The sequence below is a fragment of the Vanessa cardui genome, chromosome W, assembly GCF_905220365.1.
Source record: "Vanessa cardui chromosome W, ilVanCard2.1, whole genome shotgun sequence".
Taxonomy (NCBI): domain Eukaryota; kingdom Metazoa; phylum Arthropoda; class Insecta; order Lepidoptera; family Nymphalidae; genus Vanessa; species Vanessa cardui.
In genome coordinates, this window is record NC_061153.1 from 10,116,076 (window position 1) to 10,188,164 (window position 72,089).

Consider the following 72,089-nt stretch of genomic DNA (forward strand, 5'->3'; position numbering starts at 1 on the left):
AGCCCAGCTGTGTATACGTCTAAGATCTTCATTAATCCCGGCAATAGCTGTTGTAGCATCCACAACACTAAAGTGGTGATACAATTATAGATCATCAGCGTAAAGATGAAACTTAGAAGAAATTACCGCAGATATAGTGTTAATGAAGATAGAAAATAATAGAGGAGATAGAACACCGCCTTGAGGAACACCCGATTTCAGATTGCACCAATTTGAGTGAAGCACACCCAATTGAATGCACTGCGAGCGTCCTCGAAGATAAGACTCGAAACAGCTACACGAAGAGGAAGAAACATTTAATGACCTGAGCACGCTTAACAGAACGTCGAAGTCTACCGAATTAAATGCATTACTGAAGTCAAGTAATACGACCACAGTAAGCTGGCGATTGTCCATAGCGTGTCTAATGTCTTCTGTTACTTTTAGAAGGGCTGTTACAGTGCTGAGTCCAGGCCGAAACCCAGACTGCCAAGGATTCAGAAGACGATTAGAGACTAGATTTTGTGCTAACTGCTCATCAACGATATGTTCCAGAACTTTAGATAGGAAAGGAAGGATTGAAATAGGGCGATAATGTGATGGGGAAGTAGGGTGGGATATTTTAGGTAAAGGAATAATACGAGCATTTTTCCATACTGACGGAAAGGTAGATGAGTTAATGGAAAAATTAAATATATGTGTCAGTACTGGAAGGAGCTCAGGAAGAATGAGAAGGATCATTCTGGAACAAATCAGGTCACAACCAATTGCTGCTGATTTAAAGGACATTATGTGCCTCTTCACATCATCTTCGGTAACTGGCTGTAGGGAGAATGAAGAACATAGCGGTAATATAGATTTGGATAAATCCGAAATGGTTTTTGTTTTTGTGAAATCATCCAAAGTTACAGGGGATGTGGAGAAGTGTGAGTTTAATGCATTCAGATCCACTGAATTGTCACCAGAAAAAGGAACTTTACCAATGCCGAAAGATTTTAGGAGACTCCAGACCTGCTTGCTGTCGGAATTGTCGATAGTGTTGTGGATGTACCTTCGCTTAGCTTCACGACATAATTTATTGCATCGGTTGCGCAATAATCTGTACCGGTCTAAGTTATCAACCGTTGGAAATTTCTTAAGGCGAGCTTTAGCTTTGTCGCGCTTAGCCATCATTTCCCTAATACTGTCAGTAATCCAGGGCGCAGGACGATGTTTTATTCGAATACGTTTAACGGGAGCATGAACGTTATACAGATCGTTTAATTTCGAATTAAAAACTTCAACTTTTAAATCCATCGTATTTTCATTAAAGACTTGCGCCCATTCAATACTGACTGCATCACTTTTAAGCTTATTTGTCAATCTGGTTAAAGCAACGACGAATGGCGTAAGGAGCCTTGGTTTTGGAAGGATGGACCTTATAGGAATAAAATAAAAGGTCATGATAGGAAAAGCAGGATGGGAGTTGACCATGCGTAGCCACATGGTCAGGGAGGGAAACAATGATAAGATCAAGTAGAGAAGGTGTTGTGTTAGGGAAATGATGTGTTGCAGACAAGGGAAGAGAGTACAAGTTTAAGGAAGACAGAACTGAAAGGAGCTTACGAGAACGGCTGTCGTTTTTCAGCAAACAGGTGTTAAAATCTCCCATCAGCAGAAGGTGATCATATAAAGGACAAAGGTTATTAAGGATATTATCTAAAGTGGAGAAGTAATTAATATGGATAGATGGACTATAAAGAACACCTAGAAGTGTTTTGGAGTGGGCTAGGACAATTTCAAGAAAAAGGAATTCTGCTGATTCGGAGTATTGGGTGGGTGAGGATAATACAATTTTGTCCAGGTAGGGTAAATTGAATAGAAGGAAGCGAAGGCTTTAAGAAAGTTTTAGAAATTAGGATGGCATCTACTTGACTATTACTGAAGCACTCTGAAAGATCTGAAAAATGTGCAGGTATACTCTGAGCGTTTATATGAACAATATTGAGATTATTATGAAAAGGAGAAAATATAGTTTGTAACTGATCATTTAACAAAAGGTCGGGAGTACCATCGCTTTCAGCACTAAAAAATTCGTCACTAGAAGAAGAGTAAGTAATATCCAGTTGATCGGCAAAATCCATAGCTAAAATAAATATAACATAAAATATTAAATATATAATTATAATAAATATATATTTTTAATATTTTATGTTATATATATTTATATAGATATATATATATATATATATATATATATATATATATATATATATATATATATATATATATATTCGATATTAAAAAAGAAAAACTAAAGTAATAATTAAAATGCTTAAAAAATATTAAAAAAAAATCTACTTAGCATTTAGCACACCACTCAAAATTACAATAACAAATAAGTTGCACAAAAATAATTATCTAAATAAGAACAAGAAAAAACAAATTAAAACTAAAAATCACAACCAAACATATAGCGAACTATGTGACGAACTTTATAAATGCACTGCCACTGTCAAGTGTCAAAAGTCACATCACAGTGTTCTATGTCAATGTCATGTGCAATGACAATGACTAGTGCTATTTATCAAACAAGTATTATTAAAAATAATAACAAATTTACTTTACCGACTAAAGCACAATTACATAAAAGTTGCAGTACCTACCCCGAAAAGTTTTGTAAACTTAAAAAGTTAGTTGCTGTAACCCGGCCAAATGAAAAAGTTACTTGGAAGCATGAGATAACAAAGTGAACAATATTACTGAGGTTACAACTTACGTCTAACTTTCCTGGGGGATTTTACAATGATCTTTTCTTTCTCCTTATCGGCACTCTTGTTTACGGACCGGTCAGGCAAAGGTTGCGATTTCGAAGTTGAAGGATACTTGGAAACAACTGCATGAAGATCAGATAAAACTTCCACTTTGCGACGTGTTTTGTCAGGAAACAGTATGATAATCTTGCCATCGGATGTCCAGCAACGGTTAACACCAAATTCTTTTCTTGCTTCCATGAAAACATGGTGTTTGGATCTTGTAAGGAATTCAGAAAGAGTGATACCGGTACCTTTAAGCAGAGTTTTTGAATTCCATACTAGCTGGCGTGTACTAAGGTTATTGAACCTAACCAAAATAGGCCTAGGTTTACCTTTATGAACCCCCAGCCGGTGGCAAACTTGTATTTCACTCGGAGAAACGTCGGACAACTCTAAATGGCTGGATACTATGTTCAGAATAACACTGCTGAGCGTCTCATTTTTCTCCTCAGCTACTCCATGAATAAGGACAACCTTTCTTCTTAAGTAAGCTTCATGACGTTCCAAACCAAGGGTCAGCATCTCAACATGTGACTTCATTAGTGTAAGAGTTTTCCATACAAAGGTTTTGAAGTCGAGAAACTCACTTGTCAACGATTTTAAATCCATTGCAGGAGCTGAGCAAGATGGGGAAAGCTTCTTTAGCCGGTCTTCGTAAACCTTCATACGCGAATCAAACATTTTGACAATTTCATCAAAATTTGTTGACATCTGGAGTGATTGATCCATGTTTGTAATTTTTTATAGTATTAAAAGTGCTCTTCTGTGCAAAACAAAGTGAGATTTGGAAGGAGTGGTGTTTGTGTTTTATTAAAAGATTAATTCATGTAATAAATCTTAATAAACCAATAAAAAAAATGTTTAGGAGCAAAATAAAAAGATGTGTACAGTTGTCAGTCTACTAACAAAAAAAATGTAGTATATATTTATATTATATATATTTATTGTTATTTGTGTATTATATACTATTCTATTAAGTATTTATCTATATATATTTTATATTATATATATATATATATATATATGTAAAAACTTATTGTACCCTTCCCATTAATATCAATATCATGATCCTTTACCCAAAGGTTGCCTGGAAGAGATCGCTGCTTAGCGATAAGGCCGCCTGTTGCATCTCATGCAACTTTTATGTAACTAAAATGTTATTTTTTAGTTGTAAGATTGGGTGCAATAAAGAATAAATATATAAATAAACTCTTACAATATGCTATCTTTTAATAATTTTTTTAAATCATTAATTCGATAAAAACAAGAATGAAACGTATAAGGAGCCAGAACCGTGTAGATTTTTGTAGCAATAGATGATAGGTATCATGAAATAAAATTAGCTGGGGCAGATTTAATCAAAAAAGCTTATCCTAATATATTTTTTTAATCATTAATTCGATAAAAACAAAAATTACACTTTTAGGAATCAGAACCCTGTACATATTCCAGAAATAAATGATACGTATCATTTAAGAAAATTATGTGGGGCAGAACTCTTCCAATATGCTATCTTTTGATAAGTTTTTTAAATCGTTAATTCGATAAAAACAAAAATGAATCGTACTAGGACCCAGACTCTGTAGATATTGTAGGAATAGATGAAAGGTATCATTTAATAAATTTATGTGGGGCAGAACTCTTCCAATGTGCTATCTTTTTATTATTTTTTTTAATCATTAATTCGATAGAAACGAAAATGAAACGTTTTAGGAACCAGAACCCTGTAGATATTGTAGAAATAGATGATAGGTATCGTTTTAGAAAATTATGTGGGGCAGAACTCTTCCAATATGCTATCTTTTGATAAGTTTTTTAAGTCATTAATTCGATAAAAACAAAAATGAAACGTATAAGGAGACTGACCTGTGTAGATTTTTGTAGCAATAGATGACAGGTATCATAAAATTAAATTATCTGGGGCAGATTTAATCAAAAATGCTTATCCTAATAATTTTTTTTAATCATTAATTCGATTAAAACAAAAATGAAACGTTTTAGGAACCAGAACCCTGTAGATATTGTAGGAATAGATGATAGGTATAATTTAAGAAAATTATGTGGGGCAGAACTCTTCCAATATGATATCTTATTATAATTTTTTTCAATCATTAATTCGATAAAAACAAAAACGACACTTTTAGGAACCAGAACCCTGTAGATAGCGTAGGAATAGATGAAAGGTATCATTAAAGAAAATTATGTGGCTCAGTACTCTTCCAAAATGCTATTTTTTTATAATTTTTTTCAATCATTAATTCGATAGAAACAAAAATGAAACGTTTTAGGAACCAGAACCCTGTAGATATTGTAGGAATAGATGATAGGTATCATTTAAGAAAATTATGTGGGGCAGAACTCTTCCAATACGCTACCTTTTTATAATTTTTTTCAATCATTGCTTAAAATATGTTGGTTGATTAAAAGAGTTATTGACCTTTGAATTTGACACTTTACTTCGTTGATTGTATTGTTCGCGGAAGTTTACCTCCTCCAAAACAATACTTAACGCACTCTCTAATTTTGCCAGCGATTTTGATCTAACTATTCTGACAATATTCTCTGGTAAATTGTATACAAATACATTTAGTGACGTATATATATGTATATTATAAATAATTATTTTACTCTGCTTAATATCTTCGTTTAAAATTTGATTGACTTTTGATAAAAGAATTGAACGTACCGACTGAATTCAATTGCAAAAATCGAGGTAAATTTCTCCCGAATTTATTTTTAAATTTTTATGCTATGGCAATACACTCTTCACTTCGCGGGTCTCCAAAGTGTTGAATTAACAAATCTTTAAATTCATCCCATGATATAATATCCTCGCGCTCGCTGATAAGCGAAGCGGCCTTATCTACTAAGCGACTCGTGATGCTATGCACATTGTGCATCACTGCCTTGAAACTTACTTATTACATATTTGCATTTTCTTATGAATAAGTTTAATTGGCGTTTATCGCCACCAAAAAGTGGAATTAATTTTAAAATTTCGTTAGGGATCTGAGTTATATGATCCATTTCGATTTTATAAAAAAATAATTAAAATTATTACACACTAACTTAAACTAGCTATATATTTATTTATTTTCAAACAATATAACTCTATGATTTTTTTACTTATTATATATATTTCATTAAACTTTCGTTAAGACAAATTCACTCACAATACAAATTCAAATTATATAAGAAAACCAAAAAACTATATATTAGGAGAAGTCTTATCCCAAAATAACAAAAGGCAAAGGAAGGTAAAAAGTTTTACTCACCAACCGGTCGCCAGCATCGTCTTCGTCCGGACTCATCACTCACTGTCTTATTTCTTTGGTTCTGGATTGTTTCTTACAGACCTTCAACATCTTAACTATTCACGGATTTTGACGAAAATTAATTAAGAATGAAGGCTGTAATTTATATGAAACAATCCTACCGGCTGCGCCAGACAAGTTTACGGGAGCAAGCAATGATGCTCTAATAAACAGATATGTTATATCCATACTAAACAACAGAAAAAAGTGTGCCACGCCGGGGACTGTTTATTTTACATTTCGTTACAAGTAAAAAGGATACCTCGATAAAAACAATAAATAAAAGGGATAACTAGATGTTTTAATTACGCAAAATTTATATAATTTATATTATAAGGTGTCGCTACCGGTAGCGTAAACATTGGCTCCGTACATAAATATCAATAAAATTGTAAATATTTGTTTTCTTGCCACTATCAAGTGATTATTGGTTAAATTATTGTACAATTATTTGCGATTACCGTTTGTAGGGGGTGATTTGGTGATTTTTGGTGTTTGAGGTCTAATTGTTATCTTCATAATATTAACCTAATAGTGCATGTCGGAATAGTATTTTCTGTTTAAACTGTAGAATAATAAGCGATTGTTAGTTTTATTGCTGTCAATAGTGCTTAAAATATTCAGTGCATTAACTTTGAGAAGGTGATTAAGTGTTTTTTAAAATTTGTAAGGTAGAAACCAGTATTTTTATTCAAACGCTCAAGAGGATTGCGTCCTTACTCCTGATTGGACAAGAACGAAATGATGAAACCCAGCTGTTTTAACTAAATCATCTTTTTCACAAATAACTTCAGAAACAAACTGGCCGAAAGGTGTTAATGCAGCGTTAAACGCGTGGAAGCGAGAGTTCGATTCCGGTGTCGCCTGTGAGAAAGCTTGATTTTTATTTTATTTTATTTATCTTTTTTCCTCATTTTGAGATTACACATAATTAATTTGTAAAAAGACCATGGATGATAATATTAAACATCGTAGAGTTGTATGAGCGAACATTGCTTCATCCAAAGTGGATTCAAATGTAATACCAGTCTCTAGTGAGGAAGTTCAAGATATTGTATCCAAAGAGTTCGACAAATTGTGGCTTAAATTGGAAAATACTATAACCGATATAATTTCTGCGCAACTCAAACCATTAAAGGACGAAATTGGAAACTTCAAACAAAGTGTATCTTTCATTAATTCCGAGTTTGAAAATATAAATAAGAAAGTTGAACATATTGAAAAAGATGTCAAGTCTTTAATATCTACTAAAGCGATTATCGTGAGTTAAAGGATATAACTGATAAAATTCAATGTGATAACAATGATCGTGAGCAGTGGGGAAGGCGATCCAACATAGAGATCTATGGAGTTCCTGAAAAGAAAGGCGAGAATCTATTTAATATTTTAAAGGACATTTCAGACAAAGCAAACTGTCCTGTAAATATAAGTAGTGACCTAGACTTCATTACTCGTGTAGCATCTAAGAACAGTTCTAAAAAGTGTAAGCCGATTGTAGTTCGTTTCTTGGCGCGCTATGGGTACGCTAAAAGCGCTACGCTAAAAGGATGATTTTTTGAGTAATGTGAGGAAGCTGAAATTAAAAGCATGCGACTTAGGTTACAGCAATGTCAATACTCCTATATTTTTTAATGATCATCTCACTAGTTCTAATAAGATTATTTTACAGTGGGCTAAGAATAGAGTTAAGGATAACCATTATCGTTATATATGGGTAAAAAATTGTTCCATCATGGTCCGCCGTAATGATACAAGTCCTATTGTGCACATCTCAAGCGAAAAAGATTTAAACAAAATAAAATAAGAACTGTGATATTAATAAGCCTAAAATATATGGTATTAGGCTTTTGTTATTTGTTCATATCTTTAATTTTGTTATTCATTATTAGCTACAGTTTTTTTCCCATAAAAGTTGTCATGACTTTACTATATCCCTTTACAACCGAAGATAATAATTTACTCCTTTTTCTTTAAAATTTACATGAATTTTTTTACATGTATCATGTAAAAAAATAAAGAAAAAAATCCTGAAGTGTCTGGTCTCCAGAAAACTTACCCTCACGATCGTGTGGCTTAGGAGATAGCACCAGAAGTAAATTTATCTGCTAACCATCACGATCGTATGGCTTAGGAGATAGCTCGAGATATGAGTTTTGTCTAGTTTGGAGATATGGTTTGTTAATAAATAAAAATTAAATTAATTAAACAGTCTTTATTATCATCAGTCATTTCTTAAAGATATTAATAAAGAGCATTAAACATAAACATTTGGTATATATTTTTTGAAAAAACAATCAACAGATTTAATAGAAAACTAAAATATTTCTTCTTTCTTTAGCATTTACCTAATCATTTTTTAGTATAAAACCTATAAAAAAAACAACACAAACATTACCTTTCTATACTTAAACCAACTTTGAAATCACATAGTTCTTATTAATGTCTTACATATTTAAAATAAAATAGGATTGCATTAAGACTTATGAAAAAGTTTGTAACAATTTTTGTCACAAGATAGACAAAGACATCGCATTTTTCGCATTTTATTTTAGAGCGACTACCACAATCCATACGGCAGGTTCTCGGTGCCTTAATATCATCAAACACAGGCAGATGATCGTAACCGTCATGTCTTTTAGCTATTGAAGGCAGGCTAACAGGTTTGTAGATCTTTAAGGGCTGACTACGTTGACGTTGCTGTGGTTCAGGTTCATATTCTCTGCGTCCTGTTTCTGGAAGACACTTCAAACATTCTGCTACATCCAGGCAAAAGTCAAGTAAGGCCAGCGTGTCCTTTCGGCGTAACTATTAGCTGTGCAGTCGTTTTTATAAAGCCTCTAAGCGTTTACACAAGCGAGATCTATAAAATGTACGAGAACTTTAAGAGTCCATTTTCTGGTTTTGATGAACGTCTGTAATACTCTATTTGTTGATCTAGAACATCCACACCCCCCATCTTCTGATTGTATAGTTCTATAACTTTTGGTGCCGATATATTGACATAGGTCTTAGTATTCTTGTCCCAACGTTTCACGTGCGTAGTTTCTCCAACTCCCATGCAGCTAGATGCCATTAAAACGGACTTATTGTATTTCCATTTGACGATTGCAATGTCTTTACAGACGCACTGCTGCGTTTCCCCACGAGCCATCTCTATATCCTTTTTAAAATCGATTGAGGAACGATCAGGAATCCGGTTCAGCATTATTGTACCAGTACTGTGAAGATTTCGCTTGAGCATTTCTTCTGCCAAAGGAACCGTTGTAAAATATCTATCATGATACACACAACTGCCGGGTGGTATACTTTGAGAAAGATGGAGAATGACAGACGGGCCCAAACCAAGAGTTGTGTCGTCGAACATAGTTTTAGCCCCTTGATAGATGACAAAATCCAGCATTAAACCCTCACTGGTCGTTAAAACAAAGTTTTTTAACCCTACTGGCCTCGGTTTATTTTTGACTTCTTGGCGTAGTTTGCATTTACCAGTAAAGGGTATCATTTGCTCATCTATCGAGTAATATCCAGGTGCTCTCTATACTCTGTTACATATTTCTTTGACCTTATTTATCATAGGTTGCACCTTCCACAAAGCATTGTTTTTTTCAGCTTCTGTTGGCGTGTCACTGTCGACTACGTGAAGTGCATTGCGAAGAGTTAAAAATCTGTCTCTAGTCATGGTGTCGCTGATCAATGCCAGTTTCATTCCAGTTTTCCAGTAAAAAGGTAGTCTTGGATAGGGACATCCCATGATTAGATGAAAAGCAAATAGTTTCGCTATTTCAAGTCTGGCAGTCTTGAGTTCAACGCCGGTTTTGCGCAAGTGGTACAGATTCCTGCACCTAGCTACTTCTTCCAGAAATGAATCATCAAAATAGTCACAGAAGTAATCAATGGGAGAGCGCACTTGATTTATCGGAAGCGAAGAGTAATCATGAGCTTTATCTGTATAAGAAGTTTCTACCCACACTCTCTCACCTGTCCCTCTGCTTAGTCCTCTTACCGTAACCCGCCCCTCTTGATGAAATTGACGTTTTTCTGACCGATCTGCCTCCGGTGGACCCCCTACTTCTCGATGCTGTTGAATTAGATGGTGGTGCTCCATCAACTTCGGAGCATTCATCGCCAAAACCAGTTTCACTTTCTCCTAGGTGATGTAAAACACTCGCAACAATATCTTCTTCATCATTATCAGCAAAATCCTCAATTTCCGAGTCATTACCATCTGCTAATATCAGTGCCACTTGGTCATCCGTAAGAAGTTTTCCTTAAAATAAAAAACATAATAAAACAAACGATCACACATTAAAAAAAAAACATTTTTAGACACTACTAAGTTATAAATATCTATTTAACAAGTACCACCTAACCTACACGATCGTATCCTTCATTTTGGGTCACAATATATCCTTAACTGAGCATACGAGGTTCAAATTACATACAAATAGGTGTAAAACAATACTTAAAGTAAGTAAATTGCACAAAAAATATAGATAAATTGCATTATTTTAATGAAAAATAAAACACCCAGGCGAGTTTGCGCGCCAAAAAATGCAGCCATCCTTCACAGTGGTAATGATAGACTGACAAGTTTAAACTCTTTCGCAAGGCGCCCGAGCGTCTTTTTTCCTTAAAAGAGATAGCCTCACGATCGATCGATGCCGGTTGCACCTCGAAATTGTGATATTGCGTACGCGCCAGAATTTTTGAAAATCAAGTCTCACTATCGTATCAAGTCGGTTGTAAAGGGATATACATAGTTTTTTATACAGCTACGGCTTTGTATTAGTTATTTTTTCAATCTTCAAATATTTATATTCAATAACAAACGATTGTTTTCTTATTATTAATAATAATGTATTTTATTATTATTATTATGTTGTATTTTGGTAGAAAAATCAAAAAACCCCTATAAGAGCTTTTATTAAGTGTATTGATTCCTTATTTTTCAATGGCTGCAAATAATATTTCTATTTATTATCAGAATGTTCGTGGGCTTAGAACGAAAACCAACGACTTTTTCAGGAATATGATGATGTCTGATTTTGATGTAATATGTTTGTCTGAGACTTGGTTAAACTCTGGCTTTATGATTCTGAGTTATTTGACTTCAGATATAATAATGTATATCGGTGCGACCAAGATTATGACTCGAGAGGTGATAAAATGGGCGGTAGAGTACTCATAGCGGTAAAACGTGAGTTTTCTGTCTCTTCATATAAGTCTATTATGTTATCTGGTGCAGCAGCTAAAGTACTGGAAGTAATTATTAATTTAAATAGCCAACCTAGCTCCAATTTGCGTATATACTGCTGCTATTTCCCGCATTCTTGCCTCCAATCAGATGCGTTGCTTGAATTTTTTTAAATGATATCGGATACATATACGAATAAACCTTGCGATACATTTCTGATTATTGGTGACTTCAATGTTAGCAATGCAAAATGGACCTTACCTAATCTCTCTGGCAATATTAACTTAATAAATAATAATAGTAATAACCTCTTAATCAGATATTTGTATTGATTTCTTAGTTTTACTAATTTCACTTAGTTTAATTTGACATCGAACGTAAACGATAGACAATTGGACTTGGTGATGAGTGGAAATCAGTGTACAGTCTGCCATTGTGCTGATCCTCTTATTAAGGGAGATGGTCACCATCCCGCTTTGTTGATTCATTCCTTTACTCCAAGTTTTAGTTCACTACGTCCCCTTTCAAGTACTATACCAATATTTAAGGCTGCTGATTATGATTCAATTAACCTCGAACTTGCGCAAATTGATTGGACCGATACCTCAGATTCTGATGATATAGAAATTGCTGTTAGTAAATTTTATGAAATAATAAATATTGTTATTATTAAATACGTTCCTTTTAAAAAATCTTATGGAACTCGTTATCCCCCTTGATACTCAAAGGCTTTAATAAAAATTATAAATGAAAAGCTTAAGTATCATCGAAAATGGAAAGTCTATGAAAGATCAAGTGACTATGAAACTTTTAGCTTGTTAAGAGAGCGCCAAAAGTCTGTTCAAATTGAATGCTACGACAATTTCATTAAACATGCTGAACGAGTCATTAAACATAATAGTAATTTTTTTTGGAATTTTGCTAAACAGAAACAAACATCACATCAAATACCAAGTTCCATGTATCTAAATGACACACATTCTTCAAATTGCTCTGAAATTTGTAATATGTTTAACAATTTTTTTCATTCTTCTTTCGAGGCTGTAAATGTTCAATCAATCTCTAGCCCAGCTACTGTTACACATATGAGTAACGAGTATATATCTATTAGTTGTATTGAATTATCAATTGAATCAATCAAAAATTATCTTAAGCAATTAGATGTTAATAAAGGCTATGGTCCCGATGGCATACCATCTCTTTTCTTAAAATCTTGCTATAAATCCCTTTTTTTTTTTTTTTTTTTTTTTTGTTATGGTTGGGAAATCCATCATGGAGACCCTCCGCTCTGGGGGAAGAGCGAAGGGTACTGTCAGACTCCTACTGACTAAAACCCAACCCGTGTCCTCCAATTGCCCATGTGTCGGAAGGGCGGGTATCGCCGAAGCATTCGTCGCACCCCTCCGACGGGCGTTGGCGCGCCTGATGTAAAGAGTCAGGCGCGCCCCGTCACTCACTGCGGCTGTCCACCCGGCCGCAGGACTCCACTACGAGGCGCGCGTGCGGAACACGACGCCGCCGCCTCGAGGCCTGTTGCTGGTCGGACGGCGAGACGCCCCGAGTCTGCCGTCCGCAGGCCACGCCCTAGGGTGGTCGTAAGTCGGCGACCACCCTGCGACGCCCAGTTCGTCTGCTGCGGGAGGGGAGAGAGGAGGCAGCCTCTCTCTCCCTTTCCGCCGCCTCCTTTGCGAGCATCACTTCCTCGCAGAAGGTGGCGACGGCGCTCCACCCTGCCTCGCTCCGTACCATCGTGGAGACGACGGCCGGAAGCGAGAGGTTTCCCGCAGAGACACCTACGGCCGCGACGAGGTCACGGCCGCTGCTCAGCCCATGCTGGGCACTCCGCCAACGTGTGCAACGCCGTATCGTCGCGACCATCGCCACAATGGTGGCACTGGGACGTCGGCTCCCGACCTATGCGACACAGGTACCTACCGAAGCACCCGTGTCCTGCTATAAATCCCTTGCTCAACCTCTGTTAACTATGTTTAAGTTGTCACTTAGTTCTGGTCAAATTCCCAAGATCTGGAAAGAGTCCTACGTAGTTCCAATTTATAAAACCGGTGATAAACATAACATTCAAAATTATAGACCAATTTCTAAATTTAATACAATAGCAAAATTATTTGAAAAAAAAATTATGATGAAATTTATCCTTTTATTAGACCTCACCTAATTCCGGAACAGCATGGTTTTATTGGCAAAAAATCCACAGAAACTAATCTGTGTGAATTCATTCATCGAGTAGCTAGAGTAATGGACAATGGTGGTCAAATGGATGTAGTTTATACTGACTTTTCTAAAGCGTTCGATAAATTATCTCATACTTTATTAGTAAAAAAACTTAGAAATTTTGGTATACACGGTGATTTGCTTCGGTGGATTGAATCTTAGTTAAGAGATCGTCACCAAGCGGTAACTGTCAAAAGTCAAAGTCAACTGCTCATCTTTTGTACCCATTACTTCCGGGGTACCTCAAGGCTCCCATCTTGGTCCTTTGTTTTTCAATATTTTTATTAATGATATAAATTTAATATTTCAATATAGTAATATACTACTTTATGCTTTAATTTGATTTAATATTTGATTTAAAAAATTTTAAAGAAATCAATTCCATCAACGACTGCAACTTATTACAGAATGACTTAAACAATCTATGTAACTATTGTGATAAGATTTTTTTGACTTTAAATGTTATAAAGTGCAACACTATATCATTTACCCGGAAAAGAATTCCACAAATGTATGTGTATAATTTAAATAACATTTCTTTAAATAGGGTGTTTGAGGTTAAAGAACTCGGCATAGTTTTAGACTCTAAGCTTACTTTTGCTTCTCACATTTGTTATATAACATCAAAAGCTTATCGAATGCTTGGATTTATTTTAAGAGTTGGTAGGGACTTCAGACAATGCTCAACTTTGGTTCTGCTCTATAACTCATATGTTCGGTCTACCCTTGAATATGCCTCTACCGTATGGAATCCTTAGTATAAAACTTATATAAATGAATTAGACTCCATTCAAAGAAAATTCTACAAACACATGTGTTATAGAGCTGTATCTTCTGCTAAAATACAACTCTTGTCTCCTCTTACTTTACGTAGAAAAGCAGAGACCAACTTTTCCTATATAAAATAATCAACAGTTTCGTAGATTCACCTTTCCTATTGCCTAATATTAAATTTAATTGTCCACGAATAAATTCTAGATATAAACCATTATTTAATGTGCCGATTTGTAAAACGAAAAGTACTAATAATATCTTCTTATACCGTTTTTCAAAATTATAATAAAGTTTATTCATACACGTCAGAACAAACTATGAATTGATACATAAATTAATCTTATTAACTTTATGTTTAAAAGAATACATTTTTTCGAATAATATATCAATATTGAATAAACTTTATTATAATTTTGAAAAAATCCATTGAAAAAGCGAGTCAAAGTCTTATATCAGTTTCTAATAAGGAAATCTGACGAACTTTGAATTCAAAACCGACCATCTTACGCTGTCGACCAATCAGAAGACATAGCTCATTTGCATCGTTTAACGGCCGCCGGAACATTTCTTTCTTTTAGTTTAATGTATTGTAATTGTTTTTTTGATTGAACCTAATTAAAACAAGTAAAATTTTAATCATGGAAGACCATCGCACCGTAGTAACCAACAACATTACACGAAAACGATTGCGTTTCTCTCGAGAAATCCATAAAATTGGGCTGGAAACCGGGCCAAGGAATTGAAGTATAATAGTTATAGAAAGTAAAAGTTTGCGTTTTTAATGTTGTGTTCTGATTATTTAATTATTGTTTAGATACTAAGTAAAATCCTTGCCTGACAGAGTGTGCAACCACAATTCGAAAGCATTACAATGTGCCACATTATCAATGACACAATTAAAAGAATTTTGGCGTGTAGGCTATCTTGAGATACTGAGGCATATAATATTCAGAGACGGATCCAGGTATGAGGCTAGCCAATACTCAAAGACCGAAGGAATAATATATTTTTATTTACGACATGTCACAATTGTTTGAGTACCCTGTACTGACTAATTGATTAATGTATTATAATAATCTAACAATAAATTGTTATGATTTCGTCATGCCAAATATGGAGTACAACTAAAAAGGCGATGTGCTGACTGCACATAGCATCCCCCTTTGAGAAAAAATTAACAATTTTCTTAAAATAAATAAAAAACAGTAACAAACATTCAATACATGAAAAATTTACAAATAACACTATGAACTAGAAACAAAAGCAACCAAGGTACTCAAAAAATCTAAAAACAATTAAAATCTTTAAACAAAGAAATTATATAGCATATTAGCAAAAAAAGTGTATATAATAATATGATCCTTTTTTATGTGCGTATAACATCAAAATATTTTTATTAATTACGATTAATTATATTTAAAAAAAATACTAAATATTTCGATCTATCTGTATGCAAATCTCACAACAGGTCTAACTATACGACCAGATCTCGTTGTCATAGGCTTATTGTTTTTATTAGCTTCTACCTTATTTGGAATTCGATCAGTGCTATCCTCGCTGGTAATTAGAAACGCCGGCTTAAGGCGATCGATGCTTACTATTTTTTTGATACCATTAATAACTATCTTGAAATTTTTCGCTGATTTGCTTAAAACTTTAAACGGTCCAGAATAGGGTGACGTAAGTGGCTTCGAAACTCTATCATCGGACAAAAACGTGTGTACACTCACACAAAGAAATCTCCTGGTAAACGTATGACTTCACCGTAAACCATCTCGGCTGCACTTATTCCAGTGTCATCGCGTAAGCTTGCCCTTAAGCCTAATAAAACTGACGGTAATTCGTTGACCCAATTGTCCGTATTGCCTCTACACATAAGGGCTGTTTTTAATGTTCGATGAGTTCGTTCGACGACACCATTTGACTGTGGGTGATAGCTCGTGGTTCTTATTTTAGTTATGCCCATTCTCTTAGCCAACAATGCGAACAAGTTGGATTCAAATTGACGACCTTGATCTGTCGTAGTACTCAATGGACATCCAAATCGTGCTATCCAGCCTGAATAAACAATGTTAGTTACCGTTTCAGCTGTAATGTCTTTAATTGGGTAAGCTTCTAGCCAACCAGTCGCTCGGTCTACCATAGTAACAGTTACAGTTCAAATCTGTAAGTCAGTAGCTTAAGACGTGGATACGGCTGCGGCTAGAGAGAATATGGTTTAATCGCATAAATAGTGTTTTTATTGTGTTTTTGTCTTGTAATGTTGTTAATACAATAATACCACATGTACAGTTTTGTTTGAACTGCAATTTAACAAGCATTCCTATATATGAGAGGACTATTTTACAGTTTTAGTGGTGATCGTATTTGGTTAATACGCAGTGCCCTCGCAGTGACCTTAAGAGTGACCATTTAAGAACAAAAGAACTTAATGAGCTGCCCGGCTTTATGCTTCGCCTTAATTATTAGAAGTAGCCAAGTTTCGAGACGATAGCTTAAGGAACGTCTGGTCCAGCGTAGAGCGTGCTTGCTTTTTGAGTTCCTCACTTACCGCGACGACTCCGAGTTCAAACCCCACTAGAACCATATCGGTTCTAGTGGGGTTTGAACTTTATTAAAAATTATAATAATTTCTAAGTCGCATTATTTATAAGACAAATTAAAATGAAGTTTGCCTGCTGCAATTTGACGACAGGTGTCGCTAGTGACTGCTTGCTGTGTTCAAAGTGTGGTCATAATTATCACTTTATACTACTATATACTTTTTAGATTCCTCCTAGGTAAAATGAAATGAAAAATATTAGACTACTTAAAAGTCGATTTACGATTATATAATGTAGTTATAATTATTGGTATATTTGGAGCCGGTGTCAGCTACGGTGCCCTTGCCCCAACAATCAAAAGAAAGAAGCGATACGAGCCCCTTGATTGATCCAGTATATTATTGTGTAAAAGGTAATTTGTAAAAAACATATTTATTAAAGTATTCTCGTATTGTTTTTGATAGATATACTGTAGGGTTTTATTGGCTGACACCGACTCCAAATATAACAATAATTATAACTACATTATATAATCGTAAATCGACTTTTAAGTAGTCTAATATTTTTCATTTCATTTTACCTAGGAGGAATCTAAAAAGTATGTAAAATATGCAATTATTTTTATAATTTTTAGTGCATTTTTATTTGTTTTAAAATAGTGTTTTGTTTGAAGTCGGTTTTTCTTTTTGTTAAAATTTTATTTATTTTTTGATTTTAAGTGAAACTGATGTTGAGTAACTATTTTTTTTAATATGGATAGATTAAGCGTGTCGTTTATATGAGTCAGAAACTACTTCGAGGACAATTTCAAAGGAAACTTGCGAATAAAGCAAAAATAGACTTTCGAAAATGCGGATTTAATACGTCATGCGGCGTAAACCACAAGGATCCCTCGAAAGAGCTGTAATCGACCTCAGCAAAAAAACTTTGAAAAAGACCAACTATATTTCGTACATCATATGACATCACATCACATACACAAAAATTCATTAAAGATGGTAAGAAATTCTGCCCCATATCGCACCCTAACTGTGAGCCGTATAGGAGTTCCATCACTACATAGTATAAAACAAAGTCGCTTTCTCTGTCCCTTTATCTTTAAATCTATGCAACGGATTTTGATGCGATTTCTTTGGAAAGATAGTGTGATTCAAGAGGAATGTTTGTGTATATAATACATGAACAATATAGTAAAGAAACACTGATAATTTTAGAGGTTTGCGATGTGATGTCGTAAATAAACAAATTCTGTAGTATAATTAGTATCAGTATTGCACCCGTGCGAAGCCGGGGTGGGTAGCTAGTTGATTATAATATTCGACTATGATAATTACATAAACATAACCACATTACGGAAGGTGACTCAAATATCCAAATAACCTATAAATAAAAGATTCGACTGAGTATCGCTAACGTGCTCCTCAGAATTGTTCCGTTCCCTTCCGTTCCGTTACTTTGTCATGGATCCTGTGCTCAGAACCTTACCAAACTTTCACCAAATTACCCTTGTAGTATATATTTTATAATAACAAAGAATTATCAAAATTGGTTTACGTGATTTTCAGTTATGCACCTATTTGTCGCGCATATACATAATGCAAATTTAAGACTTACGTCGTTTTCATACGGATACCATCATCGGAAAAAAATTAAAAAAAAATGGGACCCCACGGGAAGCACTACCTTTCAAACAAAAAAAAAAATTATCAAAATCGGTCCACCCAGTGAAAAGTTATGAGGTAACAAACATAAAAAAAAAAAAAAAATTACAGACGAATTGATAACCTCCTCCTTTTTGAAGTCGGTTGAGTCGAGATGGCCCAGTGGTTAGAACGCGTGCATCTTAACCGATGGTTGCGGGTTCAAACCCAGGCAAGCACCGCTGTTTCATGTGCTTAATTTGTCTTTATAATTCATCTCGTACTCAGCGGTGAAGGAAAACATCGTGAGGAAACCTGCATGTGACAAATTTCATAGAAATTCTGCCACATGTGCATTCCACCAACCCGCATTGGAACAGCGTGGTGGAATATGTTCCAAACCTTCTCCTCAAAGGGAGAGGAGGCCTTTAGCCCAGCAGTGGGAATTTACAGGCTGTTGCTGATAAAGCCTTATTACAATCAAAAAATTATGAGTTCGTGTGGGTCAAAAACACAAGTCCGGTTTTGCATTTCGTGAAGTCTAGTGATTTAAAAAAAATTGTATAAGTAGCTTTGTTTGTCTATCTCAAATATTTTATATTGTTTTATATATGTTAATAATTCTGTTTTTGGAATCAAGTATTTTGAGCTCAACTATGGGACGTCAAATTATTTTATGTTACTATTTTGGACACGATTTTGGACATAAAAAATTATTGATTTTAATAATTAACACATACCTAAATACGCTCTCTCCTGCGAATATATTTATAAAAATTAGTAACATGATATTTATTCTTTGTGTTTACAGTGATCAAAAATTATTCAATTTTATATCAAAATGTACGCGGCTTACGTACTAAAACTAATTCCTTTTTCAGGAAAATAATAAATGTTGATTATGATATTGTTTGTTTAAGCGAAACATGGCTTTGTGAGGGTATTTTTAGTGAAGAACTTTTTGATTCTACTTATTCAGTGTATCGACATGACCGTAACTATGATAAGCTCGGTAATATTATGGGTGGTGGCGTTTTAATTGCAGTGAAGTCTGACATATCGGTTCGTTCATCATTATCAATTGTGGTTAAAAATCATGCAGCCGAGATAATTAAGGTCTTTATCGCACTTGACTTAGAACCCATATCAAAACGATTTCATGTTTATTGTTGTTATTTCCCTCATGGCAGTTACCATAGTGAATGTCTTTGTGATTGTTTTGAACTTATTTCGAATGAAGTATTATTGTATCAATGTGTTAATTATTTTTATAATTTTTAGTGCATTTTTATTTGTTTTAAAATAGTGTTTTGTTTGAAGTCGGTTTTTCTTTTTGTTAAAATTTTATTTATTTTTTGATTTTAAGTGAAACTGATGTTGAGTAACTATTTTTTTTAATATGGATAGATTAAGCGTGTCGTTTATATGAGTCAGAAACTACTTCGAGGACAATTTCAAAGGAAACTTGCGAATAAAGCAAAAATAGACTTTCGAAAATGCGGATTTAATACGTCATGCGGCGTAAACCACAAGGATCCCTCGAAAGAGCTGTAATCGACCTCAGCAAAAAAACTTTGAAAAAGACCAACTATATTTCGTACATCATATGACATCACATCACATACACAAAAATTCATTAAAGATGGTAAGAAATTCTGCCCCATATCGCACCCTAACTGTGAGCCGTATAGGAGTTCCATCACTACATAGTATAAAACAAAGTCGCTTTCTCTGTCCCTTTATCTTTAAATCTATGCAACGGATTTTGATGCGATTTCTTTGGAAAGATAGTGTGATTCAAGAGGAATGTTTGTGTATATAATACATGAACAATATAGTAAAGAAACACTGATAATTTTAGAGGTTTGCGATGTGATGTCGTAAATAAACAAATTCTGTAGTATAATTAGTATCAGTATTGCACCCGTGCGAAGCCGGGGTGGGTAGCTAGTTGATTATAATATTCGACTATGATAATTACATAAACATAACCACATTACGGAAGGTGACTCAAATATCCAAATAACCTATAAATAAAAGATTCGACTGAGTATCGCTAACGTGCTCCTCAGAATTGTTCCGTTCCCTTCCGTTCCGTTACTTTGTCATGGATCCTGTGCTCAGAACCTTACCAAACTTTCACCAAATTACCCTTGTAGTATATATTTTATAATAACAAAGAATTATCAAAATTGGTTAACGTGATTTTCAGTTATGCACCTATTTGTCGCGCATATACATAATGCAAATTTAAGACTTACGTCGTTTTCATACGGATACCATCATCGGAAAAAAATGAAAAAAAAATGGGACCCCACGGGAAGCACTACCTTTCAAACAAAAAAAAAAAATTATCAAAATCGGTCCACCCAGTGAAAAGTTATGAGGTAACAAACATAAAAAAAAAAAAAAAATTACAGACGAATTGATAACCTCCTCCTTTTTGAAGTCGGTTGAGTCGAGATGGCCCAGTGGTTAGAACGCGTGCATCTTAACCGATGGTTGCGGGTTCAAACCCAGGCAAGCACCGCTGTTTCATGTGCTTAATTTGTCTTTATAATTCATCTCGTACTCAGCGGTGAAGGAAAACATCGTGAGGAAACCTGCATGTGACAAATTTCATAGAAATTCTGCCACATGTGCATTCCACCAACCCGCATTGGAACAGCGTGGTGGAATATGTTCCAAACCTTCTCCTCAAAGGGAGAGGAGGCCTTTAGCCCAGCAGTGGGAATTTACAGGCTGTTGCTGATAAAGCCTTATTACAATCAAAAAATTATGAGTTCGTGTGGGTCAAAAACACAAGTCCGGTTTTGCATTTCGTGAAGTCTAGTGATTTAAAAAAAATTGTATAAGTAGCTTTGTTTGTCTATCTCAAATATTTTATATTGTTTTATATATGTTAATAATTCTGTTTTTGGAATCAAGTATTTTGAGCTCAACTATGGGACGTCAAATTATTTTATGTTACTATTTTGGACACGATTTTGGACATAAAAAATTATTGATTTTAATAATTAACACATACCTAAATACGCTCTCTCCTGCGAATATATTTATAAAAATTAGTAACATGATATTTATTCTTTGTGTTTACAGTGATCAAAAATTATTCAATTTTATATCAAAATGTACGCGGCTTACGTACTAAAACTAATTCCTTTTTCAGGAAAATAATAAATGTTGATTATGATATTGTTTGTTTAAGCGAAACATGGCTTTGTGAGGGTATTTTTAGTGAAGAACTTTTTGATTCTACTTATTCAGTGTATCGACATGACCGTAAATATGATAAGCTCGGTAATATTATGGGTGGTGGCGTTTTAATTGCAGTGAAGTCTGACATATCGGTTCGTTCATCATTATCAATTGTGGTTAAAAATCATGCAGCCGAGATAATTAAGGTCTTTATCGCACTTGACTTAGAACCCATATCAAAACGATTTCATGTTTATTGTTGTTATTTCCCTCATGGCAGTTACCATAGTGAATGTCTTTGTGATTGTTTTGAACTTATTTCGAATGAAGTATTATTGTATCCTGATGATATTTATTTAGTAGTTGGTGATTTTAACATATCTAATGCTGTTTGGGATAGAGTTGGAAAATTTATGAATCTACGTAATTTTAATGATAACGACCCAGGTATTGATTCCATATTTAATTTTTATACTTTACTGATTTAAAGCAGTTTAACTGTGTTCCTAATGTTAACGGACGATACTTAGATCTAGTAATTTGTAACACACATTGTACAGTATGCCCAAGTGACTTTTATCTCGTTAATGAAGACGCTCACCATCCGACACTTAATATTAAATTAAATCTTTCCAATACTACCCAAAACTTTTCAGTTCCTCGTAAAATTCGCTTATTTCAAAAAGCCAACTATGACGAAATCAATAACATTATAGCCAGAACCGATTGGTATGACTTATTGAGCGCTTGTAATGTTTCCGATGCCGTTGATATGTTTTATGAAACTATTAATTCTATAATATCTCAACATGTTCCAACAAAAGTTATGAAAGGCGATAAACATTTCCCCTTTTGGTATTCTCGCGGATTAATCAAAATTATTCGTAACAAATTGCACTTTCATAGGCGATGGAAGATCTATGGCCGATCATCAGACTACGACACGTTCAGTCTTTTACGGGATCGTCAAAAACAAGTGCAAATTGATTGTTATGATACATACATATATCAATCTGAGATAAAAATTAATAAAAACAGTAAGTTTTTCTGGACTTTTGTTAAGTCGAAAAAGGCTGCTGCTGGTATACCTGATCATATGTTCTTTCGGAATGAGGTGGGTAATGATGGTAACAAAATATGTCAGTTATTTAATGACTATTTTAAGTCGGTTTATGCAGAGCCTGTTACCAGCTTTGGCTCCCCTGGAATAACATCGAGTAATCATGCCTCTTGCTGCAGTAATTTATCGATTGGTTTTGTTACACTGAGTACTAACATCATTAAGAAATATTTGAAAACGTTACAAATAGACAAGGGTTCGGGGCCGGATGGGTTGCCGCCTATTTTTTTGAAATCATGTTATGAATCTTTGGCTTATCCACTTTTAATATTATTTTCTAAATCGTTAAGTTCTGGAATTATGCCTGACGCTTGGAAGCGCTCTTATGTTGTACCAATATATAAGTCTGGTGACAAGCATAATATTGAAAATTATAGGCCAATTTCAAAATTGACAATTATAGCGAAGCTTTTCGAAAAAATTGTTTATGACCAAATTTACCCTTGTCTTAGGCCAATGTTAATTAATCAGCAACATGGGTTTATAAACAGAAAATCCACGGAAAGCAACCTATGTGAATTTATCCACCATATATCTACTGGAATGGATCAAGGATACCAAGTAGACGTCGTGTATACCGATTATTCTAAGGCATTTGATAAGATACCACATGCATTATTAGTACATAAACTTGAGAATTCAGGTATACATGGCGATCTACTTCGATGGCTGTCTTCTTACCTTGAGAATCGTAGTCAAGCTGTAACAATTAAAGGACATACTTCTTCTTTCGTGCCTATATCTTCCGGTGTACCCCAGGGTTCGCACCTCGGTCCTCTACTGTTTAATATATTTATTAATGATATACAAATAGTTTTCGAGAATTCAAATATTGTTCTATATGCTGACGACATGAAAATCTTTAGACGAGTAACTCAAACTTCTGATTGCAAACTCCTACAAAATGACCTAGACAGATTATGTAAGTACTGCTCAGATAAGTATTTGTGTTTAAATGTAAAGAAATGTAATGTTATCTCTTTCACTCGTAAAACTAAAGATATTAACTTCAATTACCATCTAGATAACAATATTATTGCACGAGTTACCGAGGTGCGAGACTTGGGTATTTACATTGATAGCAAACTAACTTTTAAGTCCCACATTGATTACGTTACAGCTAAAGCTTTCCGAATGCTTGGATTTGTTTTAAGAGTAGGTAGGGATTTTAAAAACGCAAATACTTTAATACTTTTATATAATTCGTTTGTTAGATCGGTCGTCGAATATTGTTCAACTGCTTGAAATCCCTTTTATAAATGCCATATTATGCAATTAGAGAAAATTCAGCGCAAATTTATTAAACATTTAAGTTACAAGTTTTTGCCGCATTATCAGAATATTTCACACATTCCATCTTTAGAATACCGTCGCATGGAAAGAGATCAATTGTTTGTATTTAAGATACTTCAAAATTTTGTAGATTCACCCTGTCTGTTACAAAATGTATGCTTTAGATGTCCTAAAATTAATACGCGTCATCAGTCCCTTTTTCATTTACCTATCATAAAAACCAAATATGCTCAAAATACTTTTATTTTCCGTGCCTGTGATAAGTATTATAAATGTTTTTCCAATATAGATTTTACAATGTGTACAAAAAAAGTTTAAAAAAAGAAATTAGTAATGCCTGTAAATTGTAATTAATTAATTTTATTTTTGATAATTTATGTTTAAGTCATGATTTTTTTTTTTTTTTTGAATAATTGTCTTAATTTTCTTTGATCATATTATTATTTTGCTCAATGTCATCAATTTTTATATTTTAATTTTAATCTGTGGTTTCTATTTTGGCCAACGTGTGTTTATATCTACGTTTTATTCTTCTTAGCTCCAAATGAACTTGTAATCGGTGGAAACTTAATTGGTTTATGTATTTATTTTTGTATGAATTATTTTCAATTGATTAACTGTAATACTGTTTGTTTCCCAATAAACAAATAAATAAATAAATAGTAACTAGATATCGGTTACCCTTACAAATAGTTAGTGGTCCGACAATATCCACGTGTAAATGTTCGAAGCGTTGGCACTTAGGAAAATTTCCGATAGGTGATATTGTGTGACGTTGCACTTTCGATCTCTGACAATCTAAACATGATTTAGCCCATAAGGTAACATCCTTATTCATTGCTGCCCAAATATAGCGATCGCGGATCAATTTTCTTGTTGTGCGAATTACCGGGTGGCTTGAGTCATGTATGGCTTTGTATACTGTTACACGAAACTCCACTGGCAAATATGGTCGCACCTTATTAGTAGACACTTCGCAGAAAATAGGTATCTTGCTATTTGGCATAATAAGTTTCTTAAACTTTAAGTTCTTTGATTCAAGTAACTTTTTTAATTCATTACCTTTTTCCTGAGCTTCTGCGAGTTTTTCATAGTCGATCGGCGATGGGGTATCGATGGTGGATATTCTCGATAAAGCATTGGCTACAATGTTGTCGGTTCCGCTGACGTGTTCAATCGATGTGGAAAATTGTAAAATGAAATCTAAATGTCTCAACCTTCTCGGTGTATCGTTTTTTTCGATAGCGTTCTTTTTCAAGGCGTAAACCAATGGTTTGTGATCCGTATTAATAGTCAGAGGACGACCTTCAATTAAATACCTGAAGTGCTTTATAGCCATGTAAATAGCTAAAAGTTCTCTATCATAGGTACTATATCGCTGTTGCGCTTCACTTAGCTTACTTGAAAAAAATGCAAGTGGCTTCCATGAGTTCTCTTCTTTCTGTTGTAAGACGGCTCCAGCACAAGTAGCAGAACAATCAGTCATGAGTGATATATGTATGAGCGTCTTGAGATGGAAAGGACAATGTAACGGCGCTTTTTAAGCTTTCCTTACATTGTTCAAAAGCATCTACGGAGTCGTCAGTCCAAGGAATAGGTGTCTTGTCTTTCTTCTTGGCGTTGTGCAGGAAACCATTAAGCTTTTCCTGAATGCTTGCTGCCTTGGGGAGGTGGACGTCTGTTAAAGTTCAACATTCTTAAGAAGCGTCGTAGCTCGTCAACCGTATGTGGCCTTGGATACTCCGAAATGGTTTTCACTCGTTCTTCAAGTGGACGTAAACCTTTTTCTGATACGTGGAATCCAAGGAAGTCGAGCTCTTTTTTGCCAAACTCGCATTTCGACAAATTAATTGTAAGTCCGAACTGATTCAGTCAGTCAGTCAGATTAAGTCGTTCAAAAACTTTCTTTAAATGAACTTTATGCAATGACGTTGACTCTGATGCAATAATGACGTCATCGATGTATGAAAATAAAAAGTCCATGTCTCTAAACACGTCGTTATTGAGAAAACGTTGAAACGTTTGCGCTGCGTTTTTTAAACCAAACGTCATTCGTGTGATTTCATATAGTCCAAAAGGAGTCGTTATGGCCGTCTTCTTGATGTCTTGTTCTGCAACTGCTATATTATGATAAGCTCGTTGGAGGTCGAGACGGGAGAACACGCATTTTCCTGCTAGCACGTAAGTGCAATCTTGTATGCGGGGTATGGGATATCTATCAGACTTTGTTATGTTGTTTAGACGGCGATAGTCACCACATGGTCTTAACTCACCGTTTTTCTTTAAAACTACATGCAACGGACTAGCCCAGCAGCTCTTAGAGGGCCTGCAAATTCCCACATCCATCATACGCTGAAATTCGGCCTTCACTTTGACATATTTATCCGATGGTAAAGGTCGCGGACGTTCAAAGACAGGGGATCCTATCGTCTCAATATAATGGACAACGGAATGGCATGGAGTCTCATTGAAACACATTGGTTTCGTTATATTAGGAAACTGCTAATAAGTTACTATATTCATTAGAATAGTCAATAGTTCTCACTGATTGCTGAGTATTTAATGTCACTGAAGCTATCACACACAAATTAGTAACTTTGTCTATTAATTTTCTCTTGTCAATATCCACTAATAACTTATGATAACCTAAAAAATCTGCACCTAATATCGGTTGCTTTACGTCGGCCATCACAAAAGTCCAACGGTAAGGCCTTCGCAAATTAAAATCTAAATCTAGTGTCTTACTACCGTACGTTTTTATTTCACTACCGTTTGCGGCATATAGTTTATAATTGTCACATTTATTATCACTAAATAGTTTCTTAACATAAGGTAACACGGAAATGTTCGCACCAGTGTCCACTAAAAATCTAAGTCCACTCTTACTATCAGTAACACAAAGGCGGTGAGAAGGAGTGATGGTGCATATCTCCACCAGCGATCGCACCACTTCTAGTTTCCCGAATTCTTGTCTTTTTTCCACGAACACGGCTCTATACATTTCTTTGCGCGACTATGAAACCTGTGATGATAATAACATAGCCAATCAGCACTTTCGGGCGTACGGCGTATTGTATTACGCTCTCGCGAGACTGAACGGCGTCGTTTTTGCATACTATTGCTTAAATTTCTCTGTCTTGACCTACTCGCCATTTCACGTATGCGCAAGCTTAATTTAGCGTTCTCAGCTAAAATAAATGCGTTATTCCTCGAACCAGGTGTTTGAATCGCGGAAATATTTGCAGGTCTAGAGGTTTCCATCACTTTGTCGGCCATAGCAGCTAATTTTTCGAGGTCTTTAACTTCACTTACAGCTAAGACAGCTCGAACCGAAGCAGGAAGATGACCTTGCCACATGATGAGAAGCGTATCGTCCGGTATTTTTCCACGCGCTAGATCTCTCATTCGACGCAAAAGCTGTCAAGGCTTTTGATCGCCTAGATCCATAAAGCTAATTATTTTTTGAAATTTGCTGGTTTCCGATTCCTCATACACTGCCAACAATCGGGTTTTTAAAGTTTCGAATTTATTTGTCTCCGGTGGACTCAAAAGGATATCACTAACTTGCTGAATGACATCTTTGCTTAATTTAGTAACGATGAGGTTAAACTTCATGTCGTCACTCAGTTTTTGTGGTCTTAAAATTGCGTCAAACTGCACAAACCACAGCCTTGGCTGATCGTGCCAGAAATTCGGTATCCTTGACGAGACCGTCACTGAGGCGAGCTCCACAGCGTCGTTCTGAGATGCAGAATGAGTTGCACATTTGGTCTGCAGCGCGATTCTGCAATTTATAAAGAATACAATTTTATTCTTAAAATCTATTATTTGAGGAGTATCTCTTAGACGCGTAACAATCATAAAATAAATTTAATTTAGTAATTCGACAAAATCATCACAAGCATTAAATAAAGATTTTCGTGTAATCAATTGCAAAATTGAAGGAAATAGGATCAGTTCCAGATTCCAGAAAATAAATAAAATATTTTTTACAATTTTTAAATATTTAAATTTGCTCTTCTTGATAACATAGCCCGCACCATATTTCTTTGGTTCTTCATGAAAAACCGAGTCACTAGATTCAATTTCATGCATTGTGGTTATCAAAGAATCAATTTCACATGCAAAATTAGGAGAATCTAGATATTCAGATTTCTCTGATGGTAGAAATGTCATTAATTGTAGCTGATAGTCATATTTTTGACAATTAGCGTTAATTGAGTGAGGTGAATTCATATTATTAATCAATTATGTTTTATAGGCATTCATAAATTGCATGCATGTGGATTGTAGGTGTAACGTTTCTAACTTCATTACTTCTGATACAACAAAAGAAATTCTCCAGGGGATCCTGATTGAAATTTCTTGTTAATATTTTAGTTATTTTAAAATTTTCATTTATATATTTCCACATTTCTTTAAACGTATTAATATTGTGTATCCAATTGTGTATAGATGTTTTCATACTTAAATGTTACTGTGCCGTCACAATTTTTTATTACTTTTTGAAAAGGAATAAATTTTAAAATTGGCATTATTTCATCCCAGAACTGGAAGTGCTTAGAGTTATTTTTAGATACCCCTTGAGAACTTTAGCTGTATCGTGATATGAGTGGCCATTAAAGGAATCATACAACAACAACAACAACAACAACAACAACAGCCTGTAAATTCCCACTGCTGGGCTAAAGGCCTCCTCTTCCTTCGAGGAGAAGGTTTGGAACATATTCCACCACGCTGTTCCAATGCGGGTTGGTGGAATACACATGTAGCAGAATTTCTATGAAATTTGTCACATGCAGGTTTCCTCACGATGTTTTCCTTCACCGCTGAGCACGAGATGAATTATAAAGACAAATTAAGCACTTGAATCAGCGGTGCTTGCCTGGGTTTGAACCCGCAATCATCGGTTAAGATGCACGCGTTCTAACCACTGGGCCATCTCGACTCTTAGGACTCTTAGACTAAAGGAATCTTATAATTTATCAAAAAGGAGCCGTAGATCTTGTCTTCACATTCTGGTGGGAGGATTTGTCGTTCAGTAACAAGGTAAGAAATGTTGAAATGTGAGCCAATAAAAAAAAATTATAATTCTTGCATTGAATATTAAAAAAAGATCAGGTGGTAAAATTAATTTCCTTCACAAACTCGTGTGTAGCAAGTACGAGCCAATAAATATACGTATTCAACTTCTGACACATGCAATTTGTTATGACAGATAAATTCTCTTATCTAAAGCATAATTCAATGAATTCCGCTGGCACTTTTTTTGGATCTTTATGGTATTCTGTCAATTTACTAATTATTCTTAATTCATCTTCTCTGTCGTCATTCAATGACATTCTTAAATGTTCCCATTTTGCCAGCTTTTCTTTTTTTTTTCTTGAACAAATTTAAAAATTTTGTCATAAAATTATTACGTAGTCCTTTTATGAGACGAGTTGTATCAATAATGGAAAGATTTTTAACTCATCAAATACTCTTGATTGATATTCTTTATTGTTTCTTAAATGCTTCTCTCTTGTCTGTCTTTGCAGCCTTTTTACTGTGCTAACATTAGTAGTGGCTTGGTTACAAATAGTTGCTATTATAATTATGCCAGCTTGTTCCTTGCTTGTTTTAATATTTTTTTCAAATCAAACTTTTTGTTAGTACTTTTACATAAAGTAAATATGTTTAGTTGCTTTCTATTAAGGCGCTTTCAATTTAGATGTTTGGTGCCGGACTGCTGCCGCACGGTTGTTACGACCATAAGCCGTACTGCTGCCGGACGACAGCAGTACGACGTAGATCGTCTTATTTGAAGAGATTCGCGGCTGCAGTCCGATCGAATTTTAGTGATTTCCATCGAAACCCAACTTTAGTCGGTGCCATGGACTCTGACGAGGAAGCGTTATTGTTAGTTCTCTTGCTTCGGCAGAAACATAAATGACGCCGTACTAGGGCGTCGCCAATCTTTTCTTTAAAATATAAAACTGTTGATTTTTATACACTTTATCCTTTAGATTAAAAGAAAGCTCAGCTGATTTTTTGAACTATTTTAGAATGTTTCTACGAATTATATCATTTTGTTAAAAATGGAATACAACGTCAAGAAACTAAATTCAAAAATACTATATCCGCCGATGTGATGTTGGAACCTTACTGGCTAGTTAAAGGAAAACAACTGTTTACTGTATCGTGGCGTTTATTGGACTAAACTATATATGGATAAAAAATATACTAATAAAATTATGCTTACATAGCTAAATGCGAGTACAATTACATACATAATTCCTAACATTATAATTAATACACTTCACCTCCCGAAGGCGATGAAAAAAAAAAAGGTAACATTAAAACATTTTTTTTTGTTTTGTTTTAGGTAACATTATTAGATATATCTAGAAAATAACTAACTTTAACTTTAATACTACCAACAAACAATTATAAAACACAATTAAAAAAAATATTAAAGAATATTAATATAAAAAAAGATACTTATACAATACAACACAGACATAACAATATAAATTCATTAATTATAATTATATCAAATATTATTAAAAGGGTTTGGTCCTATTTTTATGAACTATTTCTTCCTTATTCGAGTTATTTTTAATCCTAACATTACATCCTAAGTCTTTTACAACTGTATATGGTCCTTTATAAAGAGGATCTAGTTTTCTACCTGTTTCTATCTTAATTAATATTAAATCTCCTACATTATATTTAACAGGATTTATAGAAATGTCATACTTAGATTTTCGCTTATGTTTATTAGTTATTAAGTTATGTTTAGCTTCAGTTTGTGCTAGCTGTAGTCTATATTCTAATTGCAATGGATAACTATCAGAATTATATAGCGGATCTACATGATTAGTTAAATTAGAGGGTATATTGCATACTTTACCAAAAACTAATTCATGTGGCGTGTAATTCGTTTCCGAATGAACTGTATTATTGAAACCGAAACACCAGAAAGATAACCAATGACTCCAAGTATCTGGGTGATTGCTACACTGAATTCTTAGAAAGGACCCTAACACCTTATAGGTGTTTTCTAATGCACCTATTGACTCGTGGTGGTAAGCAGTCGATGATAGTTTTTCTATATTCAAGATCATACAAACCTGTTCCATTGTCGACGAAATAAACTCTGTCCCTCGATCTGTAGCTATTACCTTAGGAATTCCAAATATTAGAATAAAATTGCGTACGAATGCAATTAACACCTCGCAATATACATAAACGGGGACCGGTCCAATTATTCAGTGACTTAATTTCATTACAAATATTTTTAATAAAATCTACATTTTGTTCATCTTTAACGATACAAACTTCTTCAACACCTATCTTCTTACAAAATATACTTAATTTCTGCACAAATTCGACTCGCGAGAAGTGCGCCTTAAAATTAAGATTAATGTATAAATGTCTCCTATCTGATCTAAAAGCAAAACACTCCATTTCTGTAGTAATAACATTGTTCGCTCTCAATTTATCTAATGTTTTCCCATCCATAAACATTAACTCAATTGTATAACGCGGTTTTCTTAATATATCTACGATTCTTGGTTGATCAGGCCAATTGTCTATAGATTTATTAAGATCCACGTTCCCTTTTGAAACTTCTTTGTCATTCATTTCTTTGATTCTTTTCTTCTGTGCTCTAGTCATCACATTCACAACTTGTTCATGCATCTGCTTTAACTCATCTGAAGTCATACTAACTCTCGATAAAGCATCTGCTACAACATTCTCTTTGCCCTTAATGTAAACAATTTTGTATTTATATTCCTCTAAAGTAAGTCTAAATTTAAGTAGTCTATTAGAAGGATCTTTAATACCAAAAAGATATACTAAAGGCTTGTGGTCCGTCATTAATGTGAAATTTCTGCCGTAAATATAAGGCCTAAAGTACTTCACAGCCCAAACAATGGCCAAAAGTTCTTTTTGAATTGTTGGGTAGTTTCTTTCGGCCTTATTTAATGGCCTACTAGCATAAGCTACCGGTCTCAAATCTCGGTTACATAAGACTGCACCGATAGCGATACCTGACGCATCTGTTTGTACTACGAATTCATTGCTTGTTGAAAAATCAGGATATTGCAATATTGGCGGTGATATTAAAGACTTTTTTAAAATATCGAACGCTTTTTGACATTCATTAGTCCATATAAATGGTTCGTTTTTCCTGGATAATTTAGTTAAAGGTAAAGTAATATCAGCAAAAGATTGTATAAATTTACGATAATAATTACAGAACGCTACAAATCGCTTAACATCGTCTGGATTCTTAGGTATAGGATAATTTTGAAGAATTTTAATTTTACTTGGGTCCGGAGAAACGCCTTTATCAGAAACAACGTGCCCTAAATATAAAAGTTCCTTTTTCAAAAATTCACATTTATGGGGGTTTAATTTTAAATTTACTTTTCTAAGTCTTTCTATCACGCTTATCAAATTCTGATTATGCGAGCTCAAATTCCGTCCAAATATTATAAGATCATCTAAATATATGAAACATTTCTCAAATGCAAGGCCTGACATAGCAACAGACATCATACGACTGAACGAACTGGGACTAACCTTAAGACCCATAGGTAGTCTTTTCATTTGATACTGTCCTGAGCTAGTTGTAAATGCTGTATATTTACGACTCTCAGAAGTCAAGGGCACTTGGAAGTAACCTTGGTGAAGGTCAAGGTGACTAAAGTAAATTGCTGCAGAAAGCGAATCTAAGATTTCATTTATGTTTGGTAACGGGAATTTATCATTTACTACAAGACCGTTTAATTTCCTATAATCAACTACTAGTCTCCATTTGGTATTTTGACCATCAACAGCTTTCTTAGGAACTAACAGTATTGGACTAGACCACTCACTATTACATTCCTCTATGATATCATTTGCTTTTAAATTTTTTATTTGGTTTTCGATTTCAGGCTTTAAGGCTTGTGGTAAGCGGTATGGTTTTACATATACTGGAGAAACATTTGGCTTAACAGTAATGGATTGTTGATAAATATTTGTGGTCGTTAACTTATCACCTTCCATATGAAACACATCTGCGTACTTTGCACAAATGGCCTCAATGCTTTTCTGTTCATCATCGTGCAAATGAGATAAATTTAGTTCGTGCAGTAACTTTTGAACTCTATCAACGCTAATATTGATTTTATTAAATGTACATATATTATAGTTATCTAAAGATTGTAATTCTGGTGTAAAAGATGCTAGCTCTATGTCTTGTTCAGTAACATTTAATATCTTAATAGGAATCCTATTATTTTTTACTGTAGTGATTTCATTAGCTAAAAATATATCTTTGCTCAATTCTTTTCCACAAACAACAACATCCCTACTTATACATTCATTCACATAAAGAAAGTGTATTGATTCTGATCGAGCAGGAATAAGTAAGACTTCATTACTTTTATTGACATCGTTTATTAGTTTCAAAGAATGAGTAAAGTTGTCTATACGTAAAGTAACTAAATTTGTGTATAAATTAATGTTGGCTTCGTACTTGAATAGAAAATCTAACCCTAGAATTCCATCAGCCTTTAACGGTAACGACTCAAAAACTGAAAATTTATGGTTAAACTGTATATCTTTACTGGATTTTAAAGTTAAATTTACCAATCCTTTAGCTCTGGTCTGTCCACCAATGCCATTTATTAACGTATTATCTCTGTGTACTGGTGTGTTAAAAGGAATCGCTTCATTTTTTATGACAGAAAGTGATGCACCAGTATCAATAAGCCAGTAATATTTTATGTTATTAATGTACAATGCCACATATTTTGTGTTTTCATTGCATGATAAGACGGTGTTCTTAAGATCGAAAAAACTGAATCGGTTTATTATTTGATGTTTGACTACTTTGAAGCTCCTCTACATTGTGCTCAACTGCATATAAATTTCGATTTTGAGTGTTATTTCTACTTGTTGTGAAACCCCTACCTCTGGTAATGTAAGAAGGTCTGCGATTAGTATAATTAACTCTCAAGTTATTATTAAAATTATTAGCTCTATAGTTACTATAACTAGCGCGTCCTGTTCCACGCTGATTACCGTAATTGTTGTTACGCTGACCACGAAAGAAGTTTGCGTTTTGGCCATAATTGTGACTACCACGGTGACCGCGATTAGCACTAAAGTGCCTATTGTTATAGAAAGTACGTCCTTGCTTTGATACATGCATCAGGTTACCTTGTGGTGGAGCTGGCCTGTCCTCGTCTTTGGCAGCCTGTACTGCTTCTTTCAAACTGCTATAATTTCGGGACGTAATGATTGTAGATACTCGTGAGCTACGAAGTCCATCTGAAAATGTTTTTATCGCAGTTTTTTCATTTATGGGTTTAAGTACCGAATAAACACTCGAGTCCCCATCGGCCTGTGAAATCGTCATGTCAGTAAACAACTGCTCTATTTCCTTACCATATTCCTCAATGAAAGAAAGAAAGAAAGAAAGAAATTTTTATTTGTAAGCATCGTGTTGATACATCAGTGAGATAAACAATACAACAAAAAAAAAAACAAAACTTAAAATAACAATACAATTAAATAATATCTAAGAAAGATTATAAAAAGAGGCATAAATAAATAAAAACAAAATGCTGCCTACACAGCAGTACGATGCCACAAACAGGAAAATCACTCAGCATTTGCTGTCGTCCTAGGAATTTCACACACAGAAAAAAAAGGAAGAATAACAATAAAAAAAAATAACGATTTAAATTATATAGTTTTTTTTTTTTTCTATACTTAAATTAAAATACGATTCGTACTATGTGTGAAATTCGCAAAGACGGCAGCACTGATTTTCAGTGATCACCTATTTCCGTACGTCAAGTGAACGACATTGACAATAGTCCACTATTATGTCGTGTTAAAATCAAATAAAAAATAAAAGTAAAAACATAACAGAAATCAAAACAAGTCTAGGATAGTATGATGCGCTCAGCCCTCAGGTACCTCGCGGCGGCAGTGGAGGTTGGACGTGTAGCACAATGGATTAAAATTTAAAACTAAATTATATTACGCTGAGATCACAAAGATATTCGATCACCTACGAATTATTTAAGGAGAAAGAAAAAAAAAGAATTAATAATAATAAGTAAGTAATATATACTAATTTCTGTTTTTCTTTTCTTTTTTTAAATGTGTTTTAATATAATCTAAATCACAATAATATTACTTTTGTGTCTTTGCATTTATTGGAGGTATAAATTAATATAGCGAACATATTATTACAGAAGGTCGCAAGCAGGTCGAGACGTGCCGTTTAACAAATATCATAACAATCAAATAGAGGTTGAAATCTATTCACTAAATAGTCTAACCAAGTCTGATCAATACTCCATCTTGCCAATGGGCCATGCACTGTAAGGTGAGTAGATTTGATTACATATTAAAAAAAAAAAAAAAGTTATAAGATTATATTGAATTATCATTTTATAGTTATGACATATACATATATAAAATCTCATCTATACAACTACATACACACACATACCTACATATTATACACACACACACACACACGAACATGTATATAAATTCATACATATGTATACAATTAAATATAAATCATTATATTATATTTAAATTAACAAAGATAAATAAAATCAATTGCTATGTTTGCTTTTGTTTATCAAGAAGAAATTTTCTGTATTTGTTTCTAAAATTATGAATTATATTTAGGTTCCTCAATGGCGGGGGAAGGTTGTTCCAGCACTTGGTGGCGGCGTATCGAAAACTGCCACGGAAGGCGGCCGTTCTATGGAGAGGCATAAGAAGTAAATATGATTTCGATCTGGTTGCGTATGTGTTCGTATCGTGCGCCCAACGAAGCTTGTTATAAAGGTATGGTGGAAGTTTGAACTTGATTACCCCGAATAAGAGCGTCATAAAATGCAGTTGCCTACGGTATTCCATTCTCATAATTCCTGCGTTATTTAAATATTGTGTGACATGCGTACGTGGAGGTATATCGAAGCAATATCTTGCACAAGCATTTTGCACCTTTTGAATTAAATTTTTTGTACGTTGCAATAGTCTTGGGCCCACCACTACATCGGCGTAATTTAATTTGGATAATACTAATGATTCACATAGGCGGATTCTTACATTTACCTTTAAAAACTTTCTTATTTGGTATAAAACTTTTAGACGATAAAAGCAGCTTTTAACTGTATTATGAATATGTTTTTCAAATCTAAGGCATTCGTCCATAAGTACGCCAAGATTACGTGCTTCTGTAACTCTTTCAATTGGTTCATCTTGAATTTTAACCATAGGTATTTCCCTTGATATCAATTGTATTTGATTCGCCGTGCCCAGTATTACAAATTTAGACTTTTGTGGATTTAGCGCTAAACAATTTGCTTCTGACCAACCTGCTATGTTTCTTAAATCTTCATTTAGCTTAAGTACAGCATTATGAGTTTCATTAGGTGGAAAAGATATATATATTTGTATGTCGTCAGCGTACATATGGTAACGGCAGTTTTTTATGACCTTTGTTACGTCAGCGCAATATATTATAAATAGTAGAGGACCAAGTATCGATCCTTGGGGTACACCTCTAAGAACTTGCCTACATTGCGATGATTTTATGGTGCCATCTTCATGTTTAAGTTCTACGGTTTGCGTTCTACTACCCAGATAACTGGTGAACCATTGTATAGCTTCTGCGCTAAGTCCGTAGTAGTGTAGTTTAGCTAGTAAAAGAGAGACGTTAATCGTATCAAATGCCCTAGAGTAATCCAAAAAAACTAGTATAGTGCCATTACCTTTATCTTGCGCGTTTAATATTTCGTCAACCACATCAATCAGTGCAGTTGCAGTACCGCGACGTTTACGGAATCCTGACTGTCTCATGGGTAATATATTATTGGTCTCAAGAAAATCAGATAGCTGATTATATACTATTTTTTCCAATACTTTGGATAAACATGGCAGGATACTTATTGGCCGTAGATCCTTATTTTCTGAGGGATTATTATTTTTAGGGATAGGCTTAATTATCGCTTTCTGCCATATTATAGGAAATATGCTCTGGGTAATAGACATATTAATTATCGTAGTAATAATTTCTTGAATATGAGGCATAATGAGCAACAACATTTTTAGAGATATTCCATCGGCCCCAACAGCATTTGATTTTATACTACTTATTACTTTATTGACAACTGTACAATCGACAGTTTTGATGTAGAATGTAGCATCACCATAAAGTTGACTGTTAAAGTATGCTATATCAGTTTGAGAAGCCTGAGGCCTGCCTGGTAGTTGGAGAAAGTGATCATTAATACCATCTGGATCATCAAAATGAGCGGGCAAAAGTTTGTCTTTCTTGTTATTAATGTTGATATGGCGTTTAATATGTGACCATAAGTATCGCGAATTTTTGTAATTATTATTAATAAATAAAGTAAAATAAACAGTTTTTTCTGTATTTATGGCCGATTCTACTGATTATTTAAGTTGCTTATAATAGTTAACATGAGCTTCTATCTTCGTACTACGGCATCTAATTTGTGCTTTATTTCTCCGTCTCATCATTAATTTGATGTTATAAGTAACCCATGGATATTGTAATTCTTTGATATATCGCAACTTTATAGGGCTTAATGTGTCAAATACCCACAGGATACTGTCATTAAAAGCTGCAACTGTTTTATTAATGTCTTGATCTGAAATTATGAGTTCCCAGTTAATAAGCGCGGTTAAATAATATTTTAATTGGTCTAAATCTATGTCGTCTAATCGTCTACTATATATTTTTTCCGTTACGGGCTTATCTTTTTCAATATTAAGCTCACACGATAAAAATGCATGATCACTTAAATTGCTTACATAGTCAACCCACACTCGTTCGACGTTGGTATCTGAGCAGATGAGATCGAGGAGGGTTTCGCTGTGACTTGTGAAATGTGTGGGAACGGTAACATATTGCGTCATATTTGTGTATGTGAGAAAGTCTGTAAACATAGTTGTATTTACATTACCTGTATCTAGGAAATTGATATTAAAATCGCCCACCAATAGTATGTGATCATGATATGGCAAAGCGCCATATGTGTCAGTAATGGCATCAATAAAAATTTGCGTACTTAACCAAGGCGGTCTATATGCTGTACCAATAACTAAAACTTTACCCCTAATATTAACACTTAACCACATTTGCTCAATAGTTATTGGTCTGGGTGTTTAAGGGTCCGAACAGAAATACCCTGTTTTATATAAAAACCGACTCCACCGCCACGGGAACGTATTTCCGCAGGTCGAGGAATGTGACGCAATGAGTATCCTGGAATTCTTGGGGCTCGGGCGTCCTCCCCCTCACGTAGCCAAGTCTCATTTAGTGCCATGATATCGACGTTGTGGCGATCCATTGCATATAAAAACTCATCATGACCAGTACCAAGTGAGCCAGGATTTAGAAAGCCAATTCTTAATTTTTTTGACTTATTCATTTTACGCATGTATATAATATATTAAAAAATCAAATATGTATATTATACTGGCTAACTGTGAACGATACATGAGTTCCAAAATATACGCTATACTCGTATGAAGTTTACTTTTACATATTACATTCGGCATTTCACAATAATTGTTACATATATTACTTTTAAAAGCAAATAATATAATTAAATATAATAATAATACATCGTTACAATTACTATTTAGAAGTATGATACTGCCACAAAGTGAAAACTTAATTATATAAAATATAATACACTTTAAATAAATATGAGAAATTAATTTAACCTGCTTGCGAATTAATTTTGTTTTTACATGTATGATATATTCTTTAAATTTATCTAATAAACTAATCTTATATGAGCTCAAAATCAAACGGTATTGTCTCCAAAAAACTTAATTGTGTCGCTCAACGTGCGTATACGACGAGTTTCGGAGTCTCCGCTGCGACGAGCGTAAATGCGTCCTCCTCGTGTCCAGACATATCGCCATCCATCGCGTCGACCTAATTCGCGTGTTTTATAAAATATATGGCGATTCATCGGAGTGAGACGCTCGTTAACATAACGTTAATATCTTTTGACCTTGTCTCATAGATTGTAACCTGGACTGAATAGCCGTATACGACTTTTTTGTTATTAAATGATTGCGTATATCTCTAATTAAGTCGTCAACATTCTCATATTTGTTAGAAATACGTAATTTTGCGTTTTCTGAAAGTCTATTTTTTAAGACGAAAACTATCAATAAGGACTTACCTGCATCCTCCAGCATATCAGCGTACATTTCTATAGAGTCAAGCATTCTCTTAGTGGTGCTTTCAGTATCATCCATTACTGGAATTAAATTACATGCCACTTTTAAATTAAACTCCATTTTGTTAGTTTTAATTGACATTGGAAAAACACACAAATTTTTTATCTCGTCATACAATATTTGACACCTACTAAAAATTTCTTTGCTTAATAGAGCTACTTCTTTATCACTACTCTTTTCTAAACTTAATAATAATAATGATTGACATTTCTCAAAAATAACACTTGTTTCCTTCAGTTTAGTTGCAATAGTACTACCTTTATAGCTACTTTGACCTCTTTTTACTAAATATTTTCGTATTTCAAGTAGCAAATCATAACATTCTTTCAAACTTTCTATCATTTTATGCCTATAATTTTAAAATATTGTATAATAATTCGTAACTACGTAAAACTGAAAACTATTTCGCAACATACATACATGAAATATAACGCGTAAACAGTTTTTGTTACAAGGTATCATGTTCGCGAAGTTTCTGCGCCGTTTAGTCAATTATAATTATTAGCGTAATGAAATTTGATCACCGTCTTTACACATTTTACTTAACATTAACATTAGAAAACCAAATTAACTGCTCAAATACATTCTAAATTGTTTAAATACAGCTCACACTTTCACATATTGTCATAGTTCATTGAAAATAACAGCACTTTATTACACTAAATGCACGTAATAGTTTAAAACACTCACATAGGTATGTCGTATTGCTTACGTAGTGGTCTCTTCGACGCTGCGGCCCCTGGCCCGTAATGATGACCTGATGCGAGCTACAGTTCGCATCCCCAATTCCTCTTGAATAACGCGTCGAAGGCACTCCCTGTACAGCTTACATCCGAAAAATATTACAACAACCAAAACCAGGGCTAAAACAATATACGTTACAGTGCTTATGCTGCTTAGATGATTGCCAAAACTTTCCAATTGAGACGAATTGTCGCCAACGGCATTTTGATTCAAAAACACATCTTCCTTTTCCACCTTTGACTGACACATCTTTACAGTTTATTAATTATCTGCACCCAAGAGCTAAAACAGAAGGAAGAGGTTCCTTGGCAGAGCCCTGGCAGGGTCGCCATGTGATGTTGGAACCTTACTGGCTAGTTAAAGGAAAACAACTGTTTACTGTATCGTGGCGTTTATTGGACTAAACTATATATGGATAAAAAATATACTAATAAAATTATGCTTACATACCTAAATGCGAGTACAATTACATACATAATTCCTAACATTATAATTAATACACTTCACCGAAAAGGGACATGTGATAACGATAAGGTAAGTAATATAAAAACATTTAGTATTTTAATAAGTATTTATTGCTACTCTTAAACAGATCCAATAGAGATTTCGATGATTAATGTTTTCTTTTTTGTTGATACGCACGCATTTATACTGTGTCATCATTGCTAAAAAGATCTTCATATAAAGTAAAATCAGAATTCGTTGATGTATTAGACATAGGTGATTGTTGTTGTAACTCAGTAGAGAGCATGAGCTTGCCGATATTCGGAGGATTGACCTGTGTAGTACACCGTTGTTCATAATAATCAGCGGCATATGAACTTGACCCGACGTATTTTCTTATGATTCCAATTACGAAAGACGAAAGTATAGAGATCGGTCTATAATTACTAAGAATTGTTTTATCACCACTCTTAAAAATTGGACGAACTTCAGACTTTTTTAAAACTTTTGGAAAAATGCCCGTGTCTAAACATCTATTAAAAATATACGCTAATGGTGGAGCTAGTATATTATGTGTTTGTTTTATAGTTTTATTTGAAATTCCATCCCATCCAACAGAACAGTCAGTTTTCTAATTCATAATATTTTTTTTTTTATTTCGTTTTCATTCGTATGCATTAAGACTAATGATTTTTGATTGCCTATTATATTTCGGTCACCATCAGCAATATCTAGATTATCAAAATTGTCAAATGTTTGTGCTAAATTCTTACCTACATTTACAAAATAATTATTTATGTGATGAGAAAGGATCGAGATTGGTCTAAAATCAGTTAACTGGCTAGGGTTAGAGACTTTAGGAATAGGAATGACAAAAGCTTTCCGCCAAGTTATAGGAAACATCCCGGTTGACATCGAAAAGTTAATAATGTGAGTGATAACGGGTAGTACTTTATCTGCAATAGATGTAACCATCAGACGATTGATACCATCGAAACCAGTAGCATTTGACTTAATTGAAAATATAATGGTACGAATTTCATCATCAGTTATCGGCGAAAAAAAAAAGTTATCACTTCTCGCAACGGTCATTGACCTGATTTCAGAGATAGTCGTTGATTTAATATCTGAGTATAAGGGCGTAATTGAGGAAAAATGTTTATTTAAAACATTTGGAGAAAATGTTGATACAACAGCTTTCCCTTCACGCTTGTTTAAACCCATGGTTTGAAGGAACTTCCATACAGTGGCCGTGGAAGCATTTGAAATATTACTGTGACAGTAGTGGCGCTTTGCTGTTCTCACCATCATATTACACCTATTACGAGAAACTTTATAAATGTACCAATTTTCAGCACTTCTTTCCTTTTTGTATCTCCTGAAGGCGCGATCACGTCGTGTCATGACCATACATACTTCTTGCGTTATCCACGGTGCGGGTGGTCGTCTTATCTTAATTGGTCTCAGTGGAGCATGTTTATCGAAAAGCGATAAAATGGATGAGTTAAAATGGGAGACCTTATCGTCGAGTCACGAGGAACTGTAAACTAGTGATAGATCAAGTAAGTTCGCGTCCCTCAGTATAGCCTCATGGTCTATTTTAGAAAAATTGCGCATCCACACAGTTGGAGGTTTCATTTTAGGGGGTCTTAGCTTATATGCTAAATATAAGAGGTCGTGTCGAGAAAATCCGGGAGCCAACAACTGTCCATGTTTCAAAACATAATCGATAGAGGAAGTCAAAGTTACGTCTAACCAAGTATCAGGAGCATTTGAATTATGATAAGTGGGACCAGAAGGAAGAATATTCAGAGCGATTGGTTTTAAAAAGTTAGAGAGGCGAAGAGAGCGAGTATTACATTTTAAAAGCTCAGTGTTCATATCTCCCATGATAATGATATGTGAATAATCCGACGATAGCGATTCAAGGACGGGTTCTAATGATTTAAAATAATCACAGGTCGGTGGGCAATAAATAACTCCAAGAACAGCTTTAATGCCCTTTAGTTGGACTTCAAGAAAAATTAATTCAGCAGTGAAAGAGAAAGCAGAAGGAGAGGTACATAAAATGGTATAAGGAATTTGGCTACGGAGATAGATAGCATCGCCTCCACCGCCTTTACCTGTTCGGTCGCTCCGTATCAGAACAAAACCAGGAAGGCTATAAAGGCTTGAACTAAGTGAAGGTTTGAGCCAACTTTCAGTTACCAAGATGGCATCTACGGGGGCATTAGAGAAAGTTTCTAAGAGAACAGAATAATGAGAAGGTAAACTTTGAGTATTTAAATGACAAATATTAAAAGTCTGAGAGCAATTGAGAAGGGCGTTAGACAGCACAGAACTAAGGGTTTCAGGGACATCGAAAGAGTCCTCACCCTCACTGGAAGAGCAGCTACAGCAGACAGGAACACCTCGTCATCATCATCCAACATAATGCACTTACAAAGCAATATTAAAATATGTACACTATAATATAATATAATATAATATAATATAATATAATATAATATAATATAATATAATATAATATAATATAATATAATATAATATAATATAATATAATATAATATAATATAATATAATATTTCACGTCCGGCATGACCACCTTTGCCACGTGAGGGACGGACATTGGTAACTTTTAAGTTCACTAACCAATGGCTAACGGAGTTCTAGTAACCCGAGAAGGAGATATGGAAGCACATTCAAGAAATACACGTATAGGGTCGCTTCCCGGGGGCGATCGCCGGGGCACGTCTGTAGCTGGCGTCAGGCGTGACAGAATGCGAGCCAGTGACTCCCGGCTTGCCGGTTGGACGGGAGTCGGGGATAGGGGGGTTAGGGGAAGATCCTCAAGGACTACAACCGATGAACAAAGCGATACTTTGCAGAGCAGGGAGGTGTCTCCCGTAAGCTCGGCCGGTACATCTGAAACGACCACAGAATCACAATATGAAGATGCAAGAAAGAAGTGGTCAATAGTAGAGTTAGAAGAACTTATGTTTTGTTATTTTAAAGCCAGAGCCGGAGGGCCTGGTTACCTAAAAAGATTACAGACTCTTTTCAAGGAGAGAAATCCTGACAATCCTAAAGTTAGTAAATTCACTGGTAACGGGTTATCAAATCAGGCACGCAGAATCATAAAACAAAATGTACTATCTAAAGATAAATTAGAAACAATACAAAGAAATGCAGAAAATATAACACAACTCGTAATAAACGCTGTACCCTCTAACGCAGAAAACTCAGACATACAATCACCAATCACTTCAATATCATCTCTAGCAAATCCAACATTTAATGATTTAGAACAAAATAGTAGTGCAGTATCTCAAACTGACTTGGCCACAAACTACAATAGCGATAAAAGAAGGAAATGGACACATAAGGGACAAGAAGAGCTAATGTTTTGCTACTTCATAGCGAAACGCGAAGGTACAGCTTATATTAGTAAACTAGAAAGAACTTTTAAAAACCGAAACCCAGATAATCCTAAAATTCATAGATTCAACGGAAACACACTATCTAACCAAGCACGCAGAATTTTGAAACAAAATCTCATTTCTCACGAACTATTGAACCGAATCAAACAGCGAGCTGATAGTCAGATACTACATTCTCATCGAACCGATTCAAATACACAATCAAATGCAATATCTGCGGCAGTGTTAGACAATTTCGCGGAAGAAATTATTGAAGAAGATACGGTTAATGTTGATAATAGAAACGAACAAGAGTGTCCAACAGGTCAATTTCAAATCGAAGATGAAAATCCCATTATACTCGAATTCCTTCAAATTTTTGCGGAAGTAAAAGAAATGCCTATCGAAGAGCGCACTTACTTACCAAAAGCCAAAATAAATAAGCAATTTATAGATAATCTAACAATAATTAATAATTATTTACCCAATATTTTGGCAAATAATTGTACTCTCCGAGACATGAATGATTTAATCTATGCAGCAGCAAAAACACTTATTATTAATAACAAACAATCTCCTTACTTACTCAAAGAAGTTTTAAAGCCTCACACAGATCCCCCATGGAAGAAGAGAATAAAAATAAAAATTGAACGCTTAAGGAAAGAATTAGGAAAAATGGTAGAAATTTCGAGAGGAGTTTCATCACGAAAAATCATAAAAGTCAAAGAAAAACTTTACACAAAATATAAAATACAGAATGAAACAGACCACAAAAGTACAGAAGAAATATTGAAACAAAAAATAAAAGCACTAGCAAGTAGAATAAAAAGATATGATATCATAAATAATAAGAAACAACAGAATGAAATATTCGTTGAAGACGAACATAGGTTATATAGAAGTTTAAATACAAAACAAGAGCATGTAGATATAAAAATACCAAACAAGCAATGTACCGAGGAATTTTGGAATAATATTTTATCAAAACCGATAACATACAACCATGAAGCAGAATGGATTATTAGTATAGAAAAAGACAATAATAACTTAAATACGAGCAAGTTTGAAGAAATTACTGTTGAACATATTAAACAATCTGTAGGTAAATTACTTAATTGGAAAGCGCCAGGGCAAGACAAAATTCAAAATTACTATCTAAAATATCTCACAAATATACATGGCCACTTAACACTATTGTTCACCAAACTTCTAAAAGACGAAGAACCGTTAGAAGATTGGCTTACAACTGGTAAGGTCTTTTTAATACCGAAAAATCAAGATACCGAAGATCCGAAAAATTGGCGTCCCATCGCATGTTTACCTAGCATGTATAAGCTTCTCACATCGATACTATCCGAACAACTGTACACTCATTGTCAAGTCAACAATATTATGGCACCAGAACAAAGAGGCTGTCGACGTGGTGCCCGATGTAAAGATCATTTAATGGTAAATAAAGCTATTCTGGAAGATGCGCATAAATCTCAAAGGAATTTAAGCATGAGCTGGATCGACTATAAAAAAGCATTCGATAGTATATCTCATGAGTGGCTATTGCGTGTACTTGATATTTATAAATGTCCACCTATCATTAAGTCTTTTCTTGAAAGAGCTATGCTTAAATGGAAAGTTATAATGACGGCTAAAGGCTCTACAGAATCTTATACTACTGAACCGATTCATATTCGACGGGGCATATTTCAAGGAGATTCCTTATCTCCGTTGTTATTTTGCTTAGCTCTTAACCCGATCTCCACATTGCTAGGAAAGTATGAAACTAAGGGATATAAACTGCACGATAAAATATGGATAAATCATCTAATATACATGGACGATATAAAAGTTTAGGCAAATAATAGAAATAACCTAAAAATTTTACTCGACAGTATTGAAATATTTACGGCAGATATAGGCATGACCTTTGGTTTAGATAAATGTAACACACTTCACTTAACAGCTGGACATAGGAATTACACTGATGGTAACGAGCACGTACTGCTTAATGGAGATACAATTAAACAGTTAGAAATAGACCAAAATTATAAGTATCTAGGTATTAATGAATCTGGAAAAATTATTCATAGTGATATAAGAGATCAATTAACTAAAGAATATTTCAGGCGAATAAAACAAATAACAAAGTCTTTCTTAAATGGACGTAATTTAATAAAGGGGATAAACACATATGCCGTTCCAGTTTTGTTGTATTATTTTGGCGCCATCAACTACAAAAACAGCGACCTTAAGCGGATTGATACTAGAACACGAAAATTATTAGCAATCAAAAAAAGTCCACCAACAAAAAGCAGATGTTGATCGACTGTACTTACCTCTAGATAAAGGGGGTAGAGGACTAATTAATTTAGAAAATTTATATAAAGCCCATATTTTAAAGTATAAGCAATATTTAGAACAAAAAAATGACTACCTAATTGAAGCAATAGTATAACAGGATCAAAAAAGAGAAAAATATTCCATATTTAAAGAAGCCAAAAATATAGAAGAAGAGTTGAAATTACCGAGCGGCAGACACAGTTATTTAGAAATAAAAAAGAGCATAATAAAGAAGCAAAGCGAATCCTGGCGAAATAAGACCCTGCATGGCCAATTCCCAAAAAAGGTCCTTGACTTGGCTAATGTGGACACTGAACAGACATTCAGGTGGCTGAAGAAACGACCTATTTCAGCTTCACTGGAATCATCTTTATTTGCGATACAAGATCAAGCGGTATTAACTCGTCAGCACGAACGCAATATACTGAAACGAAGCGTAGATGGTAAATGCCGTTTGTGTGCAACTAAAGACGAAACAGTTCAACATCTTCTCGCAGGATGTGAAAAACTAGCTGGAACATATTATGTTCGAAGACATAACAACTTGGTTCAGTATATCTATTGGTGCTTGGCAAGAAAAAATAAAATAGAAGTTAATAAGTTATGGTGGAAAGAAGAACTCAAGCAGCCCTTTGTAAAAGAAAATAGTACAGCCAAATTAATGTGGGAAATCCCAATACTCACAATAGACCGGACCTTATATACATAGATAAAACCAACAATAAAACTTACCTAATTGATGTTGCGGTACCTTCCGACTTTAACATTGGAGCAAAGGAAATAGAAAAAATGAGCAAATATCATCCGCTGAAAGTAGAACTCTCAAGATTATGGAAAACCACAGTCATGACGATCCCAATTGTAGTGGAAGCTACGGGCGCCACGACGAAGAACATGAAGCGGTACTGCGAGAAGCTAGAAACACACGTCAATATCAACATCCTTCAAACACAAGCTTCACTTCACTCGTCCACAGTAATCAGGAAAGTTCTTGGAGACACAGTATTTGTCTCTCATTCACAACACGCAAACAACACATAGTAGAACTCATAAAAAATTAACAATCTCGCTTAAGTAATTTATATTAACAGTTTGGTACACTTACATTACCTACTCACAACAATCAATGCGTTTGATCCTTTTACTTTATTGAACTGAACATGATGGGAACCCAAAATTGAAAAGAAGTCTGTAATCATTAATTTTTTAATTTAGAAGTACGCTTAGACGTTAATTGTTATTTAATATTAAAGTAAAGTAAAGTAACAGCCTGTAAATTTCCCACTGGTGGGATAAGGCCTCCTCTGCCATTAAGGAGAGGGTTTGGAACATATTCCACCACGCTGTTCCAATGCGGGTTGGTGGAATGCACATGTGGCAGAATTTCGATGAAATTAGACACATGCAGTTTTCCTCACGATGTTTTCCTTCACCGCCGAGCACGAGATGAATTATAAACACAAATTAAGCACATATATATAGTGGTGCTTGCCTGGGTTTGAACCCGCAATCATCGGTTAAGATGCACGCGTTCTAACCACTGGGCCATCTCAGCTCATATTTAATATTAAGAAAAATATATTCAGAAACAAAAAAAAATACATAAAAAATAAAAATTAATAAAAAAAGAATAAATAAATAAAAACAAAAAAAAATAATAAAATTAAATATTAAGTAACATAAATATTTCCTGAAGATCGGGACGGAGTATTTATTAAAACCGACTCAAACGTCGAGAATGTACGTTAGTACATATGATTAATATAATATAATATAATATAATATAATATAATATAATATAATATAATATAATATAATATAATATAATATAATATAATATAATATAATATAATATAATATAATATAATATAATATAATATAATATAATATAATATAATATAATATAATATAATATAATATAATATAATATAATATAATATAATATAATATAATATAATATAATATAATATTTATATATGAAGACAATAAATAAGTATATATTACAAATACTTAAACTAATGCTAATATAATGAATTATTCTAATTTTCTAAAAAATGAGGAAATTACAATAGGTGTGTATTATAATTCTCACTAGATTAAAAGTAAATACGTACTATATATATTATTAATGTTTGTGAAAATTTTTTAACACAAATATTACTAGATATTAAATAATATTACTGTTATGTTCACAAATCTTAAGTATATTTTTCTAATCTTAACTAATAACTATACGTCAGTCACAATTAAACAGTTGACCTAGCACCACATCTTTTCGTTTCTCGCCAAGCCCTACAAGCAATACACAACGTTATCACCCGAACATATGGTCGAATATCGAGCCGCATCGAAGCAAATACCTGAGTTCATTAGGACGAGCGGACGGCCGATCGGAACAAAAGATCCTTATCTGTGTTTATGAACATCGAGTTATTTTATGCAACTTAAAACTAATATTGAATAAGAAGATTGCGTGCGTTATTACGATAATTACGTAGGGCTGCCGTTGAGGATGCAGAATAAAACCGAACGAATTTAACTTATACGTTTATTTAAGTAATTCAATTTAACAATTAATTATTTCTAATTTATAATACGTGACAGTCTGTTCGATGTCAGAACAAAAAGTGAAGTTCTGTAGTCTGAATTACATATTTATAACGAAATCGGTAAATCACTGAATGGTCCCCACGGTATGGTGATTCTTGGTAGCGCTCGATGTTCGGGAGGTCTTGCGAAACAAAGCAGCGACGCTAGCAACAGGTGGTAGCTTCAAGGAGTGCATGGTGTGATTATTTCTCACGGTATGGTAATTCTTGGTAGCGCTCGATGTTCGGGAGGTCTTGCGATTATTTCTTAACAACTCCCTCCGCAGGATCAGCAGCTATTTGGAGACTTTTGTCGAAAATAGTGCTGATAGAGCCATAGGATCTCTGGGGCTGTCCTGGACTTCTTGTGTTCTGGTTGCCTCATTTTCCTTCTGGTTGGTATTTTTTGAATGCATACATTTGCGACGAATGAGGACGATGCTAAAAGTGAGTACTGATGCACCGATGAGTAGGTAGACAGGTATAGTCGTGTGATAGAGCGTGTCTAAGTTCGACAATTCCAAAGTCACTGGTTCTTGAGAGGCAATCCTGGTATTGGTTGAATGTAAGTGAGTCAAATCTATACTGTTCAATTTCAAGATGTTCTTCGCTGTCGCTTTGTATGGATCTTCATTACTATATTCTATAGTCAACATTTTCAAAACTAGTCCTTTTACTTGATCATGGTGGTTAGTGATGGTGAAGATGGACGTTTGTAGAGCACACCCTTTAGGTATTTCAGCTAGATAACTTCCGAGAAGGTTTTTGTATTATTCTTGAGAACAGGTTAAATGAACTTTCGTTAAGTTGGGAAAGCTCAGAACATAGTGACGATCATCCAATTGTTACATGGCTTGAGAAGATAAGATTACTGGAGTAACCCGACAGGTTTCATGGATATGTTGCTGGAGTATAAGATGTTGAATGCAGCTCGTTTGCTCTCCATAGTGTCGGTTTAAGTTGTCCTCGAAAAGATGACCGTGACTGTACTTCGGACATTCTGTCTCTATATACAGTAGATCTTTCTCGTGAATTGCTACGTATGGATAGGTAGGGATTATAATTTTATCATTACTATTAGGGGCTAAGGACAATTTGTAAAGGATGTAGTTATTGGAATTCATGATTGGAAACTTAATTACCAAGATTATATCATTATCTTTATAATAATATCCTAATCTTAATAGATCTAAATATTCCCTAAAATTAATATCTAGCACTACATTTGAATTGTATAAACCTTTTAGTTTATTTAACATAACTATATAAGTGTCGTAATCGAGAACGGAATAAAGGATCGTAATAATCGGCATATTCATCGTATATAGAATTGTCAATGAAACTATTGTAATTTACTTCTTTAGATTTAAAGTAGTTCGTAGGGGGTGGGTTCCCGGATTTTGCCCAGTTATGTCCTGTAATTGCTGGTTGTGTAGGCGGCAATGGTCTTGTAACATAATGGCTTACTCCACTCATAGGACGTGGTTGGTTAACAGCTTGGTGGTTAAGACGTGAACCTATTTGAAAGTTATTTTGTTGAGGGTTATAATTTGGCGGTGACGATCTAAAAATTTGTTGCGTATGTGTTGGACCGAATTGGCGGGGTTGATACAGATTCTGTCTCCATTGCGGTGTAGATGGTGGAACGAAATGAGGGCGTGAAGGGCCAGGTATATTAAAGTTAAAAGGTTTAGGCGCGGGCATTGAAAACTGTTGGTTAGGCATTTTATAGGCACTTACAAAATGATTTGGTACGGACATAGAATTTATAGATTTTTTGTCAGGTAATCTTTGGTTCCGATTTTGTAGGTACATAGTATTCATCTCCTCGTGTACGAATTCTAATGCCTTTTCGATGGTCTCAGGGCGCATGCAACGTATGCGCGATCCTAAGGGATCGTTCAAACCTCGCAAATACGCTTGAAGCGTTAATTTACGATAAAGATCTCGTTTAGCATTAATGGTGGTCTCAAGGGTATCATGCAGGCTTACATAGGTCATTATAGTACTGTATAGATTCTGGCAACGCTCATAATACTCCTGCGCGGTGCTAGAACCTTGCGATAAAATAGCCTAATCGTTATATAGAGCGGTCTCATCTCGTTGGTCCGCGAAGTTGTTCACTAAAGCAGTTCGAATGCCTTGCCAGTCGGATGGAATCCCATTAGAATTAATTAAGCGAGCAGCAGAGCCTGTTACTTTGTTAAGAATTCCGTTGAGAAGAGCACACCTACTTAATTCACTACTACTATCACTACAAAACTGTCCTACCAATTGATCACATAATTTTAAAAATCTAGTAAGTACATTTGGGTTCCCGTCGAACTCGGGTACCAACCTTAAGGCTTTATAAATGGTGTCTAACTCAGACATTTCCGTTTGTTCTTCTATACTACTTAAACTAATATCTCTTCTATTATCTACGAAAGTTTGCCTACTACTAATAACTATCCTAGGTTCCTTCGATTTTCTTAAATGAAAAATCTTGGCAAATTTTATTAACACAGGTTAGTTAGGCTAGGATTGAGCAACCACTAAAAATAATCTAGTGTACTCACATGAACATGTTTCGGTCTCTCTGCGTTATCGATGTCTGGATACCTCTCGTGCAACACTACTCGTAGATTCGGATGCTCTGGATGCAGCAGCTTAGACAAGCTACGGCGGGGCTTCACGCGATTACGGAAATCTTCTACGCGAAACGTTCCGCGAGCATCCTACCGACTGCGCCAATTACGTAGGGCTGCCGTTGAGGATGCAGAATGAAACCGAACGAATTTAACTTATACGTTTATTTAAGTAATTCAATTTAACAATTAATTATTTCTAATTTATAATACGTGACAGTCTGTTCGATGTCAGAACAAAAAGTGAAGTTCTGTAGTCTGAATTACATATTTATAACGAAATCGGTAAATCACTGAATGGTCCCCACGGTATGGTGATTCTTGGTAGCGCTCGATGTTCGGGAGGTCTTGCGAAACAAAGCAGCGACGCTAGCAACAGGTGGTAGCTTCAAGGAGTGCATGGTGTGATTATTTCTCACGGTATGGTAATTCTTGGTAGCGCTCGATGTTCGGGAGGTCTTGCGATTATTTCTTAACACGATTACATTTTGTTGCGATAAATAAGAAGAACTTGTGTTTTTTGGAAGATTGTGCCTATTACGATGGAACAGTTAATAGCGGAATTAGAACATATTGCTTTATTATTACAAAAGGCCCAGACTAATTTAAAGAAATGTTCTAAACAAAGGCTTACTAAAGGATATATTGAAACTCAATTAAAAACTATAGAGGAGTACTGGAATAAGTTTACCACTGCACATCACAATCTTGTACGAACCGTTCCGAAGGAAAAGAAAAGTGAAATATCGTATTTTGCAAATGAAGATTACTTTGTTATCGAAGATTTATATTTGATTTTACAAGGCGATTTACGAGATTTATTAACAACTTTGGAATCGAGAGATAGTGGATTTATGCAGCAGGGTCAAAGTCCAACTACACACGTGGATACACAAATTAAGCTACCAAGGATCGAGTTACCTACGTTTTCGGGCATATATGAAGACTGGCCATCATTTCAAGATCTTTTCATATCATTAGTGCACAACAATTTATCATTAAGCAAAGTGCAAAAGTTACACTATTTGAAGAGTAGTGTTACCGGTGAAGCTGAAAATATACTGAAACATATCCAAGTAACAGATATTAATTACGATCAAGCATGGGAATTATTATCAAGTAGATACGGTAATAAACGCCTCATAATGAATTCTCTCATAAAGAAATTGCTTACACAAAAGAAGATTCCCTCACAAACAGCGAATCACATAAAATCATTGTTAGATACCACAACTGAATGCCTAAATAGTTTGAAAAATTTAAAAATATCAATTGATGATTGGGATCCATTACTAATTTATTTAATGGTTCAAAAACTAGACTGTGATTCACATCGTGAGTGGGAAGAGTATGCCTATCGAGATAATGTAGATGATTTACCTACCTGGAATTCTTTCGTGAAGTTTCTACAAACAAAGTTCCGAACACTCGAGTTAATTACTCCATCTCCAAGAAAGAAGTCATATAAAAGTAAAGAACATACAGTCCACTATGTCACAACAGCCACGCCGGAATCTACAAAAACAAGAAACTGTAACATTTGCAATGAAAATCATACTTTATGCCACTGTAGGGAATTTACAAAAATGACACCAACGAAAAGAAGTGCATATGTGAAAAGCAATAACTTATGCTTCAATTGTCTGGCACCAGGTCATGCTGCAAGAGATTGTCGTCTACCTATGTCCTGCCGTATATGTCATAAACGACACCACTCGTTGATACATCAACATATGCCACGGAATTCTACCAAGTCGACAAACCAACCAGGCAATAATAATCAAGCTCATCACATCTATGTAGAAAACCAAGACCAAAGCCATCAAGATCAATCAAGCAACAGCGTTAGTGCTCCACTGTCATCACACATGACCAATGCTGTATCCACGGCGCTTTTGGCCACAGCCCTCGTACCTGTCAAAGATGAGACCGGACGAATAACTATGCTTCGTGCTTTAGTGGATCAGGGGTCGCAAGCGACGTTTATTAGCGAGAGAGCCGCCCAGCTACTACGGTTAAAAAGAACGCCTATTCGTGGCACTATCACTGGTGTCGGTTCAACCAAAACGATCGTTAAGCACACAGCTCAAATAGAGTTACTTTCAAGGAATGATGACAGCTTCAAGTTCAAAATAAAAGTTTATGTTATGTCAACGCGACTTACCACTCAGCTTCCATCACAAACGATACCAATCAACTCCTGGACACACCTAGAAGGCCTATTCTTAGCCGATCCAAATTTCAACCTACGTGGACGAATAGATCTGTTGCTAGGAGTAGAAGTATGTTCTTATATCCTGAAAAATGAAATTATCAAAGGTCCTCCAGGTTCACCATGCGCTCAAAACACCAGCCTTGGATGGATTTTATTCGGGAGTATAAGAAAAGAAGAAGAAAAGAACGAAGTTACTGTAATGCATTTAAATTTAAATGTAGACAATATGCTTAAATCAATGTGGGAGCTAGAGAATGAAAAAACAACAAAGTTAACTGCAGAAGAAAGAAAATGCGAAGAAATTTACCAAGCTACTTATTCTAGAACAGAAGAAGGAAATTATGTTGTCAAATTACCAACTAAATCAGATAACCTACTATACACACAAGGAGAAACTAGAGAAATTGCATTAAAAAGACTTTATCAATTAGAAAGAAGATTACAAAAAGATGAAAAGTTAAAAACAATGTACGTAGAAGCTATAGAAGAATATTTACAATTAAATCACATGGAAGAAGTACCAGAAGAGGAAATTTACAAAAGTTCTGTATACATGCCACATCACCCAGTAGTAAGGGAAGAGAAGGAAACAACGAAAATAAGACCAGTGTTCAATGCGTCTCAGAAGGGGACAAACAACATTTCATTGAATGATGAACTTTTGATAGGCCCTCAACTGCAAGCTAATATGAGAAGTTTAATCATGAGATGGCGTATGAAAAGGCTATGTTTTGTAGCGGACGTACAGAAGATGTATCGTTGTATCCTTGTAACAAAAGAGGACAGAAACCTGCAACGAATTTTATGGAGAAGTGACGCAACAAAACCAGTAAAAGATTACCGACTTATGAGAGTTACCTTCGGCAACGCGTCCGCTCCATATCTTGCAATTCAGACGTTACATCAAATAGCTGATGATGAGGGGCACATAGATCCTGAGGCAGCAAAAATTATTAAAGAAGACTTCTACGTTGACGACCTTATGTCTGGTAAAGATACATTACGAGAGGCAATAACCACAGCTAAAAACATAGACACTATACTACATAAAGGAGGCTTCACGCTTCAGAAATGGTGCTCCAATAACGCCGAATTTCTGAAAGAATTTAATGTTGAAAAGAGAAGCTCTCATGTCAATTTAGATATTAATATACACGGCACGATCACAGCACTAGGCTTGCAATGGAACATGGGGCAAGACATGTTTCAATATAAACTTAACTTACCTCCCTTGACATCTACTATCACCAAACGCACTATACTAGCCGACGTTCAACGTTTATTTGATCCAGTTGGTTGGTTGGCACCTGGAATGCTTACTTCTAAATTATTAATTCAAAAACTATGGCTGAAAGGAGTATCATGGGATGAAGAACTAGATCCAACAGTAAAGGAGGAATGGATTACACTAAGAGAAAGTTTACATCGTGTTAATCAAATTAAAATACCACGATGGATGAATACTGTAGAAGAAGACAAAGACCATATTCAGATTCATGGATTTTGCGACGCATCAATCAAAGCGTATGCTGCTGTAGCATACATAAGAGTGAAAAGAGATGATGACGTGAAGACAGGAATTATCGCAGCGAAGACACGCGTAGCACCTGTAAAACCCGTATCACTGCCTCGGCTGGAACTCTGCGGCGCACTGCTACTCTCTCGGCTCCTGAAACAGATAAAAAAAGCGATTCGAATAAGTGATGACCAAATATTTACATGGACAGACTCAACAATCACACTTTCCTGGATTTTAGGAGACCCGACGCGATGGCAGACATTTGTTAGAAACAGAGTCGTTGAAATTCTAGATAATGTAGGAAGAAACTGGTATCATGTTCAAACACGCGACAATCCTGCAGATGTTGCTACTAGAGGTGAAACTATCCTGGAATTAAAAGAGGATGAGAAATGGTGGCAGGGACCTAAGTATTTAAGAAACAAAGAAATTATACTTACCAAACCTAAAAACCTAACAACTAACCTGGAAGAAAGAATTATACAAGTAAACCTGAAAACTGAAAATGTAAAGGAACAAAGAAATTTATTTACAAAATTAGAAAACTTTGATAATCTTAAAGTAAAAAATTACTCATAACAATAAGCTATTGCAAAAGATTTTTAAAAGGAAAGAAGTTAAAGGAAAAGGATTCAGCTATAACTACTAAAGAACTAGACGATGCACTAAACACATGTGTAAGAATAGTACAAATAAATACATTTGAAGATGAAATTAGAAATATAAAAGCAATGAAGCAGTTAAAAAGCAATAGTCGATTAAAACTACTACAACCTTACCTTGACAGCGACAATATCGTTAGGGTGGGCGGTAGATTGCGTCACTCAAACTTACATGATGACAGTAAACATCCGATAATACTCGACGAAAGCAATCCATTATCATTACTTATAGTAGCCGATGCTCACCTAAAGACGCTACACGGAGGTGTACAGTTGACATTGGGTTACATACGAACAAAATTCTGGATCCTGAAAGCAAAGAAATTAGTAAAATCAAGAATACATAAATGTCTGATATGCTCAAAAAATAGTGCTGTTATTAGAAATCAATTAATGGGAGACTTACCTAGGGTTCGAGTAACTCCAGCAAGACCATTTTTAAACAGTGGTGTGGATTTTGCTGGTCCATACCAGATACTCACATCAAAAGGTAGAGGAGTCAAAACGAGCAAGGATTATGTTGCCATATTCATATGTATGGCCACGAAGGCTATTCACTTGGAATTGGTGGGAGACCTAACCTCTGCATCATTTCTTGGAGCCTTCAGAAGATTTGTTGCCAGACGTGGCAAATGTGCAAACATCTGGAGTGATCAAGGCAGGAATTTCGTCGGAGCAAATAAAGACTTAGCAATAGCATGGGCAGACGCTAAATTACAATTCCAAGGAGAAATCGCACAGTCACTTGCATTAGATGGGACACAATGGCACTTCATTCCAGCATACAGCCCTCACGTTGGTGGTCTGTGGGAAGAAGGAGTTAAGTCTATGAAGCATCATATGAAAAGAATCTTATCATGCCACCTAACATTTGAAGAAATGACTACACTGCTTTGTCAGATAGAAGCATGTCTTAATTCTAGACCACTTTGTCCTATTGAAGATTCTGATACAGATAACATAACACCATTAACACCTGGCCATTTCCTGATTGGCGAAGCACCAATATCAGTTCCGCACCCAGATATTAAAGATATTCCAGTTAGTCACTTGACTCGTTGGCAAAACACGCAAAAATTACTCTCTGATTTCTGGCAAAGGTGGCAATCTGAATATTTAACCCGAATGCAACAAAGGCCAAAATGGTTAAAGAAAGTCAAGGAGTTTGACATTGGTCATATATTCCTGATCAAAGGTGAAAATCTACCTCCAAGCAAGTGGGCACTCGGACGTATCGTAGCAAAACATCCTGGCGATGACGGTGTGACACGAATCTATAGTGTGAAAAGTGGTGACAGTGTAGTGACATGATCATTTAATAAACTGTGTCCTTTACCTATAGATCTTGATTAATTTAAAATAAGTTTTTCTTAAATTATATAAGTATTTAAAAATATGTACCAATGTTTACTGAATTATAAGATTAGAAATTTTGAAATTGTATAAAGCATGCAACTAAAAAAAAAAAACAAAAAATTGTAATGAAATTATTGTTAATGTATCAAATATTTGTTGTAGTATTTATGACTTGTGCTTAAATACTCATAATGTAATTATCAAGTAAAAATTTATGTTATGATCAATTAATTGTATTTGGTAGGAGTACTTATGACCTGAGCATATGTATGTACTACAATGTAGGTAATTAATTTAAATAATTTGTTTAGAAAAGGCCTAAGAGACCTTTTGGTGGGCGGCATGTTATGTTCACAAATCTTAAGTATATTTTTCTAATCTTAACTAATAACTATACGTCAGTCACAATTAAACAGTTGACCTAGCACCACGTCTTTTCGTTTCTCGCCAAGCCCTACAAGCAATACACAACGTTATCACCCGAACAATTACAAAACCTAACCTGACAGTCTGTGACGTTTCAGGTAGCTACACTGATTATGTCAATGTCAGTGCGTCAAAATAAGATTAATTTTATTGTGCAACTACAGTGACTTTAAGATAATTTATAATACCTACAAAAGCTTTAAAGATGATATGGAACAGAACATACATATTATAATAATTTAATATTAAATATGTATAAAATTGAGTGTCTCTAAAAGATGAGTAATACGAACTTAAACATTAAGTAAAAAGATTTCGAAACCGATCATGTGTATCAAAAATTGGTGTTAACTATATCTAAACAAAGAACGTAATGTTACATAATAATACAGATAAAAGAATAGTACAAATATATCATACGCAAACTAAAGAGATGTTTCTAAATTAATTGAATATGTTTCTAGAATCAGAAGAAGAAATCATATTGTGAATTGTGTGTTAGCAATAATTTTCAAATTCACACAATCAAATAAAAAAAATACGAAAGAAAGACACATGAAATAATTACAACTAAGAACACTTCAAATCAATAAGAAATCAAGTATCATTTTTTAACTCTGGCTGCCCTCTTGGTTTTGCTTGCTTCTGTAAAAGGTGGTACTTCTTTACTACTTGGAAGAGTAACTTCTCTGGCTATATCAATAGAGGCAGTCAGATTAGAGAGATTCTCTTCAGATTCTATACGATGTATTGAGCCATCGGGGAGCTTAATTATAACATTGCCCTCTAAAGTCCAACAGTTCTTAATTCCAAGAGTTCCACAGAAACAGTGATTGACGCTGATGAGTTAAAAATTTAGATAAGACATAAGGTGAACCTTTCAGGCTTGTCTTCTTCTTCCACACAGATGCCTTAAGATTTAAGTTGCTGAATCTCACAAGAATGTGTCGAGATTTACCCTCAGTGCTTTTGCCTATGCGGTGACAGGCAATAATTTTATCAGCTGTAGCATCATTTACACCAAGCTTATTAATACATATGTTAGAAATGGTGTTTGGAAGATCTTCCTTACCTTCTTCGGGTACTCCATTGAATAGAAGGTATTTCCTTCTATGCCTCATCTCAACATTATCAACCACTCGGTGTATATAGTGTCAGAAATTTGTTGCCGTAATAAGTTTAGAATTGCCCAGACTTGTTCCTTGAAGCAACTAAATTCGTCATGAAGACTGCCAATTGATACACCACTCACCGCTGTTGACTTAAGCTGCTTCTCAAATTCTGATATCTTCTTAAATAAAGTTGCTTCTAGTGCTTTTTGAGATTCAATTATTTTATTTATTTATTTAAAATACTTTATTGCACAACACATTACACGACAATGGGTAATAGAGAGACAAAAAACAACAAATGGTGCGCAAAGGCGGTCTTATCGCTTATAGCGATCTCTCACAGACAACCTTTGGTGACAGGAACTTAAGACGAGAGAACAGGTAAGTTGTAATAGTTGTAATAGTTTGCCATGTTTCCAGAATATGGTTAGAATTTAGTGAAATGTGTTTGACATTTAGTTCGTCAGCAGGACTATGCAGTTAATGTGATTAAACTAGTACTATATCCATTCAATCGGTTGAAATAACACTTGTAAGTAAAAATCACCTTCAGAAATACATAAAACTGTTAAACAGAGTGTTGAAAACTTGAAAATGTAATAACAAAACGAAATATATATTCTTAGAACAGTGTTAACTTTTTCTTTTCCTTTTAGTGCCCCAAGCCAACCTCACCTGCCCGTGGTGCATCCTGCCGACCAGCAAACGAGGCTCTGGCGACCGACTGATGGCGGCATAACCATCAACAAAATAGGCGTAGCTAAATACCACAGGCCGGTGACGGGCAGCAGCGTCACCGGCGCGAGAAGCTACGTCCTGCGATCGCCAACCCGCCTGCCCAGCGTGGCGATTATGGGCAATATCCTCCGTATGCAGCACTCGCAAGCCCCCAGTTCCCGGCAGTCCCGCTACTCCTCGTCATGGTGGCGATGACGGTAACGGCGGGACGGGAGGTGCTGAGAATCACCAGGCTACGGGAGGCCACCACAACCGACTGACCCTGGCGACGTATAACGGACGCACGCTACGGCTTGACTCGCATCTAGCACAACTTGAAGTAGAACTTGGGAAAATTAGGTGGCACATATTAGGGCTATGTGAAGTCCGTAGAGAGGGAGAGGACACCATAACCCTCGATTCGGGCCACCTAATGTACTTCCGAGAGGGTGACCAACAATCCCAAGGTGGCGTTGGGTTTCTGGTAAATAAGTCACTAGCTGACAACGTTGAGGAAATGTGTCGAACAGGGTTTCGTACCTCATAATAAAGCTCACCGAGAGATACAGCCTCAAGGTGGTGCAAGCGTACGCACCGACCTCGACACACTCGGACGTTGAAGTGGAAGAATTGTTCGATGATATATCGAGGACCCTCCACTTCACCACGAAAACCCACTACAACGTTGTCATGGGGGACTTTAACGCTAAAGTGGGAGTACAAAATTGCAGCGAATCGGTAGTAGGACTCCATGGATTTGTAAGCAGGAATCATAGGGGGCAAATGCTTGCAACTTCCTCGAACGAGAGGGGCTCTTCTTAATGAACTCCTTCTTCAAGAAGCAGCCGCAAAGGAAGTGGACGTGGCAAAGCCCCGACACTATGACAAAAAATGAGATCGACTTCATAATGACAGACAAGAGACACATATTCAGAGACGTCTCAGTGATAAACAGGTTTAACACCGGTAGTGATCACCGACTTCTCCGAGGCTCTCTGAATATCAATTTTAAGGCCGAGCGCGTCCGTTTGATGAAGTCCACGCTCCGACCAAAGCTGCTCCAAACCATTGCGGGATCTGAAACATTCCAGTCAATCCTGGAGAACCGATTCGCTGCTGTGGAAACCACAAGTGACGTAAACCAGAACCTCGAAAGTGTAGTTCAAATTCTCAGGGAAGAAGGCACGAGATATTATGGCATACAGCGTAAGGGCAAGAAGTCCAACCTTTCGGAAGATACTTTAGGGCCCATGAAGAAACGAAATCCACCTGTCACTTCGTCAGAGAAACGGCAGTTAAACCAAGAGATCAGCAGGCGCGTACGACACGACCTCCGGTGCTCCAATACTCTTGCAAGAGCGATTGAGCAGAATCGGGGGTCTAAGGTGTTCGTACAATCTCTTGGAAGGAGTCACCTGGCGAAGTTGACCACATCAAGGGGAGAAGTCGTTTCTTCCAAGCCGGCAGTACTTTCTGAAGTAGAGGACTTCTACGGCCGGTTATACGCATCGCATGCATCTCGACCTGATCCCGAAAATGAGGATTCTAGAGCTATATTAACACGCCATTTCTCCAAAGACCTGCCTGCGAAATCGAGATTGCTCTTAAACAGCTTAAAAATGGAAAAGCCCCTGGAGAGGCGTTACCACAGAGTTATTAAAAACAGGAGGTAAACCGATATTCAGGGAACTCCAGAAGCTTTTTAACTCTGTCCTCTTCGAAGGGAGAGGCGTGGAGTAGGGGTGTGGTCGTCCTGTTCTTCAAAAAGGGAGACAAAACCCTGCTGAAGAACTATCGTCCCATATCCCTACTGAGCCACGTCTATAAGCTGTTTTCAAGAGTGATCGCGAAGATTCGACGAATTCCAACCCCCGGAATAGGCCGGGGTTCGGACCGGATACGGCACCATAGACCACATCCACACAGTGTGGCAGATTATACAGAAGTTCCAAGAGTACAATCGGCCCCTGTGTCTCGCATTCGTGGACTATGAGAAGGCCTTTGACTCGGTTGAAATCTGGGCTGTTCTGGAGTCCCAGCAGCGTTGCCAAGTTGATTAGCGATACATCCAAGTGATGAGATGTCTCTATGAAGCTGCCACCATGTCCGTCCGAGTACAGAATCAGTAAACAAATCCCATACCATTGCATCGAGGAGTGAGAAAAGAGCACGTTATTTCCCCCAAATTGTTCACTAATGCAATGGAGGATATGTTCAAGACGCTGAACTGGAAAGGACGTGGCATCAACATCAATGGCGAATACATCTCTCACTTGAGATTCGCAGACGACATCGTCATCGTGGCAGAAACGCTGCAGGACCTACAACAAATGCTGAACGAGCTGTCTGATTCTTCTATGCGTATGAGACAACATCACATGCATTACTCTGATCCCAATGCAAGTAGCTAAAGCACTTGTGTTATGGAAAATGAGAAGTAACGACGGTACCACAAACACCCAGACCCAAGACAACATAGAAAACTAATGATAATCTACATTGACTCGGCCGGGAATCGAACCCAAGACCTCGTAGTGGCGTACCCATGAAACCCGGTGTACACACCACTCGACCACGGAGGTCGATGCGTATCGGCCTACGAATGAACTTGGGTAAAACCAAGGTCATGTTCAATGGACATGTTCTACCGGAACCGACTGCGATACACGGCACCGTCCTCGAAGTTGTTCAAAAATATGTCTACCTCGGGCAGACTTTGCGATTAGGTAGAAACAACCTTGAGGACGAGGTGAATAGAAGAATTCAGCTGGGTTGGGCAGCGTTTGGGAAGTTACGTCGGATCTTTACATCGACAATCCCGCAGTGCCTTAAGATGAAAGTCTTTAACCAGTGCGTCCTACCCGTCATGACATATGGAGCCGAAACGTAGACACTCACGACAAGGCTAGTCCACAAGTTTAAAGTCGCTCAGTGTGCTATGGAAAGGGCTATGCTCGGCGTTTCTTTGAGGGATCGCATCAGAAATGAGGTGATCCGTCAAAGAACCAAAGTCATCGACATAGCTCACCCGATTAGTAAGTTGAAGTGGCAGTGGGCTGGTCATATTTGTCGTAGAACCGACAACCGTTGGGGAAAACGTGTTCTAGAGTGGAGACCGCGTCTCGGCAAACGTAGTGTAGGACGTCCTCAGGCACGGTGGCGTGCGCTTGGAGAGGCCTATATCCAGCAGTGGACAAAAACGGGCTGATGATGATGATGATGATGATGATGATGAGGCTTCGATAATTGTTAGGTATTTGATATGTGACATTTTTAATAGATCCCTTAAATATGGATGAGATTTGAGTTACTGGGGGTTTTTTGATGTAGAAATTATTTTGGGCATACCTTTGTAATATTTTATAATTAGATTCCTTTCTGTTTTCGACGCTCGAGTTCTTCTCTTAATTCACTCAAAAATGTTTGTTGAGCGGGTGTTTGATCGGAGAATACTTTTGTTTCTTTATTAGGTATTTTATTTTTATTCTGCAAGATTTTTATAGCTGTATCACAACTGTTGAAACAAACCTTTAATCTCCAATTTTTATTTGGGATATATTTTCCAATACGAAAAATTTTAGTAACCAATTTTGGATAATCACTATTTATATTTGTAAGAAGATTGTTGACGGCTGATTCGCCCAAAGACTGACGTTTACTCCAGTCAGTGGAAGTCTGTTCCGGTAAACCTACTGATAATGATATTTTTTTTTTCTCTCAAATTGCGTTCTTGTAATTCTCGAATATTTTTTTTTTTTCATTATTATATAAATTCGCTGAAGAGGAAGCCGTTATTGACGTCATATTTTTAAGATGAGACATTTCGGGTTCTTGAGCTTTCATAGTTTCTTCATTACTAAGTATCTTACTTTCAAGTTCCGAAAGTTTATGGTTTATCTGATTTTGTTCAAACTATATATAAGTAGTTGAAGTTTTAATTTCGTCAATTTGACTTTTTATATCTGATATATTTTGTTCATGACAGTCAATAAATTTTTGCAAAAGTACACTAATACTTGACATTTCTTTGCGTAACTCTTGCATTTCATATTTACATTCGCAATCCGGTTGTTTACGCTTACGCTGTGTAATATTATTAGGATAGAATGCATCAACATAGAGTTTCGCTAAGCCCGGTTGGGAGCCACCGCCAGTTAGTAGACATGACGATATTCGTGACGTACTCGCTCCTTTGTCTGTATGCATCATCGGTAAAGTAGATAAGCCGAATAGGAACGCACACTTGGCTAATTAGGTGAGACTAAAAAATGCAACGCTCTCTTTTACCCGAGGTGTGCGGGGTGCTGCGCTTGCGATGCTTTTGTTTAAGAGCACAAAAGTCAGGATTAAAGTCTTTAGTCGAAAGGCACTTTTAATTAAAATTGAGATTTATTCACTGGGCTTATGAGTTACTATTGAATATCGGAAAATTAATAATTTAAGTAAAAATGTAACACACGTCTACTCTGTTTGGTGGTCGAGCGGCACCTGTTTTTTTTTATTTTAAAATCGGTAATATTTTTTTCACATAAAACGTCCCAAGTCTTTTTTTTCTCCATGCGATTTGAATATTTGTCACATTTAGAATCCGAAACGGCGGGCTGAAACTCTATTTCATTTATAAAATATTCTGTATTTAAATCATCAATAATCATCCATATAATAAAATAGTTAAAATGTTTCCCTCGCCCGTCGCTTGCCGAACTTGTGGTTTCTCGTCTCGTTTGAATCTATTTTAGATATATAATCTAAGACAAAAAAAGGAAAAATATTAAGAAAGTAGAAGTCAACCAACCAAGACAACAAATATGAATACATAAACAGGTGACGACACACTACGAACACACAACGCCGCTCAACACTATATTTATATATATATAAAGTAATGAATATATAATTTAAAAATGCAATAAATATTTTAATAAACTATTGAAGAAAACAATAGCGACGCGATAATGATTATAAATACCAAACAAACAATAGACGACGCCGGTCCACACAATAGAGGCTAAAAACTGCCCGCTCGAGTCACTGAGATTAAGGCTGCCTGTCCACCGGAGCGGAGCGAGGCAGCGGAGCGGAGTAACAGAGTAATGCGGAGCGGAGTTGTAGACTGTGTATGTCCACTAGAGCGGAGCTAGAAAGTAATGCGGAGCGGAGTTGCGGACTATTTTTCATACGCGGGGATATGAGTACGCGACGAGTTATTTCGAGCTCTCGGCGCTTGCCTTTAAGAGCTCGAAAAAATCGATTGATTTAGTGCTACGCAAAATGTCAGTGACTTTACATTACTCGAGGCAGAAGAGTTGGAGTCAGAAGAAACAGAATTACTTGCCATAAACCATTTGAACAATTCTATAAGGAAACATAGATTTTGGTTAAGAAATCATATCAAACATCGTTCAGAACACAGTGAATATTTTACCTTTTTCCAAACTGCTGATGAAGAAACATTCGAAAATTCTTATAGAGTTTCAAGATGTACTTTTCATGAACTTCATTCTCTGATAGAAGCATATATTCGGAAACAAGACACAAATTACAGGAAATCAATAGTAGCTGTGAAAGATTAGCAGTGTGTTTAAAATAAGTACACATTTAGAAATCAAAATAACTTTTATTTTACTAAAAATCATAATCCATTTCAAAGTTTTCGGCCGCATTTTTATTGGCTCCTGTTCGCTCTAATACAGATGTATCTATGTCCTGGATTGTTTGTTTGTGAAGCGCTAGGAGTATCAGTACCAGTGTTGATATTAATTAGAGCACTAGGAGTATTGCTACTAGTGTTGACATTATTTGGAGCACTAGGAGAATCTATACTAGTTTCGATATCATTTGGAGCAGTAGGAGTATCGATACTTGTTTCGATATTTCTTGGAGCAGTAGGAGTATCGACACTAGTGTTAACATTTTCGGGAGTAGGTATTGATCCTGTAGAATAACCATAATTATTTGGAGAATACCAATTATTTTGAAGATCACTTTCTTCAGCTAATATTACCGCATTAAAGCAGGATTTTTTAATTTGAAGTTGTAAATAATATGGTAGTTTTTGAATTGAAGCTGTTGAATTGTAAGGAACACCAACAGAAGGAAGACTATTTAACGGCAACAAATTGCATGAATCCCGTGAACTCTCATCGATGGTATTTGGTGGATTTGAAGTTTCGCTTGCTGAATCGTCCAAGGGCGCAAAATTTGATGACCGGTCTCTTTTGCACATGTAAGGCAACAGATACAACATGGCTTTCTGATATTTCCATTCTTTTTGTTGTTTTCTAGCCTGTCCACTCCGTGTTGCATTTTGTCTTTTTAAGGCATCTCGATGGTTATCTCTTAGTTGTTTCCATCGCTATTTTGCAGTTTTCACTGAAACAGTCAATATACACAATGTATTCTATGGTCTATTTATAAAAAATTGATGCACATACGTTACGTATAATTAAATAGGTTTTTTTTCAGGTATTTAGCAACCGGTCTGTCATTTACAACGATGGGAGAGAATTTTAAAATTGGATTTGAAAAGTGTATCGAGAATAGTTGATGAGGTTTGTGATGAAGTTTGTGAGGTTGCAATACATTCCATGTATTGCAACCTCTTGTTATGCCGCAACCAAACGAAAACGACTGGAAAGAAATCGCAAAAGATTTTGATGAACTATGGCAATTTAAAAATTGTACAGGTGCTCTTGATGGCAAGCACGTATACATCAAGGCTCCTTTGAAAACTGGGTCCTCGTTTTTCAATAACAAAAAGAGATTTTCTGTAGTACTGATGTGTTTAGCTGATGCCAGAAGAAAAATCATTATGATTGATGTGGGCTCTATGGGGAAATTTTCTGACGCAGGAATATTTGAAAACAGCGTTTTCGGGAAGAGTCTAAAAGGGAAGAGATTAAATTTACCTGCGCCGGCACGATTACATCAAGGTGGCGCAAAAATGCCGTTCGTATTTATAGGAGACGAAGCTTAAGTCTTACTATGGCGTGACATCGGCTTAATTAACTTGTAATTTTTATTTTATTTTTTTACTTGTATTTTTTTTTTAATAATCAAATAGATCTTCGATTATATATCAATATAGTACTAAAATATAACATACATTAATATCTAATTTTCTTTACCTAGGTATATAAATATTAATTATATATCATCTTACCTTAATGATATGGCTCCGCTGCTTGCATGGTGTTGTTCCAACTACTATACGTTAGTTATGCTGAGAAAACTGCCGCTAATAATGAGGTTTTATTATTTGATTTTATCGTTGGGTAGTCTAGAAATCAAAGAAAGTATCTCATTAGTTATTTTTAATATAAGCTCACATACTTCATTATTATATGTAATATATTTATACCTTAAACTCTTACGTCCACCGAGTACTTTTCTTTTTTGTGTCCACTGAATTCACTATAATTATAATACAAGTAAAATGCACGCGTCACGCGACCACCGGCGCGCGGCGCACGTGGCATTGTAATAACATTCCCAGTGATCCTATTTCTCCATAACTGGTTTTGCTTTATACAAAATATAAATATATTTGCGTGTAGTTTTATTCAATGAATAAATTATTATTTAATGTATGCAATTTATCTTATAAATAAATTATATGTGTAATGTCTATTGTCTTTATTTTAAATTTTAGTATTTGTATTTTAATTGGGTCACCGCCCGTCAGTAGGTATAAAAAAAAGGGTACCATTGAAAATCAGCATTAGGTGTCCACACCTATGAATTGCTGAATGGGACACGTATATTGTAGTTGTTCTTTTTCTTTATATTTGTTTTTGTGTCGTTACTTTTTTTTATTGTTCATTTTATTTCTTTTTTTTGTGTAAATGATAATTTATTAGTACTTAATTATTATTTTTTTTTATTATTATTTTTACTTTTTATTTTGTACCAATTGTCATGTTGTCCCAAATAAAAGTGTTCTTTCTTTCTTTCTTTCTTTCCCATAAATAGAAAATTTTATGAGGTTATACCCACGTGATAGACTAAACACAGAAAGAAAAATATTTAATTACCGATTATCTAGAGCACGTCGCATTGTTGAGGCAACTTTCGGTGCATTGACGAGAAAATGGTACGTGTATCGTAAAGACTTCGAATGCAAAATAGAAACAGTTGACAAGGCAATACGAACGGTTGGTAAAGGGACAATACCTTATTATTTTAATAAAATAAAAAGTAATAGTAAACAGGATGACTGTTTACACAAATCAAATGTAGAAAATCAGTTTTTTTGGAAATAAATCACATTTTCAATTAATTCATCAAAATATTGCCGGAATTTTAAGTAAACGTGATTTTTTGGATATGGCTTTATTAGAATTAATGGAAACAATAGGAGAGATAGATGCGATTTGTTTATCAGAAACATTTTTTAAGCATGGCAGTGAATTCAACTTTAACCTACAAAATTATAAACTAGCGTCATTTTTTTCTCGTCAAAATGAACGTAGAGGTAGTACTTGTATACTACTTAGAAATTATTTAAATTATGAACCACTTAAGATAAAAAATAGTAAGCCCTATGTATTTGAATGTTGCGGTGTTGAAGTGTTAAATTACAATATCACTATTGTCTGCATTTACAGAACACCATCCTCAATGGCGTCTAGTTTTCTTGCAGAGCTTGACTCCTTACTACGATTACTAACACGAAAATCCAATAGGAAATTAATATGATGTGGTGACTGGAATATTGATATGTTAAAGCAGAACAAATTATCTAATGACCTTATAGCAATTTTAAATAATTATAACCTTATGAACCACATTATAAAACCTACCAGGAAAAAATCGTGCTTAGACCTTATAGTAAGTAATTATGATAACGCCATATCAAACCTTCATAATCTTGCTTTGTCTGACCACGAAACTGCTCAGATTCTGTCAATACAGGTTGTACCTGATTTAATCCATAGCCAAAAACATTCATTCTGGTTTGAAACAAGGCGGGATTTTAGTAAAGATAATATCAGAAAATTTAAGGAAAATCTGAAAGCCCTTTCATTTATAGATGTATACAAAGAAGGCGACTTTGATGAAGCTTTTTCGAAATTTCATAACTGGCTAATACTTTTATTTGAATTATGTTTTCCAATAATCCACATTAAAGTTACTCGTAAAACATTTCAAAAGAATTGGCTAACTAGAGGATTAAAAAGGAGTAGCATTATTAAACGCCAAATGTACATAAAATATCGTTTATCATCAAGTAATAAACATAACAATAAAAAGAAGTACATATATTATACTAGGATGTTAAAAAAATGTATATACCTATCACAAAAGATTACAGCAACAAGACATGTAGTCAATTCTAAAAATAAATGTAAAGCCTCTTGAAATATTATAAAAAAGACATTAAATAATGAAATAAATAAGAATGACATTCAAGAATTAATTATTGATAATAAAAAGTGCATTGACCCAAAACTAATATGCGACCATTTTAACAATTACTTTATAAATATGACTAATAAGCATTTGTCATTTGATAACGTGACATATAATAATAAAAACACATATTTTAATAACAATTCTATGTTTATTACACCCATAAATGAGTCTGATATAATTAAAATAATATCTTCCCTCAATAACACAAAATCTACTGGTTATGATCATCTAAATACAAAAATTATAAAGGAGATCGCTTATATTATAGCTGCACCACTAACTCACCTCATAAACAAATCTTTAGAAGAAGGCATATTTCCAGCAAGATTGAAAAAATCAATAGTAAAACCAATATATAAACGAGGAGATCCACTCAATAGTGATAGTTATAGACCCATTACCTTAGTACCAATACTATCGAAAAATTTTGAGAAGGTAATGAGTGATAAACTTTACAGCTTTTTAACAAAGTTTAGTATATTAAAAAAGTGTCAATACGGGTTTCAAAAAAAAAGGTCTACGACATTGGCCTGCTTTACACTTATAAAAAGTATAACAGAAAGTTTAAATAAAAAAATATACCCACTCTCAATTTTTTTAGATATGACAAAGGCATTCGATTTTGTATGTCGCAGTCTACTATTAGAAAAAATGTACAGATATGGGATTAGAGGACAACCGCTTGAATGGTTTGCAAGTTACTTAAATAATAGAGAACAGTGTGTAACAATAACAAAGGTCTCTAGGTTTAAAAGACAAAATTTCTTTTCACCATATTGTATTAATCGCTTTGGAGTTCCTCAGGGTAGTATATTAGGTCCTTTACTATTTCTTATTTATATAAATGACATGCCAGACGCGTTGAATCAAGAATGCATATTATTTGCTGATGATGCGACAATTAATATTAAATTTGACAACAGACAGAATATTGAGAGAGAGGCCAACATTGTTTTGACAAAAGTAATTCACTAGCTAACTATTAATAATTTACAAATAAATTTATCAAAAACTAAAATTATACAATTCCAAACACCCAATAGTAATGTTTTAGACATAAATATAGAACGGAATAACACAAAAATTGAAAATGTTGAATCAACCATATTTTTAGGAATACATGTTGACAAATTTTGTAATTGGAAAAACCACGTCCATAGTATATGTGATAAACTTGAGAAATTTGTATATGTTTTAAGGCGCCTTAAAAACGTAACGACTAAAGAAGCAACAATGTTAGCGTACCATGGATACCTATCTTCCAATCTTAGGTATGCAGTTATAGTATGGGGAAATTCTGTAGAATCTGATAAGGTTTTTAAAATAAAAAAAAAAATGTTTAAGAGCAATATGCGGTATTGGATATTTGGATAGCTGTAAGCCACTCTTTAAGTCATTACGAGTTCTCCCCTTCCCGTGTCTTTACGTCTATGAAATAGCTGTTTTTGTTAAAAAACATATACATTTGTTCAAAACAAATAATGATATGCTGGGTACTAATTCCAGGTTTAAACATTAACTTACGTCCCTGTGCAAAAATTAGCTTTATATATAAAAAAATGCGTATTGTATGGCTATACGAATATACAATAACATTCCTGACTCCTTTAAGGATTTACCAACAACGATGTTCAAAAAGAAACTTTTTGATTTTCTTATAAATAAACTGTATTATAATGTTAACGATTTTTTAACTGACAAGAATTAACTAGTTGTATTATTGTGTTTGACATCTTATTTTTAATTTTGTATACCGATTTTTTAAATGACAAGAATTAACTAGTTGTGTTATTGTGTTTGACATTTTATCTTTAATTGTGTATACCTATTCTCAATTCTTTTATTATTATTGAATGACATTTTTATTCATTGTAATTTGATTTAATTAATTGTATTTAATTCAATATCATTAATGCATGTTTAATATTTGCACACCGATAAATCGGTAGAATATATTTTTTTTTTATGGAATAGGTGGCAAACGAGCAGGAGGCTCACCTGATTGAAAGTGACTACCACCGCCCATGGACATCTGCAACACCAGGGGGCTTGCAGGTGCGTTGCCGGCCTTTGAGAAAGGAGTAGGCTCTTTTCTTGAAGGTTCCCATGTCGTATCGGTTCGGAAAAACCGCCGGCGAAAGCTGGTTCCACAGAGTGGTTGTGCGAGGCAGAAAATGTCTAAGAAATCGCGCTGTTGTGGATTTTCGGACATCAAGATGGTGCGGGTGAAACTTAGAATTTTGACGAGATGTCCGAAGGTGAAATTCAGCAGCCGGGATTAATCCGAACAATTCCTCGGAACATTCCCCGTGAAAAATTCGGTAGAAGATGCAGAGTGATCCAACATCTCTACGCAAAGCCAAAGGATCAAGGAGATCGGAAAGGGCTTGATCGTCGATAACTCGAGCCGCTCTACGTTGGATGCGGTCAAATGGAAGGAGCTGGTACTGGGGAGCACCCGCCCAGAGGTGAGAGCAGTACTCCATGTGAGGCCGAATTTGCGCCTTGTAAAGTTTTAGGCGATGGGCCGACGTGAAATACTGTCTCGCCTTGCTGAGCACACCGAGCTTCTTTGAAGCCAATTTGGCTTTGCCTTCCAATTGACCGCGGAACTGAACGAGGCTCGAAATATCAACGCCAAGTATTCCGATACTACCTGTAGCGGCTATCGGGATGTTCTGATGAAATCGTGGAGATACGACAAATGGTGTTTTTTTAGCGGTTAGCGCGCAAACTTGCGTCTTTTTGGGGTTGAAATGGACTAAATTTAGCCGGCCCCAGTTCGAGACTTCGTTTAATGAAGACTCGATTTCAGACACAAGTTTGTTCCGGTTTTCTTCGACGTTTTCCCGAGAAATATTAGCGCGGCCGGTGTATAAGGTGTCAACGGTACTGTCGTCTGCATAGCAATGAATGTTCCCGATTTGCAACAAATCATTGATATGCAGAAGAAACAGAGTGGGTGATAGAACGCAGCCTTGTGGAACACCAGCATTGACGAATTTTAAGTCGGAGCATGCACCGTCGACAACGACCTTGATGCTCCGATCTGCCAAAAAGCTGGTAATCCAATTGCATAATTTCCCGGGAAGCCCATAGGAAGGAAGCTTCGAAAGAAGCGCTTTGTGCCATACAC

General features: G+C 35.2%; 1 long non-coding RNA gene and 1 pseudogene across 1 annotated transcript; one reads left to right on the top strand and one right to left on the bottom strand.

The window, feature by feature from the left end:
• The first annotated feature begins 34,921 nt into the window (after nt 1–34,921).
• On the top strand, nt 34,922–36,375 carry LOC124542757. The gene is made up of 3 exons (XR_006967380.1): nt 34,922–35,186; nt 35,326–35,459; nt 35,774–36,375. It is a non-coding gene; the product is annotated as an uncharacterized LOC124542757 (long non-coding RNA).
• A 28,819-nt stretch (nt 36,376–65,194) lies between these two features.
• Nucleotides 65,195–66,349, bottom strand: LOC124542585 (annotated as a pseudogene).
• Nucleotides 66,350–72,089: the final 5,740 nt, after the last annotated feature.